Source organism: Lynx canadensis, chromosome A1 (genome assembly GCF_007474595.2).
Source record: "Lynx canadensis isolate LIC74 chromosome A1, mLynCan4.pri.v2, whole genome shotgun sequence".
Classification (NCBI taxonomy): Eukaryota; Metazoa; Chordata; class Mammalia; order Carnivora; family Felidae; genus Lynx; species Lynx canadensis.
This window is the reverse complement of record NC_044303.2, coordinates 222,406,297-222,478,385: the sequence shown is the minus strand read 5'-3', so window position 1 is coordinate 222,478,385 and position 72,089 is coordinate 222,406,297.

Genomic DNA, 72,089 nt, shown 5'->3' with positions numbered 1-72,089 from the left:
AATCAACTGCGGTGGGCATGCCCCGAGCAAAATAGCTGTGTGCATGTGTGTGATTTAATAGAGCCATAACAATGTGGTCATAGCCTTGGAGGCCCAGGCAGTTTTCTAAATGATGTACACACTAAGGTAGCCATATAATTTGTCATCCAACAGGAACACTTTTGAAAGTAAAAATGGGTGCTATTAATAATTTTATTCTGACATCAGGCGGTAGTAACCATAAACCCAACTGGATTATTGCTCTGCATCACAAGGAGAAGCCCGCCTTAGAGAGTCAGTGGAGACCTGCACTTCAAGGCCAGGCAGTGCTGGACCACGACATTGTGGCAGCCTGCTGGCCACTCGCTGCAGAAGCAGCTCCAAGAGACACTGTCTTGTGACATGCAGAAGCCACATGGGAAAGGACTAAACATCCATTCAATTGGTCCATGGAGACTTGGTTTCTTATAATCTCAAAATGGCAAGTAAGACTATCTGATTTCATAGGTCTAGATATTTGAAACCTAGGACTTAATGGGAGCATATTGAAACTTATATTTCTACTCTGGACAATATTCCGCCTGCCCTTCTCTCCAGGCTCACCTTTTATTCATCCTAAAATTCTCAGGATCCTGGATCTTATCCATTTATCTGTATCTTCTTTGTTCTTCAAAATTCTCACCCAGGAAGCATAGTGTATTGAGAATATAGATAATTATTTTTTGTAAGTAATTATTTTATGTAATTGAACTGGAATATTTCCCTCTTTGTTACTTAATTATTAACTTAATAGCTACTCTTGATTACTGTTCGATCCAAAACATTTCACTTAGCAGTATGTGTTCATAGCCATGAATAAAGGCATCACTTTTCAAAGACGAATAAGACCATACTTCAGAATAGATGGAATGATAAAAATTAAATAATTATTTCTTAAATATAGTCAATGCCCCATATAATAAGTGAAGTCGGATACTTAATCAAAGATTGTATGTTACAGAAAAATCTAATCAGTAGAGGCAAAACTAGAAATATTCTTGAAAAACTAAAGAGAGAATATTTGTACATATTGATAAAAATATATGTCATAACTAATACTTCTGAACGTTGAATTTAAACACTGGCATTCTAGAGGTGCCTGGGTGGCTCAGTCAGTTAAGTGCCCAACTTCGGTTCAGGTCATGATCTCGTGGTTTGTGAGTTCGAGCCCCGCGTCAGGCTCTGGGCTGATGGCTCAGAGCCTGGAGACTGCTTCGGATTCTGTGTCTCCCTCTCTCTCTGCCCTTCCCCACTCATACTCTGCCTCAAAAATAAATGAACATTAAAAAAAAAAACTAAAATAAACACTGACATTCTAAAATATGAAATCTAGATTTCTTCCATGAAATGCACACTTTTAAAATTTACATAAAATTATAAAATTCACTTGTCATTATTTATTGTAATGAATAGAAAGGGAGCAGACATTATACTTAATAAATGTTTAAACTAACCAGAGAAAATAAAACAAACCGTTTTAAATAAGTTTTTAAATTACTTTTCTCCACTATGATTATTCACATTTACTTGATCTTTAGTGTGCTATAAGTCTCTGTGGCCTTGATTTTATTCATTTGTTCTCATGAAAATATTTGGTTTTAATCTGACTTTCCCAGTTGTTGTTAAGGCCACAGTTCTGAAGAAACTGCTTCATCTGTGCATTCGGAAAAGGCTCATTGCACTCTGGACAATGTGAGCTTAATGAATTTCAGTGATAATTTCCCCGCTTATTGTGACTATGTATCCAAGATTATGTTATACTGTTGTGCTGGTCATATGGTTACACTTAGATAAAGGAACAAGAGCTTGGGACTTGGGCATAGTTATTGGGTGCTGAGAAATTTGGGGGAAACTAAGGAGTTAGAGGAAACGGGAATCTAGATCTTACCCCATAAAAAAATGAAAGATTCCTCCTACAAGATTCTCTTGTTCCAAGGAGTGAAAAGTAGATTCTGAGTATTCTAGATACTTTTTTGTGAAGCCCAAATCCCCACTCTCCATGCAGAAATATTCTAATTTCTGCGCTGAGAAAAACAAACTGTGGAGTGAGGGTAGCATAGTAAACATTAATGACACTTGGCTGAGAACCTACATATGCTGTTCCATGTGTGGATTAAGTAAGCTAGTAAATAACTTTATTATTTTCTTTCTGTATCATTCATATATTAGAGATGAGAATACTAAGGTAGTAAGGTTGTTTAAAGCCAAAAGAGCCCACGATATTTTCACTGCACCTGCTGATTGTCTCCCAGGAGACCCATCTCTAACAACTAGCCTTTGTGCCTGAGAATGTGGAATCTTTAAGACAGAGACAGGACTGAGAGAGCAGGTCTGAGTGGCCACTAATGAAAGGCCTGACTCCATACAGTGTTCTTGTAATTACCTTTTGGGTTTTGAGAGCTCTACAGTTTTTGTCCTAACTTTTCAACCTTGCTATTATGGGGGAAAGAAGCTATAGATAATATGTAAACAAATGAGCATAGCTGTGCTCCACTAAAACTTTACTTAAAAAAATAGGCAATAGGTTGAATTTTCTCTGAAAGCTATAGTTTGTCAATCCCAGATCTAAACTCACATATGAAAGGTTCCTGTTAATGTACACGTTTTCCTTATTGCACAGAATAGTTCTCTGGAACTCCCAGACCTTGAAATAAAGGATCACAGGAATACAGATAGGTATTAAATAGAAAAGCACTTTCTTTCTTTTTTAAATGTTTTTAATGTTTATTTTTGAGAGAGATAGAGAGAAAGAGAGAGAGAGAGAGAGAGACAGAATCCTAAGCAGGTTCCAGGCTCCAAGCTGTCAGCACAGAGCCCAACGTAGGGTTTGAACCTATGAACTGTGAGATCATGACCTGAGCCAAAATTGGATGCTTAACCAACTGAGCCACCCAGGTGCCCCTTTTTAATCTTTTTTTTAATGTTTATTTATTTTTGAGAAGAGGGACAGAGCATGAGCGGGGAAAGGGCAGAGAGAGAGAGAGGGAGACACAGAATCCAAAGCAGGCTCCAGGCTCTAAGCTGCCAGCACAGATTTCATCCGACCACAAGCTGTGAGATCATGATCTGAGCTGAAGTGGGATGCTCAACCCACTGAGCCACCCAGACACCCCCAAGAAGCATTTTCAAAAATGCTTAGATGCTCGTCAACATTAGAGGAGGAAAAAAGGTGTAATTATGATTTTTTAACCAGATATAGTATCAAAACTCCTTTTTTTTTTTCAGGAAAAATAAAGCAATGGAATCAGGATAGGGGGTGGATTCTGAGGAACTTGTCAATTCAGACAATGAAAAATTGGGGACATGGATTTCTTCAGCCGCCGGTGGACACTAATGTGCCTTTCTTCCATACTCTCTTCATTTCCACTACTCCCACCCCCAAACTATATGGACAGAGCCTTGCGGATTTGTAACCCCTAAGAGCTAAATATTTATAAACATCCACTTAACTGGTACCACACAGAGTGTTTGTGCAAGCTTTCATGGTGTGATAATGAAATTCCATTTGTTTACAGGCAGTGAAGTGGTCAAATATGTCATTGACAACTCTTCTTCCTCTAAGGAATCAAGGGACATGAGAAAATTCATAATAAAATATGTTCCTGGCAGTGATTCTTGACACTTGAAAAGATATGTAGAAAACCTTGGAAGTCTTTAATGGCACTATCTAAAAGGAAGTTTACTGTATTTTTGTACATACATTTATTATTCTTTATATTAACATATGGAAACTATGGAACATATGGAAATACCCTAAGTGCCCATTGATAGGTGAATGAATAAAGGTGTGGTGTATATGGAGAGAGAGAGAAAGAGAATATTAAGTAGACATAAAAAGAATGAGATCTTGCCATTTACAACAGCATGGATGGACACAGAGGATGTTATGCTAAATGAAATAAGTCAGACAAAGACAAATACCATATGATTTCACTTACAGGTGGAATCTAAAAATCAAAACAAATGAATAAAACCAAAAAAGCAGGACCACACCTATAAATATAGATAACAAACTGACGGTTGCCAGAGGAAAGGAGGATAGGCTATGGGCAAAATGGGTTAAGGGGAGTGGGAGACATAGGCTTTCGGTTATGGAATGAGTAAGTCATGATGATAAAAGGCACAACATAGTGGATTTGGTCAATGATATTGCAATAGCATTGGATGGCGACAATGGTAGTTACACTTGTGGTGAACATGGCACATGTATAGAGATGTTGAATCACCATGTTGTATACCTGAAACTAATGAACCATGGTGTGTCAACTACACCTCAATAAAAACAATTTTAAAAAGAAAGAATAGCTCTAAGTTTTCCCTAAATTCTCTTTTTGGGTTTTTAAATTTTTTTTTTCAACGTTTATTTATTTTTTGGGACAGAGAGAGACAGAGCATGAATGGGGGAGGGGCAGAGAGAGAGAGAGACACAGAATCGGAAACAGGCTCCAGGCTCTGAGCCATCAGCCCAGAGCCTGACGCGGGGCTCGAACTCACGGACCGCAAGATCGTGACCTGGCTGAAGTCGGACGCTTAACCGACTGCGCCACCCAGGCGCCCCTTTTTTTTTTTTTTTTTTTTTAATTTTCTTTTTGGGTTTTTAAAGACCTATTCTAGAAAGAAAGAAAAAGAGGAAGGAAGGAAGGAAGGAAGGAAGGAAGGAAGGAAGGAAGGAAGGGAGGAAGGAAAGAAAAGGAGAAGAGAGACTGGGTGAGGGGAAAAAGAATTGTATTTACCTTATGTTATCTTTGTCTCACTTTTATTTTCAACTGCAGTTTTAAAGCTAGGCTTTAAAAAAAAATAAAGCTAGGCTTTATTTATAAATGGGCTAAGAAGCTCCAATTGTTAAATAAAAACAATGTTTTTCCATGTATTTGAAACAACAACAACAACAACAGCTACTGCTAGTTTCCCTGTGCTTCTTTGGCACAAGGTGAGTGTAACTGCAGCTTGAAGGAAAACATTTAGTGTTCTAATTTGTACACAGTCATGAAACAAAGAAAAAAAATTTCTGGGTCCCTAGATGGCTCAGTCAGCGCAGCTGGAGTTCAGGACTCTTGATTTTGCCGTTGTGAGTTCGAGCCCTATGTTGGGCCTAGAAATTTTTTTTTTTTTAATTTCTCATCGCAATCACGTAGTGGATAAAAAAAAGTATTTTAAATATTTTCCTATATGATGCTCAAAATATTTTAATCAAAGCCAAAAAAAATACTGGAGGGCTGTGTTTTCAAAACCATTTCTTATTATCTGCCTTTATTTTTAAAGTACAGTTTTCCTTTCATTTTAATTAATTAAGTAAGTAATTTATGCTTTCTAAAGCTACAATCCTGGTCCTTTGGGGATGGCTTCAAAAGTTACAACAGTGGCTGATATGGTCAATACAGCCACAATTCCATTTTTCCATATACCAATTCCTTGTTTAGTGTCTAAGTCTACTCACCAGAGAGTTGTATCTTGAATATTTTCCATATCACGGGAAATTATCATTCTTCTTTCAATACCCAGAGCTTTGAAAATAACCTTATGAATTACAAACTTATATTCTTTATAATAAGTAGCTGAAAATACCATAACATCCCATAAATGGTTCCAAACTATATGAGGTCATTTAAAAATTCAGTAGCACTGAATACTTTGTAAAATAAAGAGAAATTTAATTCGATATAACTATCCACTTTTTATCATAATAAATCACTCTTTGTGATGGAAAAAGCAATTCAGATGTTTTAATTAAGGAGTGAGACTATCAGCATAGTTATAAGCCTGTCTCCCGAACAATTATTGATATCAGTGGGTAAAAAATACATTACCTTCTATCATTTAGAAAAGAAAAAATATGTAGGTATACTGCAAAGGTTATACTTATTTAGAAGATAGTTAATTTGTGAGATCAACATCATGAAGGGCCTGAAGTAGACTTGAGTTCCACCTCTCACTTATATTTATAATTCTAAGTCCAGATTCAGAATGAAAGAGAGTATGTGCTTGGAGAAGAATTTTTTTTAAGTTGCTTGAAAAAAAGGGAGAAAGGGAAGGAGCCATCATTTGACTACTGGTAAAGCAATTCAGTCAGCTTGCTGAAGAAAGCATTTTAAATTTTTTCTAACTTTACTGAGTCACCACATTACATGGTGTTGCTTCAGTAAGTCAACACGCCATATAGCATTGGGAGACAAATCTCCATCATCTCTCAGCCTTTTAGGTCTTGCACAGAAAGCATTAAATGTCCTTTTTTTCAAGACTATATTTTCAAGAATTTTTATATAGCTAATAATTTTGAGAATTTGAGATAGTGTCTTCTTCCAAAGCAAAGGACAGACATGTTTACTACCCCATAAAATATAGATGATGTCTCCCTCTCAAACAAGATGCAAGCGTTATCAGACTTCCTCTCTATAAATGTAACCTACTGCATATGCTTGCATCCATCTGGGTCTCTTTTTGCCCATATGGTACATGGGGCAATGGGAACTGAGTCAATTATGAAGATGCTCAGGCTGCTTGCTGTGCTGGGAGCAGCAATGTCCCTTTTCTCTGACCCAGTCATCTCAAGTTTTCTTCCAACATTCATGAAACTGTGGGGGACTAATAGTTTTTGATGGCTGACATAAAGCAACAACAACAACAAAAAGCAACAGCATGCTTTAGTAATGAGTGTAAGCATGCATTGAAAGTCTACTCTAGGGGTGCCTGAATGGCTCAGTTGGTTAAGCCCCAACTCTTGATCCCAGCTCAGGTCTTGAGCTCAGAGTCCTGAATACAAGCTCCACACTGGGTTCCATGTTGGGCATGAAACCAACTTAAAAAAAAAAAAAGTCCACTCTAAAGTGTTACACTGATATATGCTATATAAAAAAATCTCCTTTATGCAATCTTGATGGGAAATTCAGGGGTAGAAAAAATACAATTTTATCATAGTAATTTCATAGGGTTATTTATATTGATGAAACGTCAGTAGAAATGAATTATGTGGTGCTTCGTGAACAATGAAATATATATAAATGGTACTTTTTATGACAGTGGCTTTTCCTTTTTCAGAGTTAGGGAAAAGGAATGATTCTCACATACATATATATTTTGTTAAGGGTACCAAAATAATCCACTTATATATCAAGTATATGCTTGAGTGTCATAACTGTGACATATATTCACAAACTCAATGTTTTCAGAAGAGGAGAACATTAAATTTGAAATCTTTATTATTCAGATCACTCTGTAGTCCCTATTTTTCTGTTATCTTTTCATATAGGTGACATTTCCAGATACTTCTCCAATCATCCCGTTGTGTCCTAACTCTTATCACCTGATAAAATATGCAAGTTGTATCGGTTTATCAAGAACCTTTTAGAATCTCTGTTAGCCACAGAGAGCACTGTTTCTCAAAAAATCCAAATAATACTTTATAGAAAAAAATTCTAAACATATGCATGCATATACATATGTGCACACACAATGAACTGTATTGTGAAGTTTGTGACAAATGCATTTAAGATATTTCTGATGAAAATATAATCATATGTGATATCACACTATTATTAGTCATGGATAGACATACATGCGCTTAAGTAGTTTCATGTGGATCATTATTATAAAAACCTGGAATTAGAATCAAAGTCTCCTAGCTGTTAAGTAACTATCATTAGTCAACATGCACATTTAATACAAAGAAATGGTTAGAAGAAATGTATGGATGAAAAGATAATTAGAGGTAGGGTGGAAAAACAGCACCAGAAGGAGGTGGAGAGGAGAAGAAAGAAGGAGAAAAAAAAAACAATAAGAGTGAATCTAAAATCTTAATGCTGTCCAGTGCTATTTTTGAAATGATGTTTTTAGGGATTCATATATTGATTTAAAGATAGTTAATGGGGTGGCTAGGTGGCTCGGTCTGTTGACTGAGGTTTTGTCTCAGATCATGGTCTCAGGGTCCTGAGATCGAGCCCTGTGTCAGGCTCCATGTTCAGTGGGGAGTCTGCTTGAGGATTCTTTCTCTCCCTCTGCATTCTCTCTCTTTCAAATTTAGAAATAAATCTTAAAAAAAAAAAAGAAAAGAAAAGATAGCTGAATTTCAATCAAGGTCCTGCCAATTCAATTAAACATATTAAACCTTTGTGGTACAGCTATTATGTAATGACTAGTATGCTAGAAACAAGAAACAAATTGTAAAGGAGAAGAGAAAAACTGACCTACAGTGGACACTATTTGACAAGAACTTTAGTATACTGTGTTATGTGTTCAGATTCCATATCAATTTTTCTTTTAACTATTGCTTTCTAATAGAATCTAAGATGATTATTTCATATACAGCTTCATTTTTTGAGAGAAACTATAAAACAAGGGATCTGTTTAAGAACGAAGGTGTACAATAAAATATCAAGTTTACCTAAAAAGCCTTTAAAAAAAAGAGCTAAAATGGCTCCTTCTGGTGTTTTGCTACAGAAAGAGTCGGTAGGTAAAGATGCTTTTATTAAATTTTTTTTTCAACGTTTATTTATTTTTGGGACAGAGAGACACAGAGCATGAACGGGGGAGGGGCAGAGAGAGAGGGAGACACAGAATCAGAAACAGGCTCCAGGCTCTGAGCCATCAGCCCAGAGCCCGACGCGGGGCTCGAACTCACAGACCGCGAGATCGTGACCTGGCTGAAGTCGGACGCTTAACCGACTGCGCCACCCAGGCGCCCCAAAGATGCTTTTATTAGCATCAAGGTTAAGCCATTTGACAGCAAGATGGATTAGATATAAGATCTGATTTCAGATACTTGAATACACTGCAAGGTTCCCAGGTACATGAGTTAGGTAGGAGTCAAGAGCACCCATGCAGTTTTGTATGAAGATTGAGTTGATATTATGAACATTGACTCTCAAATGAACAGGAATTACTCTGATATTGAAAGTTTAAATTTAAGGAGTATATTGCACCATGAAAACCACATTATAGGCTTCTCAAAAAGCTACATGACTCATGAACCAGATAGATGGATAATAGATAGGTAGATAGATAGACAGATAGATAGATAAAATGCTGAGCCATGAAAATATCTTTTAAATGTGTTAGTTTAACTTTATGATATAATTTACATTGTTATTGGGTACAGAGAGTTATGTACATGAATAAAAATATCATCCTAACATTGTGTTATTTTAGAAGAAATTTTGGATAGACAAATTATTTTTTGCAATGCAATTAGAGCTATTTTATTACATGTTTAAATTTTTTAAATGTTTATTTTTCAGAGAGACAGAGAGAGACGGAGACAGAGCATGAGTGGGGGAGGGGCAGAGGGAGAGGGACACAGGAATCTGAAGTAGGTTCCAGGCTCTGAACTGTCAGCACAGAGCCTGAAGTGAGGCTCAGACTCACAAACTGTGAAATTATGACCTGAGCTGAAGTCGGATGCTTAACTGACTGAGCCACCTGGGCACCCCCAATTAGAGCCATTTTAATAAGCTATTGTGCTATCTCTTCTTTTTTATTATTCTTTTTCTTTGCTAATCCAAAACCAAATCCTACATATAATTGCAAAAAGAAAAAAAGAAAAAAAGAAAGGGAAAGAGAAGAGAAGAGAAAAAGAAGAGATGAGGAGAGACGAGAAGAGAAGAGAAGAGAAGAGAAGAGAAGAGAAGAGAAGAAAAAGAAAAAGAAAAAGAAAAAGAAAAAGAAAAAGAAAAAGAAAAAGAAAAAGAAAAAGAAAAAAAGAAAATTCTATTGCCACGGCCTTGAATTATATCTGCAACTCTTCCCTGAATCTCCAGCTTGCTGGCCTACCCTGAAGATTTTTGGACTTGAATCTCCACAATCATGTGGGCCAATTCCTTAAAATCAAATTCTCTCTGTTTTGCTCTCTCCTTATATATAGAGACATAGACATAGACCTACACATACACATACACATACACGTATATATATACATATGTATATACATATATATATACACACATGTATCCTGTTGGTTTTGTTTATCTGCAGAACCCTACCTAATAGAATGCCTGGCAGATCAAACCAGGCATATACAGAGGGCATAGATCAATCTCTTTCAACTACACTTTTGAAATCTATTCACTGTACCTATTCCTTTTGCCTTTCTTTAAGCTCTAAAGAAAATCATTAAACTATTTTGACAAAGGTCACCTCTGGCTCACTGACAAAACCAGTAGAGGCTTTTTCAGTCATTATTTAATTTGATCTGTGAATTGCAACATTTATTTGTCATTTCGCACTCCCCAACTTTCAGTTTATTTTCCATCACACTATTTAATATCTGTGTTTTTGCTTTTTATTAAATAGATCTACCAAATTCTTCTTCCCTTGTTTCTCAGTTAAAAGTCAGGGTTCATATACCTGCTTGTGATTTTTCCTAGAGTGTGTTGCCCACTCTAGGTACTGATTTTGATGATCATCTGTGACCAGTTACCCCTATATCTGTATCTACCATAGGTCTCTTTTGTGAACTCCAGATTAATATCCTAAATATATATGAGATACTTTACCTGGGTATGTCTAAGTAACTATGGCTGTATAAAGTCTAACAGCGATCATTTTGTTTCTTACTTGCATCTCAACTCTAGGCTGGATACTAGTGAAACAAAGCCAGAAATATGAGTCACTTAGTTTACTTCTCCTTCTCTTTCATTCTCTACATGCAATTATCCACTAATGTTCTGTCTCATCCTTTTTATTCCCATGACCGACAGATCTTGAAATATTTTATAATCTGTCCACCTGTCAAATCTTCAACTCTAACATCCCATTCCCTCGTTACTTCCTAGACAAGCCCACTGTAACCTTCTCCTACTTGTTCTCCCTGTCTCCATGCCTGTTCCCCCATCTGCAATGAGTATTAAATGGCACTCTGGGTGCTCATTCTATAACTGCAACTCTGTCCATGTGAATCCTCAACCACGACATATTCATGGATCATGACACCTTGAAGAACAAATTATACTGTATGTAATATACAACATGGGACTATAGTTATTAATATTCTATTGAATATTGGAAAGTTACTAAGAGACTAAATTTTAAAAGTCCTAATTTACAAGAAAAAATTGTAAAAAAAAAAAACAAGGAAAAAATTGTAATGATGCATGGTGACAGATAACGAGACTTATTATAGTGATCATCTTGCAGTGTGTGCAAATATTGAATCACTATGTTGTACACCTGAAACTACTATAATGTTATATTCCAACTACACCTCAATTTAGATAGATGATAGATAGATAGATAGATAGATAGAGAAAATGTTACTAATCTTGGTATCAGAATTGAGCCTCTGTGATACTTTCTGTAGTTACCTACCCTTAACAACTGGCTTTACATTCTCTGATTATATTGAAATATGGTTATCTAAAGCTCACTTTGAATTTTCAAGCCTCAGTGCTTATAAAGTTTTCCCTCAGAATCTGTCTTCTGAAAAAATGAGCCATCCTTCAAGACACATCTCAGGGGCGCCTGGGTGGTTTAGTCGGTTAAGTGTCTGACTCTTGGTTTTGGCTGAGGTAACGATCTCACGTTTTATGGGTCTGAGCCCCAAACTGGGCTCTACACTGACAGCACAGAGGTTGCTTGGGATTCTCTCTCTCTCCCCCACTCTCTGCACCTCCCCTGCTCACTCTCACTCTCTCAAAATAAATAAATGAACGTTAAAAAAAAAAAAAGCCACATCTCAGATGCTCCCTTATCTGTGAAGGCTTTCTCAAATTCCTCTGTCTTCTAAACAGACCCATAGACTTGCTTTTGTCTCCACCATCCATAAAAGGGTTTTCATTACAGTACTTTCAACAGAGGATTGAAATTATTGTTACCATAAGATAACGAACTGTGTATTTTCTGGTGCAATGGAGCTAAACTACCTGACTTAAAATCCTAGTTTCAACATTTATTGCCTGTTGGGCCACGGGAAAGTTACCTGACTTTTCTGCACCTCGGTTTTCTGATATGTAAAATGGGGCTACTAGAAATCTTTTTCATAGTGCTATTTTGAAGACTGCGTAATTTTATGTATGCAAGGCAACTAAAACAGTGACCAAAGTAGCACTCAGTAAGGTTTACTGAATATAATTGTAATCTAAGGACTTCATATATAAATTGATCCCTACAAGGTTTAACACTTTTTCAAATTGCAATGCATTCTCAATAAACAACATATTGAGTAAACAGATGCCTCCAAAATTAGAGTTTATCTATGTTTCAATTTTTAATATTTTTGCCATTTTAAACAATTTAAATCTAAGAATCACTGCTAACAAAGATCATGTGCAATGACAACTAAATTTCCTAAATAATTATTTGAGGACAATTGAGCGGCATTTTCTTGGTCCATAGCTTTGAGGCTATAATATAACTTAGTATTACACAGACATAGGAACTCAGTTATACATGTTGGTGCAAGCATCATACTCACTCTGTGAGTGTGTGTGTGTGCATGCTTTTAGTAATATCTGTTTTTGTTTTGTTTTGTTTGATGAGGACTTTGAGCAATTGACAGCATCTGAATTAAAATATTTTGCTGATCAAATTCATTTCTATGTTACTCTGCATTATAGTATCTTGCACTCATCCAAGTATTGTAGTAAATCTAAAATGTCTATTTGAGGAAATCCTTGGTTTTACCTCTGGACACCCTTGTGATTTCTTTGTATAAAAAGTATTCATTAGAAGCAATGTCACAGTTTGGTCTTTCTTGAAAGAATGTCAACATTAATATCTGCTCCTTTTAAATATAACAATTGTTGAGGCTAATGTCCACTAAGCTATTCAGGATACTAACTATAAATTTCCACATGAATACATTTTTTATAATTGAAGCTAGGGACATACATTTTTCTTCTCAACAAGTGGAGCTTTCAATAATGAGAACTGTACAAGTTAATGTTTTCATAGATGCCAGTGTTGCAAAAAACATAAAGTTAAATTTGAGGCTCAATTATAGTAGTTCAGTTGACCACTGTGCTTGGCATTTTTGGCATTTGCCTCCTTCCCTAGCCTTGAATTCTATATTATTTATAATATTTTATTTTTCTGTGAACTGTCTCAAGGCCTTTCTAAAAAGAGCAGAAGCATAAATATATTAATATATGTTTACACACATACACATAATGACTTGAAATGGTCCCGATGTTATTATATTACTATTCCCGCATCTAGACTCATCAAGACAGAGGTAATTAAACTTTAATTTGTTTCCATGTGGAAAGGAAACCTTGGCAACTCTTGTTTCATCTGCATTGGGAACATACATTACGAGAGAACCACGGCTTTTCACCACATGTTACAAACGTGTGACTGAAAATAATGTTGTTTTAATTTAATAGCAGGTTAGATCATGGACCCACTCCTCTAAAAATCTAATTACAAACACTAATTCATCTTTTAAATGAATTGCATGAATTCTATACTATAGTAGCAATTACAAAGGTGTGATTCCAGACTATCAAATCAAACTTGGAAATACAATTCCTAGGTGAAATGCTACTCTGTTTAAGATAGAGTAAAAGTCAGTTTCGTTAAGTTTTCAACAAACAATCCTCTCACTTCAGATTCAGGCAACTAAAGGCTATGAATCTGCTTCAATCAAACCCAGAGAGAATACTTTCTCATTAGGTACTTGCCAGGAACCTCAATGTGAAGTCTAGTTTCCATCATAAGCAGAGTTGAGAATATGGAGACCCATGAGACCGTTTTAGAGCTATGCTACCTGCCCATTTGTCTCAGATTTCAAAACTTGATCTTTATATTACATTAACTCATAAGAAACAAGTGTACTAGAGCAACAGGAAACTATCTCACCATAATGATTATTACATTTCATGATCATATAGAGGAATCATATGAGCAAAAGCAATTTACAGTAACATCAGGGGGCTTCCATGTTTTGGAATGCTTTCCCTCAAATTTTCTGAGACTCCTCTTTCCCCAGGTCTATTTGTGGGCATCAGTGCCATCTGGGTCAGGGTGTCATGGGCTGAACTGCAACTGCTTGGGCTTTAGTGACCATTTCCCCCCTTGAAGGTGCCCTCTTTCTACTTAATTTTGGGTTTATCAGACCCCCTGTGAAAGTTCAGAACCAACACCTGTGGAGTTGTCCCAGGGCCACATGACCGGGTCCTATTCCTACGAGGTAGTCTGTCAAGGAGATTGCTTCTGCTAATGGCATTGTATATGTTTTACAAAATCGCTAAAAATTGGACTTCCAAAACGGTACTCAAAGACAGATTTGGTGTGACTCAAATTTTATATAGAGATAGGTAGCCCAAAGAAAATATTGGCCCGAGGCCCCATATACCTCAGAGAAACCCTAGCTGTGTGTTCATTTTCAACAAAGGTTCTATTTGAAGACCTTTTCCACTTTCGTATTCAATATTCTTTAAGTAGATTTCTAAAAGGTAAATTCCAAAAATATCGTGCAAATAATTTAAATCTGGACTGGATTTGCTTCCTTGGACCTAACATTGGAATCATAAGACTCACCCTATTTCTCATAAGTTTAGCCTTCCAGAAACCTCTGAGGACTTTAATGTGCAACAGACATACTCTTCTATATCAGCTTCCTAGTACTCCTCTTACCATCGTTTTCTATTTCTGTCCTTGGATTTATTTTAAACTCTTTTTAAGCATATGTGTTTTTATGAAAACCATGGTCAAATCCTTTAGAACATTTAAAAACAGTTAATTAACGAAATATAAATAAAACAAAATATTTATTTTTTCTGGAAACAATAGTTTTTGTGGTAGCACTGATAAGTTCTATCTACTGTAGACATGGGTCAAAAATGTTAGGTAAGGAAAACAGCAGTAAAGCATAATTGTGCTGACACAAAAAGGTGCCATTATCTATTTTGTGAAAAAATAAAATAAATTTCTATGAACTGACAATCAGATTGAAAAATGGCATGCTGTGCTGAAGATTGAGGCGTATGTATTTGGGTTCCAAAATGTATCACTTTGGCCACAAATAGCTTCATAAATAGCTTGCAAAACATATAATAAATAAATTATTTCTAAAGTATGAGCAAGCCATGTAAAATACTTCAAAACCATGTTCCAAGTAGTTTGACATCCTGGCCATTCAAGGATATCAATAGCAGGTTAGAATATCCAGGCTGGTTATTGTTTTCTATGTCTCTTCTTGGTAAGCAATTCCAGAATGTCCGTGAGCAATAATGTGCTGTGACAACACTTTTAATGAGGTTTGATATTTTAACTGTATGTCTTTAGTAAAGAGTGTTAAAATAAATAAATAAATAAATAATAGGAACAGAACTTAAAAACAAAAGTTTAAAAATAAGAAAAAAATATATATATATATTCACTTCAGTAAAATAGCCAGGGAGAATTGCGATAAAGAGTGATTAAATGATATTCCAAAGCTTACCCGGGCCACTGGGTCAGGAAGAGAAACCAGGTCTCTCGGATTTCAATTCCAGTGTTCTAGTCACTGGTTTGTTCAGCTCCTGTGCAAAACATCCATACACAATACACAATGCATACTCCCCCTTGCAATTAAGTGGTTGTCAAAAGAAACACGCCATTACCTTTCCCACATACTGAGGCTCGGAGCCCATGTATTCCTCCAGCACAAAAAATTGATTCCATACCCAGCCACGTTTAACTCGCTGGAAATGTGATCGCCTCCCTGGCAGGTGGAGAACATTTTCTGTTGGTTCCGTGGCTAAAGTCTGTTGTGGCTGTGGCTGAAGTGGTGTTAGGAGACCTCCATCAAACAGGACCCAGAGAAGCAGGGATAAGCAGTTCCTTGTGAGCATTGGCAAAGGCTTTCCTGCAGCAGAGTAATAAAAATTCCAGCACTTAACGTGGAATTGTGGAATCCAGGTTTGAGGTGTCTGTGGCCTCCACCACTTAACTTTTCTGTCTTATTGCAGAAATGATAATGCAGGCATCAATCCTTTGGATGAAAAGGTTTCTGCCGTATCACATTCCATCTAAAGGGACCTATAAAACAGATTAACAAAGATACATTAAATTGACAGAACTACATGATGATAATCATCAAAACTCTCATTATGTCTGCCAACACTTAAAGAAACAGAAGTGCACCTGGGTGGCTCAGTGGGTTAAACGTCCTACTCTTGGTTTCGGCTCAGGTCATGATCTCACAGTTTCGTGAGTTCGAGCCCTGCATTGGGCTCTGTGCTGACGGCAAGGAGTTTACTTAGGATTCTCTCTCTCTCTCTCTCTCTCTCTCTCTCTCTGCCCTTTCCCCACTCAAGCTGTCTCTGTTTCTCTTGAAAATAAATAAATGAACTTAACAAAGAAAAAAGAAAAAAAGAAAACAAAAGCAGAGAGGATAGACTGTAAAATAATTACACTGCTAAATGGACACTGCTATTCAACTTGCAAATTTGGATAAACTAAGTTGTTTGCAGTCTTCAAAAGCTTTAGTTGTAATGAAGCAAAGGGTGTACCATTAACAGAAGCAATTTCTAAAATTCAATAATCATTTTAAGGCTAAAACACAGATCACTTTTTTAATGTGAACTAGGTTAAAGTAGGGCTTCACAAAGCCACCCTCTGATATTTGGGGTGGGATAGTTGTTACTGGGGAGCTATTATGTGCATTTGACTTTTAGCCACATTTCTTTCCTCTGCTCAGTAAGTGACAGGAGCTTCCTCCCCACTTACTCCCAATTGTGACAACCAACATTTTCTCCAGGCATTACCAAATATCTCCAAGAAGCAAAATATGCCAAGATCGAGAACCATACACTTAGGAACAGAAAAATTAAAAAGCGAAAGAAAATCCCTAAAGTTGGAGAATAGGAAGAATCAGACCTTCCAGGAAAGAACAAGATAAATTACTAAATGTAATTCAATGATATTACTGAATGATAATGTCAGATGGTTTTATAAGCCTGTATAAGCTTTAACTTTAAAGAATTGCTTCTCTAGCCTGGATATGTGGGAATTATTTTGTATAAGGTGTGCACTTGGAGCAACCTTGGATCCCCACCACACAGATGACCTCTCTTCTGAATTTAGGTAAAGGGAGTTTTGACCTCTTCCTTACAACAAGCAACTCTTCTTTTTTTTTTTTTTATTCACTTATTTAAGGTTTATCGAGTGTCTACAAAATCTTTTATGGTACAGTCAGTGAGAAAACATACACAATCCTTGTCTTTCTTAAATCAGAAGCAGAAAATAAATGTAAGGAAAAATAAATGAGAGCAAAGTTACTAATGCCTGGGGGAAGAAAAACAAACAAACAAACTAAAACAAAAACAAAAACAAACACAACAGACAGAATATCCTGATGGCAGAACTTAAGGCAGCAAAAGCCAGCTTTACATGACAATTGCACTGAGAACGAAATGGACAAGAACAAACCTATACACCCTGGGAGCAGGGATGGGGAAAATGCAGTTCAAGCCAGCACGGTTTTATACACTTGGCACTACACGCTCACTGCCTACAGACTAAAATTGGAAGCTTTTCAAGAGCCAAAAATGTTGGAGGCTAGAAATTATATAGAATGCTTCCAAAACAAGAGAACTAAAATCAAAATCAATATATGTTTAATTAAACGTCCCTAAAACATGGCAACTTGTCAGCTGCAATTCAGCTCCATGCTTATTCGGTTATCTACAGCATAACCAACATGATAATGCATTCCTCACAGATATTCAAATTTAAACATTTAATGTGGGAACCATGCTTGAAATAACATGCGAGATGGGAGACATCCAAAAATTTTAATTTGAAAGCATTCTATAAGAATACTCTCCCCAAAAAGAAATAAAACAAGATATGATAATTTTTCTTTTGTTTGAAGGGGTGAGACTGTTAGATACTGACAAAGACATAAGTAGGTATATGTTTAATTGCAGCTTTTTATTCTGGCAAAATCATGTTCATAAAAAGTCAGCTTAGATGCGCATTGTCCAATACGGTAACCAGTACCATATGTGGCTATTTAGCTGAAATGTGGCAATTTGAGATTTTTAATTTAGGTAGCAAATTTCAGGGAATTAATACAAATAAGGAAGAATGTAGAATATTTCAATTTCTATGTTTATTACTTGTTGACATGATAACATTTTGGATATGTTCGGTTAAAAAAAAAACTATTAAAATTAACCTCGCCTATTTCTTTTTCCTTTTTTAATGTGTTTACTAGAAAGTTAAAATTATATATGTGGTTTGCATTATTTTTTATTGGACAGCAAGAATTTAAATCACAAACTATGGTTGCCACTTCAGTAATTCATTCACAATATTCAAAACCAAATACCGAGCATGAACTGTTTATGTCTATGTTGACAATACGCTGAAGAGGTCATAAAATATTTGCAACAGTTTTCAGTAAGTCTGAGCAGGCACAGTGCACATACTTTCTTCATCTGTACTCAAGTTGACATTGCTAACTAACATCAACATTCAAAGTGTTCTAATTTCTTAGTCTTTCCCTTTCTTCCATGTGTCTCCCCACACTCAGGTCAATCCTAGCCCACACGTACACAGGGCAGCGGGGGTGATAAACATGAATAGAAAAGATGAGTGGCAGGAACTCTGACTTCCCAAACCTAGTCTAATATATGTAATTAGGCTGCATTTTTATTCTTCTGTTCCATGCAATGTTTCTCCTCCACGTTTTAGGGGATCTACGATATCAAAACTCAGACTGGGGCGCCTGGGTGGCGCAGTCGGTTAAGCGTCCGACTTCAGCCAGGTCACGATCTCTCGGTCCGTGAGTTCGAGTCCCGCGTCAGGCTCTGGGCTGATGGCTCGGAGACTGGAGCCTGTTTCCGATTCTGTGTCTCCCTCTCTCTCTGCCCCTCCCCCGTTCATGCTCTGTCTCTCTCTGTCCCAAAAACAAATAAAAACGTTGAAAAAAAAAATTAAAAAAAAAAAAAAAAGATATCAAAACTCAGAGTTAGACAGCAGCGACACCTAGGGTTATTTCTTTAAGTACGTGGGTTCTTTGTTTTATTTTGTTTTGTTTTTTATATCAGGGATTTTTGACGTTGGGCACCTGGGTATATTCGTCATCACAGCAACCAGTCTGGTTCCAGCTACCCTTTCTCCTTTGGAGTTGAAGTATCCAAAGTCTGAGTGTTGATCCTTGATAGAGTAATCTTTTAGAACTTCTCATCTGTTTACATCATTCCCCTTCTGTTACACTAAAATGTGTGTCTGTAACCCGAGGAGATCGGCTTATAAATGATTAGTTAAGTAGAGAAGAATTTGATTATAACATGAAAAGTATGTTGTTTCATAAGCTAATTCCTCAACACATTAAAAATTTAGCTCACAAAAAAATAATAGCCAAACACAAACACAAAATATTGTAGTAAGGCTGAAGTTAACTGGCACTGTGGGGGAGAACAGTGTGGACTCATATCCCCATTTTTCTCATGTTCACATGGTCTTTCCTCTGGCTCTGTTCGGACACATGTTTTGTTCTCCCACTTTTATGTACCTCAAACTTTTTCTTTCTTTCTCCTTAAGATACAATTTTATATTTAAAGGGATATTTACTTATTAGCAGTCCCTTGATGCTCATATTTCCCTTAGGATAATGATTGCGAGGGGTGACTTCAAAAGTTTTGGGGATTTGCACAAAATCTTATTCTTTTTTCTTTTTTTGCCCATGAATCCTGCTGTTTTAATATAAATTCTACAGAATGCAAAGCTTTGTAGAAACTCACATATCATAGTGTAGTAGAAACATCTGTAATTAACAACTTAAAGCTGTCTCAGTGCGAATTGAAGACGTAATGTACAGCATGGAGACAATAGTTAACAACAGAATGTTATACATTTGAGTCATGAAGAGAGTACATCTTGAAGTTAGGATTTTTAATACCACACACAGGAGCTTAAGAGGACTTGCATGATCTACCTCTACACCAGCCTTGCCGTCTACCCCCTCTCCTGACTTGTTTTTATTAATAACAATAGTAATAATTTATATTACCATATATATATTATATGGTATATATGGTATGCATATGGTATTATATATATATATATACCAATATATATATGTGTATATATATATATATATACACACCAATATATATATACCAATATATATATACCAATATATGTATATACCAATATATATATATATACACCTATATATATATATATACCTATATATATATATATATATTAGTGAATGCATAAATAGATAAAACCTTGAGGGTTTCAAATCCTAACAAGACAAGGAATATGAGTCTAAAGACTTGACTTCCAAATACATTCTCTTTTCCAAAGCTAAGTAACTATTTCAATAATATTAGGGCAGCTTAAGTTTCCTTAGACTCTTTAGATCTTTTGTAAAGTTAGTGAATTGAAGCTATCAGGTCAACTTAGTTCCCTTTCAGTCAGGAGACTGGGGACTCCCTGCATTCACCCACCGGGATGTGAAAAGAGACACATAATTCTCGGCAGAGACGGGGGGGTTGGTGGAGAATTGCAAAAATTGACAGGGCCAGTGTGCTGACAGGATTGGATGGTGCCTGAGAATTAAGAAACCACACCACGGCCCAGCCAATCCACCCAGTAAAGTGTTAGACAGGCCAGATGACCCGAAGCAGTGTCCTACAGAGATGCAGGTAAGGTGGATTCCAGCTGTGCAGGCTTCTTTGCAGACAGTTTGATGTGGGGATGAGTGCCGGGTTCAGCCAGAGGAGAGGGCGGCCTGTGAGACCGACTTGACAACTCTGAATTTGGGGGTTGCTTCCAGCCTTGGTATACTTAATCAAATCATAATAAAATAGGTGAACAAAAAGACGGGTTTTGGAACAAAACAGATCTGTTCACTGCATAGTTTTACGCTAAATAACGATCTGCCGAGCAGCATTTGAAACGTGGGGACACAATCAACAACGTTCTCATGTCTGTGGCCTATATACATGATGAAATCAAGCGTTTTTTAAACTCCTCACTAAATTAGAACGTGTGTCCCTGTGCACTTCCTAACTCATGCTATTGCAGTGTAGTCCTAAAAGCCGTTCCAGGACTCTATATACTGCGGTCCCTTGGTGAACAGATGAACTGATATTATTTTCAGTGCATGATGCTGCTCCCAGCAGATCCCAGCCTCCGGCCACAGTTGTCAGCCAGGGAGCTTTTAAAGTGCTATATCACAAGGAAAGTAATGGAAGGAGATTGAAGGACTCTGGTTCTTAAGTGAAAGAGAAACAACTCCCCCCAGGCATGAAACAAAGCCTAAATCACAAGGAAAAACTATCCTGAGCCATCAAACTGGGACCACTTGCCCTGGCACCAATGGTGTTGTTATCAGAGCGAGAATAGCAGACTTATTCTGAGGTGTCAGCACCCTATGGAAACATGTGAACCTTTAAAGAAGATGTATTTGTTACAAAGGACATCACCAGAGGTGTGTGCTATTCCATATACTGGATTTCGGGCGTAGTGTTTAAAAATTTATATTTCTCCATTATTCCTAAACTTTTGTAGAGCCAAAGTGGCTTTCTGAAGACTTTTCAGACCTGACAATGAGTCTCTGGAGTCAAACATTCCTTTGAGCAAAAGGAAGCTTTTTTTTAATGATCATATATCAAAGGAGGGGATACTTGTATGTGAAATACCCATTATGTGAGTCTCCAAAGCTGAGAGATATCCAAAGGCTGTGGTTTCTACTGTTATTTACATAATCTTGGCTGTGTGTGCTTTGAAGAATAACTCCAGATAAAAGGTCTACTTCCTGCAAATTATACTGAAAGGGTCTATGTTGGAAGATATTTTATTAGGCTGACAGATATGTTAGTTATTACAAATGATTCTTTATTATGAGTATCACTCTAAGGCTACCTGCATCTTGGAAATCTTTAGTGGTGATTATGTCTGTGGCCTGTAATTTTACAAGGACACATCTTAAAGTTAAAGAAAGAAAGAAAGAAAGAAAGAAAGAAAGAAAGAAAGAAAAGAAGAAAGGAAGAAAATTTACTGCCCCCCATCCCATCTTCTATATAAATGGTCTTTTAATTTCAAATAATACAGAGGAAGGTCTTGTTTTCCATATTACAAAGAAAAAGAGAAAATAATTTATGTAATCTTGAAATTATAAAAATATCAACAATAAACTCATACTTGTCCTCATGTAACTCTTTACCTTAAAAACATAACTTTTTAAATGTGGTTTATTTAACTTTACATTTAAAATTTTGTTTCATATTGTATAAATTTCATTATCATCCATAATTATTTAAAGATTCTTTTTTTTTTTTCAACGTTTTTTATTTATTTTTGGGACAGAGAGAGACAGAGCATGAACGGGGGAGGGGCAGAGAGAGAGGGAGACACAGAATCGGAAACAGGCTCCAGGCTCCGAGCCATCAGCCCAGAGCCTGACGCGGGGCTCGAACTCGCGGACCGCGAGATCGTGACCTGGCTGAAGTCGGACACTTAACCGACTGCGCCACCCAGGCGCCCCTTTAATTATTTAAAGATTCTAAGCAAATCTGGTAGTTCAAGAATTTGACTCTAGAAAAATTTTCTGAAGGTTTTTTTTGTTTGATTTTTTAATGTTTATTTTTGAGAGAGAGAGAGAAAGAGAAAGAGAGAGAAACAGAGCTCGAGCAGGGGAGGGGCAGAGAGAGAAGGAGACATAAAATCTGAAGCAGGCTCTAGATTACTAAACCCACACCAAAAGGAAATTTACCTTCTCTGATGCAGCAAACCTTAATCCCAACTCTCGTCATTCATGAATTTGTCACTGCGAAGTAGAGACAGCAAACCAATTTCTGTTGCTTTTTGGGAATGTAACAAAGATGTCTCAAGGTGATACTCTCTATGAGCTTAATTTGTGGAGTTCATTTATCCTTGCTCTCTGACTTGTACAGATGCTACACTGTTTAAAAAAAAAAAAAAGAACAGAAAAGAAAGAAAAGAAGAAAGAGAAGAAAAGAAAGAGAATAGAGGGAAAAAAAGAAAAGAGAAAAGAAAAGAAAAGAAAAGAAAAGAAAAGAAAAGAAAAGAGAAATTAAAGGAAAAAGGAAAGAAAAAGAGAAAAGAAAAGAAAAAACTTCCCTCCACGACAGCCAACCAAGACTAAACTGCAGTTTCAACCTCTCTCAGAAGTGGAAATTTAAATCAAACTTGCTTAAATTTCCTGGCCAGCATGGGTGAGGTAATCTGTCCCATAACTGCCCCCTGCCCCTGCTTTTTCCTAATGGAAGGTAACCTTGCCTAAAATAATCCTTTCATTTATTTTACCAGTAACCTTGTCCTGTCCCATTTCTGCCTATAAAATCCTTCCATTTGATAGAACTCATTTCAACTTGTTAGATAGGATTGCCCTACACATGAATGTTTGAGTAAGCCAACTGGATACTTAAATGTACTCAGCTGAATTTTGTCTTTTAACAGATATGTTGGCAGGCACAGGATATGAAGTGAACTTCTGAGGACATTAGAAGCTCAGGTAGGTATCCTACTAACACTTTCTAAAAACCATGGGAAAGCTCTTCTCTGTTCTGAACTCTACCCTCTTTGTGTTGAGCTCTTGACCTAACTGACTTTCCAATCAGTTCCCCATTTGATCAGAAACCCAGCCCTTGGTTTCATCCCCAGATTCCCAGATTCCACATGGGGAACTGGTGGTGGTAGCTGCAGCTCCCTATTTATTTGGAATCAGTATTGAAATCACCATTTTGGAGTCTGCTAGTTAAGTGCTCTCCCCAGTCCCCAGATTCCACACTGAAAACTAACAGTATTGCAAATTATGATTCCCAGGATTTTGAGCAGAATATCCCAGCCCTTGCTCCTGTCCACAGATTCCATGTTGGGAACTGTTGGTGGTTTAGTCTGGAATCCTTGCCCAGATTCCACTTTGGTAACTGTTGGTGACAGCTACGCTTCTTCTTTTGTTTGAAATTAGTCCACAGTTCCCTTTTGTTGATAATTGCTGGTTCAATCCTTTTCACCAGTCCAAAGTTCTACGGGAATTGTTTGGTAGTTCCCGGCCAGTATTGGACAGAGCCCAATTTAAAAACCAAACTAGGTCCACGGTTGGACTAGGGACCAGTTTGAACTGGACCGGGTCTAGTAATGGCTACTGCTAATGGGGAACTCAGAAGCAAGAAAGCTGCAAAAAATAGTGGGCATAAGTCAAGCATTTAAAAGCTGTTAGTGCTAGCTACTTCAAAAAGATTCCTGTGAGGAGGTAATTTGGTCAGAAAATGGGTCAGATTGACACTAGGTTGACCACGAACCTCAAGGAAATTTACATGCAATTCTGAGGTACTGTAAAGCACCCCGCAATTCCCAAACCTGTGGCATATCCCTCTCAGGTATTAGTTTGGCTCTGAGAAATCCAAAGGCCTAATTAAAAGAAATGCAACCCTTTATACCCAAAGAGTTGCGTGTACTAGCTGATTTTGTTTTAAGGAACTGTGGCCCATGGAAGCTGAAGATATTTAAAAATGAAAAAAAAAAAAAAAAAAGGCAAAGTTTTAACAAAGACCACCTATAATTACAGTGGCTATTATGGGGCACATTCCAATTAAACAAGACCTTCTCTTTAAAAAGTGTACTTGAGGGGCACCTGGGTGGCTCAGGCCGTTAAGCATCTGATTTTGGCTCAGGTCATGATCTCAAGGTTTCTGAGTTTGAACCCCGCATCAGACTTTGTGCTGACAGCTCAGAGCCTGGAGCCTATGTTGGATTCTGTGTCTCCCTCTCTCTCTGCCCCTCCCCCACTAATGCTCTTATCTCTCTCTCTCTCTCTCTCTCTCTCAAAAAATTAATAAACATTAAAAAAATTTAAAGTGAACTTGAAAGTAAGCGTTCTCACATTAAACAAATAGAATGAGCTACCTATTTTAATTGTCATGTAAAAGTTTCCTAAGGGCTTTAAGATTCCAAAATAACCTCAACAAAAGATGCACTGCAAAAAACTAATGAAATATTAAAGGCATAAAAGGAATCTGAAACACCTCAGCTCCCACATTGCATGCTTCTAGGGGTCCATCATCAAAATGTGGCCTCTAGGATTGAAGTCACAGTTATAATCAACTGGGCCACTGGAAAGACATTGTCCTCAAAGACCCTATGCAAATTCTTCAACATCCCTTCGAATGCCCCATTATCTACTCCAGAATGAGGACTCCCACCTACATGGGCCACTCTCAAAGCTGACAGAATAATGAGAGATTTTCTGATAAACTGCTATATTATTCTCCTAAACAACCAAGGGGAAACTAAAATTAATGGGGTTTTTCAGTACTGCCAGAAATATTTATTATTTGTCCCAGTGGAAAGCTGACAAGATATTTGAAAAAAAAAAAAAAATGACTTTATGATCAGAAATTTGATCAAATTGGAGGGGAATATTCAGACTCTGATAGGAAATTTTTTAGGCCTCTCTCCTAAGCTCAATGCACCCAGAGGGAAAACATTCCAACCTAGAGGGATGGGTGTGTTAGTCCTTGATACCATGTAGGTGGCAACTCAACTTTTGAGGAATTAAAAATAGCTGTCCTTGTTTTACAAATCTAGTCTATACAAGATCAGAGATGTATCTCCACAAACAATTCGAAGTCCACTAATCTTTTTTTACCAACACCAAAACATCCTGTTTATTTCAAAAAACTTGTAGAATTGCAAAATTTCTTGCTATGGGGGAACAAAAGTCTTTCTAGGAAGAGTTTTCATTTTTTTCCCTCTGCCTTTGAGAAGAAATTGTTATGCCCATATCTCCCTTCTGGAGAAGGGACTTCTCCAGAACTCTTATGTAAACCATCTCTTTGACACACAAACTGCTGGTAGATAATTCTTACCTGAAGGAGCAGGAAAGGAGAGAGGTTATTTGAATAGATCCAACTTCTTTTAATACCTAGTAAATTTTGTTATTATTGTACCTAATTTATGGCAGCAATTTTAAAATGGAAACTATGTGGTCTCTTTTTGTGTCTGTATGTTCATGTGTCTGTATATGTATTTATGTTGTAGATATGTGGTATTTTCTACCTCTGAATGATGCTGTCAAAATTAATTGGCAAAAGAGCTTGATTTAATTAGATTAAAGAAAATTAAGTGCTTCTATACAATTAAGACTCAGAAATATGACAGGACCTTAATCCAAACGAATTTTGGGTTCCCATGATCTAGAAACATGTTCAGTAGGAAAGCTAGTTTAAGTTGTTGGTTTAAGCATGTCTTTAGCGTTATCAGCATTAAGTATAATACTTTTATTCTACCTCCACTAACTAATGGTCAAATGGATTCATGTCACCTCTTACAGTTTGTCAGCAAAAACGATAATTTAAAGATGGTTAGCTCTTGTGAAATTTTCATGACTAATTTAAATATAATTATTAAGAAAAAGTTAATAGACATAAGATAATCAGTGTATAATGAACTTTCAGCAATATTTGTGTCTAATCAAATAATTTTCCCAAATCTTTTTGGTGACTTAACTCCTTAGAGTTTTGCTAAGTTAAATTAGATGATGGGTAGTTATTAAATACTTACATCATTTGCAAATAAGATAAAATACTGAAATATTTATTACTGAACATAGGTGTATCTATAAGATATCTGGAGGTGTTAGTGTTACACTGGAAAATTGAGGAAGAACTATGCTTCTAGAAATTATTAAATATATATATTCTTGAATTTGCCAATCTAAAGAAAGGTGTTCACAATTGTTTACTTCCTAGTTTTCCTAGGAAGTAAGGTTTGTAAGGGTTAAGAATTCTAATTAATGTATGCGATTAAAGCTAGTAGAAATAATAAGAGAAATATCTCCACATGTAAGCAAAGTAAAATGTGTGCTTTAATGAGGAAAAAGTCTTAGAACGCTTGTGGAAAATAAATCTTTGGGAAGGAATCTATGTGTGTGATCTGGGCTGTCTAAAATTGGAATAATTTTAATTAAGTGAATGAGCTTTAATATCAAAAGTAAGCTGGTACAAAATTAAACTTTGGTGTTCTCTGTTAACATGACAAAGTTTTCTTGAATTACTGTTCTGTTCTTTGTAATAAGAGATTATGAAGGGTTTTCTTCACCTTTAAAGTAATCTGCCTAGAAAACAAGAATTTCATATTTTATCAAAATAATATCCTATGCTTTATATTGTCTTAATCACCTCTTTGATTACTTAATAAAATTGAAATTTCTCAGTATTACAAGCTAATTTTTGCTAACAACTATGTAACCTCCTATATTTGTCTTAAAATCTTTTTTTTTTGTCACTTTGGTTAAATAGATAATTAAGTATTATTTCATAATAATCCATGATCTTATTTGGTTAAATGTTCAAACTTTTTTTTGTATTTTTGACAAACTTCCTAAACTTCACATTCTAAATAAAGTCTTTTTGACTTGAAACTAACTTTGAGATATGAGACATTCAATAGGTCCCTGGAACAGCTGGAAATTTTGATATGAAACAGAATTAAGAAAACAATCCCACTGATAATTTTACCAAGAATAATAAAATACTTAGAAATAAACCTAACCAAGTTGGTGAAAGACCTGTACTCCAAAAGCTATGAAACACTGATGAAAGAAATTGAAGATGGCACAAACAAATGGAAAGATACTCCATGCTCATAGATTAGAAGAACCAATATTGTTAAAAATTCCACACTACCCAAAGCAATCTACAGATTAATGTAATCCTTATCAAGATACTGACAAAAATTTCACAGAACCAGAACAAACCAATCTTAAAATTTGTATGTAGGTACAACAGAGCCCAAATGGCCAAAGCAGTCTTGAAAAAGAAGAGCAAAGCTAGAGATATCACGATCCCAATTTCAAGACAATTACAAAGCGTATTGATCAAAACAATATGATACTGGTGCAAAAATAGACACATAGATCAGTAGAACAGAACAGAGAGCCCAGAAATAAACCCAGGATTACAGGGTCAACTAATCGAGAGAAAAAAGGCAGGAACATACAATGTGGAAAACACAGTCTCTGATACAAAGGTGTTGGAAAAACTGGACAGCAAAATGCAAGAGAATGAAATGGGACCCCTTTCTTACACCATATACAAAAATAAACTCAACATGAACATAAATGTGAGACCTTGAAACAATAATATTCCTAGAGGAAAACATAGGCAGTATTTTCTCTGACATAGGACATAGTAACATTTTTCTTGATGTCTCCACAGGCAAGAGGAACAAAAGTAAATATTGAAAATACACCAAAATAAAAAGCTTTGCACAGCAAAGGAAACCATCAGCAAAACAAAAAAAAAGCAACCTACTGAATGGCAGAAGATGTTTGCAAATGATACATCCAATAAGGGGCTAATATCCAAAACATATGAAACACTTATACAGCTCAACACCAAGGAAACAAATAATCCTATTAAAATGGTTGGAGGACCTGAACAGACATTTTTCCAAGGAAGACATACAGATAGCTAAGACACATGAAAAGATGCTCAACATCACTAATTTTCAGGGAAATGCAAATTAAAACCACAATGAGATATCAGTTTACACCTGTCAGAAGGGCTAAAATTGAAAAGACAAAATATAAGTGCTGGTGAGGATGTGGAGAAAAAGGAACCTTTGTGCACTGTTGGTAGGTATGCAAATTAGCGCAGCCACTGTGGAAAATAGTATGAAGGTTCCTCAAAAAATTAAAAATGGAATTATATATGACCCAGTAATTCCACTAATGGAATGGGTATTTACACCCAAAAAATGAAAACAAAAACAAAAATGAATTTGGATATGAGTACTCCTTTCTTTATCGCAATGTTATTTACAATAGCCAAGATATGGAAGCAACCCAAGTGTCCAATGACAGATGAATGGATAAAGAAGATGTGATGTATAATGGAATATTATTCAGCCATAAAAAATATGAAATCTTGCCATGTACAACAAAATGGATGGACCTAGAGTGCATAATGCTAAGTGAGATAAGTCAGAGAAAGAAAAATAACATAGGATTTCATTTGTATATGGAACTTAAGAAACAAAACAATGAACAAAGAAAAAAAAGAGACAGACCAAAAAATAGACTCTCAAATACAGAGAACAAACTGGTGGTTGCCAGAGAGGTGGTGAGGAGGGGGATGGGTGAAATAGATAAAAGAAATTGAGTATACTTATTTTCATGAGCACTGAGAAATGTATAGAATTGTTGAAACATTATATTGTACACGTGAAACTATTATAAGTCTATTGGTTTATTATATTTGAATTAAAAAATTCAAAAAAAAAATTAAATTATTTTTATAAAAAAGAGATTAAGTGAATTAGGTGTATGTGATACATTAAGTTACATGTAAATCATTGGCAAATGAGAAGTATGCCAAACCTTGTTTACCTTATATTTAAATAGGTATATATTAATATCAGCACTCCAAAAATTATATGAAATTCTTAAAATTATGATATATGCTGATATAATGTCATTCTAGGTATTATCTTAAAATGTTGTATTTCACAGAAATAACCAAATTTCCTTATCAACTGCATTATAGTGAACTCTCATCAGATCTTTAATCATGGTCATTTGTAAATCTTTTGTTACTCATCGAGATACTGTTTTACTCTGATGCTTCTACAAAAATATTCCTGCAAGAATGTCTCACTTCAAGAAAGCTCATGGACTTTTGACAAGTACAAACTTCTGATAACGTTAAGATTATAAAACTGAACTGGGTAAGATTTTTCAAAACTAGTGGAAAACTGGATTCAAGCAGAACAGATATTAATTACATGGGGTTGAATTAACTAAGACAATCATCATGATTACTTAGGACTCTTTGAAACACTGCTAGTTCCTTGATACTTTGTTCTTGCAGATTTAAGGAGATACTATACTTATGCTATGACTTACTGCAAGTTAGTAAAGTATACCTTTGTAAACAAAGGTGAAACCATTTACTTTTTCTCCCTACTTGATCCTTTCAGAATTTAGCAACTCTTGAGTATTCTTTTCATGGCAATATAGTTAGCTATCTGCCTAAGTTCAATAAGAATCTGTTCTTCTTATAACAGGACACAACTGAAAAGATTGAGTATATTACTAAAACTTTGACTGAAAGGATATTACGGGTAAATCTAATGGCCAGTCCTTGGCTTGGCTTTCTGGCCTCAGAGACTTGAGAGTTCAATCTGGGACTCCTTATGAAAAGTTCCAACAAAGCAGTCTTAAAAAGAACTTGTATGGTTAATCACTATTCTTGCTACAGTTATGGAAATAGTCAGGCTGAGTTTAATACAAATTTGTTTTACTCTGATTATCTTTGGTAGAAAATGGGGGTAACTGTAAAGAGAAAATTGTTTGCACCTTTGGCTATTTTAGATTATAATCCTGTTAATTGTCTTAGAGGTTTTGTTATATACCTGTACACTGGACTGGATCCTAAACTGTTCTAGTTTCCTCAAATATCTGGCTGCAAATCTCCAAACTGACATTTCCAACTTTCTCCCACCCTTCAGATGTGGGAATCACTAAGAACAAAGATTGCCTTTGAGTCTCCTGGGAAGGGACTACACGAGATCCTCTTCACTACCCAGATGACAGCCAAAACCTCAGGCCTTGAGTATGTATCTCACAGCGGAAGAAGGTTCTGCCTGATATCTAGTTCTGTGCAGATGCTGGAGACCTCTGGACCAAACTGAAGGAGAGGAAGAGGAGTAACCGACATCAAGATGCCCTGCTTCCTCCCAAGAGGATGGATCAAGACAAAACTACCTTGACTATTTATGAAATCCTTTCTTCTTTTCTTTCCTTTACTCTGGCAATGGCCTGGAAGGATAGCACCATCATTTGCATTTCTGAGGCCATAGCAATGGGGAGCAGGGTGGCAACCTTTCAGACATCTGGATTTGTCATAAAAAAAAAAAAAAAAAAAAAACTGACCTGTCCATGATCCCAGAGACCTCGTAGTCCACTTCCCTGTCTCTGATTAACAACCCTAAACTTTATGTCATATTGTACAAAGAAAGGGGCACAAGGCAAAGATAACTAGAACAAATTGCCTCTGTGATCTACAGACACTTATACACTGGGGTCCAGGATATCACCTTTCCAGTCCTGAGCCACAGGTTCAATGCTAGGAGGCATTCACGATTCAGAAAAAAATCTTTTTTTCTGAAATGTTTGTTTGTTTGTTTGTTTATTCATTTATTTTTGACAGAGAGAGAGAGAGAGAGAGAGAATCTGAAGCAGGCTCCAGGCTCCAGGCTGTCACTGCAGAGTCCGATGGAAGGCTCAAACCCAGGAACCCTGAGATAATGACCTGAGCTGAAGTCAGATGCTCAACCAACTGAGCCACCCAGGCTCTTCTCATTAACTCTTGAAAATAATAAAGATCCAACACTAAATCAACAGCTTCCCCCCCAAAAAAATGCTACTCTCAAAAAATACTTGTATTTATTATTCATTTTTTCCTTGTTACATCTGAGTAGAATTTATTTTACACTACTACACTGTATGGATATGCCACAACTTGTTTACCCATTTAATTGTTGATGGACATTTCAGTTGTTGCCAGTTTTTTACTATTACAAATAAAGCTGCTAAGAACTTATGCATCCAAGTCTGTATGGATACATGCTCTCACTTTTCTTGGGTAAACAGCTATGAGTAACATGACTAACCATTTTCTTAAATGATTTTCTGATTTTTAAACCTTAAATAACACGTTTTTCTTGCAGCTTAGACATAATAAGGCATACATTCAGAACCATAAATAGGGATTGGATTGTAATTTTCAAGGAGAAAAATATGGGGGCCGGGGAGGAAAGGAAGGAGAGCTATTACAGAAGAGAAACAGTAAACAGCAAACATTCTCAAAGTCTAACACCAGACAGACGATACTGAGATCACACAAGGCTAAAAAGATACTATTTTTCCTTAGAATTATCTATTTAACTCTTGATGTTTCTCATTGCGAAGTTTCAATTGTAAATCTCCAAAAAAATTCTGGAACTCTCTATAAAAAGTCTTACAAGCTTTGCTATGGCTGCTTTATCTAGTGTATGCCACATTATTATGATAACTTTTAGAGAACCCACACTACCTTTAAAAAATATGTATTTAAATTACAAATTACTATATTACACTGTTGATTGATTAAAATATTCCTGTATGTCATGGCTCTCCTGACTTTCTTGTACCACAGGGAACATGAATGTTTTTTCTTCTTTTGGTCACTACTCTATCATTTTACTCATTGAAATGTATTTTATTTGTTACTCAGTTATTCAAACAGTTAAGGGATGCATGTTATTTATCAAGGTATCAGCTGTGCCATGTGAAATTTATGGTTTTTTAATTTTTTAAATGTTTTATTTATTTTTTGAGAGAAAGAGAGCGAGGGAGCAGGGGAGGTGCAGACAGAGGGGGGACAGAGGATCCTAAGTGGGCTCAGTGCTGATAGTAGAGAGTCCAATGTGGGGCTCAAACCCATGACCACGAGATCATGACCTAAGCCGAGGTAAGAGGGTGACCAACTGAGCCACCCAGGCACCCCTGAAATGATCTTGATCTCTTCTGCTGTAATATTTTACTAGAGTATCATTTCCAAACTATATCATTGCATTATTTATTCAAATTACTAACTTGTATTATGACAGATATGTCCTTTTGATGAAAATTTGTAAATACTGTATCAAAAGGAAATTTAAATGACTTATATTGACCCCCAGATTTTTGCTATTTCTTCAGCATACAAATATTTATTCAGCAGCCATTTATATTTATCTAGGCACAATTTTAAACACTTGCAGTCTATCACTGAACGAAACTGACAATTTTCTATCCATATGGTCCCTTCCCTCGGGAGATAATACAATGATGCTGATGTAATTACTTGAATATTTTAATTCCCATATTTAAAACATTGATCATGTACTCTGTGTGTATGTGTTGTATGTTTATGCATTATTCTTAGAAATTTATAATTGACTTGCAAGATTGTAGAACATGACTGTTTTTATTATTATTTTTTTTATTTGCAGACTTCCAAACGTTTTTAATTTCTTAATCAAGACCTTTTTAGAAAATGTATAATGCCACATGGACTATTTCATTTTCCTAGAACATGTAAGGTGTAATTGCTTCCAGTGTTCCTGTGGACAAAAGTCAGACCTATCTCGACTTCAAATATGCCTAGTAGGATTTTCCACTTGTATAAAGATTATTAAATACAAATGGAGGGGCAACTGGATGGCTCACTCAGTTAAGCGTCCAACTCTTGGTTTAGGCTCAGGTCTTGATCTCACAGTTTTGTTGGTTCAAGCCACATATCAGGCTCCGTGCTGGCGGTATGGGGCCTGTTGGGGATTCTCTCCCTCTCTCCCTCTCTCTTTGGCCCCTCTCCCCGACTCATGCTCTCTCTCAAAAATAAATAAATAAAATTTAAAAAATACCAAAGGAGAAAAAATTCAAGTAAATAGAATAAAAGAGAAATGGTCAAAAGGTGGAGCCTGGGGATGGTGGGGGGAGAACAGTTGTTCAGTTTTTTTTTTTTTTTTTAATCTCATAAATCTAAGGAAGTAGTAAAATATTATTTCCAAAAAATTCCATACAAATGATGGAATTATATAAAATGTAGATGAGGCAACTGAGATCTGTGTATCAGACAGATTTATACTAATGCTATAATCCAGGGATTAGCAAATATTTTCTGTAAAGCATCTGATAAGAAAGATTTTTGGCTTTGTGGGCCTTAAGTTCTCTGTCATAAGTACCCACTGCCACTGTGGCCTAAGAGAAGTTATCAACAATATGGAACCAAATGGGTGTGGCTGTGTTTCAATAGGATTATGTTTACAAAATCAGGCAGTGAGCAAGATTTGGCCATAGCTTGCTGGCTGACCTCTAAAATCTGAAGATCTTTTAAACAGAACCTTTTAAGAAGTACAGCAGGAATGTATTCCTGATAAGTGGGTATGAATGTCAGACCTTCCGCATCCATAAAACCATCGTGTGCTTAATTCTCTTTCAAATACATGAAATATGTGGGGAAAAAAAATGGAACCGAGAGACGTATTAAGTAAGACATTGTGATGCCCAGAAAGCTTCGTCCGTCGCTAACCAACATGTATTCTTTCTAATTGAGATATGAGCTTTCAGATAATGTCCCTTGATTGCTTTGAAAGGATAGATACCCTTCAACATACAGTAGAAAACACACCACATCCCAGCATGAGGAATAGACACTAATCCGCACTGACCTACATCATTAGAGGCTCTGAAGTAATGTCCCTAGTGTGACTTCTGCATGTTCCCCGCTCTCATGATTAATGAATACGGTATTTCAGCAGATGCCTGCTCTCACTTTCTGCACTTAGAGACAGCAGATGGGTGACAGAGAAAGACAAACAGTAGCCATAATTCCGTGACAGCTTCTGAGCTTGGATCTTGATGCATCCGGTCTCAAGGCAGCAGATCTAACAACATTTCTATCTATCTTCTTTTTTCTCTCTCTCTTTATTATTCTTTTTCTTCTTTCACCCTGTCTCTTTCTCTCTTAGGACTTGTCACGCTCTTAAAATAGGTGAAAAATACGTTACCACTGAACTCTAGGGTGTGATGCAGGTAGTTTCCATTCTTTCTGCTAACCGAATGATGAGGGCGGGGGGATCTTAGCAGTTAGGCAGCTGCTCTCAGCACAGATTCTCTCAAATGATAAACGAACTGCCCTCGATTTGCTGGTGTGAACACGTAGATGAATATTGACTTGGACAGGTGCTGAGCTTTTCTTTAATTTCATAAATTGCATCGGATTCCCTCTCTGCTGCCAGCAGAGTCCTTATCGCTTCTTATGCAGTTCAGAGTTTATTGCTTATTAAACAATTAATAAAATCCAGAAGCTAGATGGCTTTCCAGCTCAAAAATCTGGGCAATTCTAGGCTTTCAAAATCACTGATTCTGAATTGAAGGTTATGTAGAGAAAGCAGTAAAAAGAAAGGCATTTCCATTTCTTATTTAATTGGAAGGTTATCGTTTCCATTAATTTCATATAACATTTCAAACTGAATGTTTATCAAAATGCAACATAAAAGTGTACGAAACAATGGTACTCTGTAAGTAAAGGAAGTCCCACCTGCTTGTCAAGCCAGGTATTTGGTAATAAACATAAATTTGTCAAGCTACTGCACTTTGCATCATTATGGTTTGGAAGAAAAATCAATAATGCATTTGTAGGGGTAGCATGCATTGAAATGAAACAAAGAAACAGTCTCACTCTAGGTGAACTCACAATGGAATATTATGAGAAAATTTAATGGTAAACCTACAGCTTTATAGATCGAGAAGCTAATCAATCAATACTAGAAACCTGCAAGTAAATAGATAGAGCACCACCTTATACCAGGTATAGCATACAAAGTAGGTATTTATTTGTTATCTTTGTAAATGTATTAAAAAATACTTTTTAAAAGTTTGGCTGCTTAATAACGACTGCCAGTTTCTTTGTGGATGTTTGAGTTAGATCATAAGAAATGAGTATCATAAATGGTTCTGGATATAAGTTTGGAGAATGTTCATTTTTGTAGGTTACCCAGTCTTTGTAAAGTATTTATTGGGAAAGGGATATTGTTTAATTTGGAGTCCGTTTAAACGAGGAAGGAGAGAGAGATGGACAGAGGAAAAAAATGAAGTTAAAGTTAGCTTTATTTTTATCAGCGCTGCCCTAGAAGGAGAGTATACCCTGAAGGTCCTTGCAAGCAACATCTGTCCTGATAGGTCCACAAATGTGTGTATTTCAAACATTAGCTTTATTGCCAAATTGTCCTCCAAAGTAAATACTTTGATTTATACTCCCGCCCAAAGTATACGAGAACCAATAGCTCCTTATCCTCTAAAATCCTTATTTCTAGAATTTTGACCTTTAAGCTAATCATAGATGAAAAAAATATATAAAGTTTTTAATGCTTACTTATTTTTGAGAGAGAGAGGGAGAGAAAGAGAGAGAGCGAGAGAACGAGTGGGAGAGGGGCAGAGAGAGAGGGAGACACAGAATCTGAAGCAGGCTCCAGGCTCTGAGCTGGCAGAGCTGAACGCCAGGCTTTTCAGGTACTATATAATGTTGGTCAGATGACTATTTCTAGGTTGGAATGTGTGTTTTAATGTTTATGGATTATTATAACAGCAGAAATTTCACATTTCGTGGTTGAATTTGTTTTGTTCCCATTAAGAATTCCGGGTGTGGTGTCTGTTTTCTGATATTTCATCTAGCTAGTATTCTCATTTCCTTCTTATGCAAATCTTCGACTCTCTTGGAATCCAATTTAAAATATAGAATCAGGTAGGTAATTAGCTACATTTTGAAATGCCAATTGTCCCAATATCTTTTAATAACTAACACAGGTAATAATGTTGTAATATACGAAGAGTTAATGTTTATTGCATTTGACAAGATTCTGGACACTTCTGGGGCGCCTGGGTGGCGCAGTCGGTTAAGCGTCCGACTTCAGCCAGGTCACGATCTCGCGGTCCGTGAGTTCGAGCCCCGCGTCAGGCTCTGGGCTGATGGCTCAGAGCCTGGAGCCTGTTTCCGATTCTGTGTCTCCCTCTCTCTCTGCCCCTCCCCCGTTCATGCTCTGTCTCTCTCTGTCCCAAAAATAAATAAACGTTGAATAAAAAAAAAAAAATTTAAAAATAAAAAAAAAAGATTCTGGACACTTCTAAAAACATTATGCGATTAGTCATTTAATGCTTACAAAAATCATATTTTTTCTTTTTTAAGTATCCATAGTTAACAAATGAGGAAATTAAGACACAGTGGGGTTCAGTCTGCCTATCCTAGGGGCTCCACACCACGACTGGCCTCAGTTAACCAAAAACCTGAGTTCTTTGTGTTCCAGAAAAGAATTCCTCTACAGTTTGCACTAAAAAATACTCTGTACCTGGTAGATAACTTTGTGCATCTATAGATCTCTTGCTGCCCTACTGCTCCAGGCACACTGCACAGTGGCACCGACTCTGGATGGTGCAAGAGGCATCACTTTTGAACCTCTCTATGCTCTAACAGAAAAAAATACTGAAATGAGAGAGCTAAAGTCTCATAGGCAAGACTTTTGGCAAAACTCAGATGGTAGGAGACGAAATCATGAGAGTTTCTCTTGTTTATTTGCCCTGCACGTGGTCGTGTGTGGTCCTGGTGTTTTCCTTTTCTCTCCGCTGCCCATCGGACTGAGTCCCAACCTGCGATGAGCCAAGTTTAAGTGCATTAAGTGTGTTAAAACTAGCCTCTAGGACATGCTGCAACACCACATTTCTACTCGTTTTGAAACAGATCTACTTAAGAGGCTTAAAAAATTGAGTATATTGATAGGTACTGGGCTATTTTCAAAGTAAAGAGCCTCAATTCTATGTGATATCAAAATGGAAAGATTAATAACCTCAGTAAAGGGCGCCTGGGTGTTCAGTCGGTTAAGCATCAGACTCTTGATTTCGGCTCAGGTTGGGATCTCACAGTTGTGAGACCAACCCCCGTGTCAGGCTCTGTGCTGAATGCAGAGCCTGCTTGGGATTCACTCCCTCCCTCTCTCTTTGCCCCTTCCTCACTTGTGTACTCTCTCTCTCTGTCTCTCTCTCTCTCTCTCTCTCTCAATAAATAAACTTGAAAAAGTTACCTCAGTAAAATGAAGGAAAATTATACTAAAAAACCTTAATATATGATAATAATTCACCAGAAATTCATAATCATTAGCAAGAAGAAGATATGGAACAAAGGGAGCAGTTGGTGATGTAAAGGACACTGGTCTTAACTAGTGAATGTATATAAACTATGACTTGTTTTTCCCATAGGTCCATAAGGATATAAACAGGAAGATTTTTATCACTATGTTGTTCATAAATGGAGGTAGGCACATCGCTGTTCATCACCACAGCAGCAGAGATATAAAATGTGTTACAGGTATAAGATACTATAACGAAATCAGAAGTAATGAACTAGATTCACATGCAGCATCATAGCTCAATCTCACAACCGTAATGTTGAGTGGAAAACATGAAATGGGAAAAAAATTAGCAAAAATAATTTCTACAATGTAAGAATCAAGAACAATCAAAATGACACCAATATTTCTATGACAATATCTAAGGCAAAGTATGGAAAGGGGACTGGTAAGGACACACATTGCATTCTCTTGAATAACTTTTTCTACACATGTGGAGGCATGGAAGAGGGGTGACAGGAAATCATATGAAGAATGGTAGGTACCACATCAAGTAAGGATGCTAGTGAATCAGGACCTGGAGCACAAGGTTAACTCAGTTTTGTACACCCAGGGTCTGACGGAGAGAACAAAGTAACTAGAGACTCATCATGTGGGCAACTCCAACACTTAGAGATGGAGAGATTTTATTGTCCAAGAAATGTCATCCTGAGTGATAACACAGGTGACAAATGGTGAACAGGTTGGAAAAGGCTTCTCTTTATGCAATATTAGGCTCATAATGAATTTCAAAGGGCTTTGGAGCACTGATAATGTTTTGTTCAGTGATTCCCTAAAGAAAATTAAAGTTTTATATATTAGTACTATATTAATTTAAAAAGTATAAACACATCGCTGACTTGAGAGAATTATTTTTAGATTGTGAAATGTAAAGTTTGAACAAGGTTTATAAATTTTACCAAGCAATTAACAGGATATTTTGAGACAAATCCTTGATAAAAAGAAGCATCATTAACGTGTGTGTAAAAATACTCCGTGCTGTGGAAGGCGGTGATTATCATACTTCATATTACTGTTTATGATATTTTTAAGGAAGACAATTCTTCGTGCCTCTCTTGTGTTTCTGCACATCGTGCAAATGAGGCACTGGTTGCCTTTCTGGATCATCTTTCAAAGAATGGAAGATAAGGGTGACCGGGGGGCTCAGTGGATCAAGCCTCCAACTCTTGATTTCAGCTCAGGTCATGATCTCACATTTCATGAGTTTGAGCCCCGCGTCTGGCTCTGTACTGACAGTGCGGAGCCTGCTTGGGATTCTGTCTCTCTGTCTCTGCCCCTCCCCTGCTCATGCTCGCTCTCTCTCTCTCTCTCTCAAAAATAAACAAACATTAAAAAAATAAAGGATGGAAGGTAAACATGCGGTATTTTCCCATCGCAATGGTCTTATCTATTTATAGTCTTGGGAGAGAGAGATAATATCTCCCTCCAGAGATAAAAAGTCAAACATGCTTAATGGCCCATCATAAAGCATTCAGTTTTCTAATTCAACTCACGGCCTGTGCAGGTGTCACTTGGTCTTTTCCACATCACCTCACGAGATTCAAGGTTCAGGAAATGGCACAAGAAAAACCTGATACAATGGCTGCTGCTGTCACTGTGAGTAACACAGTCAACTGTCTCTGACTCATGAGTCTCATGCCTAGTCCCTGCATCCATGACACTGTGGCAGGCTGACTTTTTAGCCTGAAAGCAGGTTAAAGTCTCACACAGTTCTTAACAGTAAGCAAGAGAAAAAAGAATGGACACGCGGAACCCTAGTGTTTGAGTCTGTGCTGACATCACAAACAAGTATATTTTCTTTATTCAAGATGTTGAAAGATGGGCACGTGGGTGGCTCAGTCAGTTAAGTGTCTGACTCTTGGTTTTAGCTCAGGTCATGATCCCATGGTTTGTAGGTCCGAGCCTTCCATCAGGCTCCACGGTTGGCAGCTTGGAGCCTGCTTGGGATTCTCTCTTTCCCTCTCTCTCTCTAACCTCCCACATGCCTGCTGTTTCTGTCTCTCTCAAAATAAATAAATAAACTTAAAAAAGAAAAGATGTTAAAAGAGATTTCTCAGATTATCAAAGGTATACAACCATGGATTCATCACAGTCACAGAGAGTTGAACTATGTCTACTGGACTATAGCATATGATCTGAGAACCTCAAAATGTTCAAATCATATTCCTGTTATTTTCTTAAATGGCTGGGTGATATGGCTCTGAGACTAGTTTCAAAGCACGTGGGGGTGGTGGTGAGGGACAGGATTCATCCACACATAACCAAGGAATTCTTGGACATTAGCGGACTGTCCCACAATTCAACTCAATCCAGGCACTATCTACCCAGAGATAGCATGAGATCCCACAGCTTAAGGGTTCAGTCCTACAAGATTTTCCACCCTCCACTCCCACTTTGGGCACCAGTCACTAGCCCAGGTTACCACATGTACTTCTGACCTACTGGCTGTAGATCAAAATTTCCAACAACCTCCTTTTTGGGTCTGTTTAACTTGTAAGAGCAGCTCATCAAACTCAAAGAAACATCTTGCTTACTAGATGACCAGTTTATTACAGAAGGATATAATTCAGGAAGAGCCAGATGAAAGAGGTGAAGAGGGCAAGGTATGTGGAAAGGTGCTCAGAGTTTCCGTGCCCTCTCTACGCAAACCTTCCTTTCCACATCTGCACATGTTAACCAACATGAAAGCTCTCAGTGCCCTCTTCTTTTGGGATTTTATGAATGTTTCATTACATAGGCATTATTGATTAAGCCATTGGCCACTGGCAATGTATTCAGTGTCCAGCCCTAATCCCCTCCCTGGAGGTTGGGGAGTGCGGTGGGGTGAGGGAGGACTGAGAATTTCAATCTTCTACTCCAGTGGTTGGTTCTCCTGGCAACCAGCCCCCATCCTCAGGTGTATTCCAAAAATCACCTCATTAGCATAACAAGAGACCCCTTTATGGCTCCCATCACAAATAAATTCCAAGGGTTTTGAGAGCTGTAGGAACTCTGGACAAAGTTTTGGTCATCTAGATGAGCAAAGATACATTCCCTAAAATTCACAGCATCATAGCGGGTGGTGGTAGTTGCTCAGGGTCCTTTTCCTGTGATCCCTTTTCAAGTCATACCCCTGTGGAGGTAACATCCAGGCTTCATCTAAATGTGCCTTGAATTGTCAAATTAGTTTCTAAGATGACAGTTACTGATCTGACAAAATAAGAACACTATTCAAATGAAGTTATACAAAAGAGAGATATACCTTTGAAAATCACCCTTTATGCTACATTAAGTGAAATAGAAAAAGGTTAGGTAAGAGGAACATGGATCATATGTAGCCGCCTTCCCATTTGTCCAGAGATCAACCCTTTAGGCTATGATCATAAATCCAGGAACATTCTCTGTACTTTGTTGAATAATTCAATTGAGTTTCACTATGTATTTGGCACTCTTGGTTACAAGTGAATTTTTCATTTACATAATCACATTCTGCCCACTCGAATATCCCCTGTGCAGTTGCACTTTTATATAATATACTTGTTCACCATCTGTCTTCAATTTTGGTCAAGAGATGCTTCATATTTTCCAACACTTTGCATTGTAATTGCGCCACCCCAAAAGTCGTTTTTGTTAATACGCATCTTGTTTATGTACTGTCAGTGAGACACTTTAGGCTCTTACTGGATGAAAGATGACCTACCTTTGGAAGCTTTATATCCGCCCATCAGAAACAAAGAGAAAGTTCCTACAAAGCCATCAAATATATTTCAAACTTCAAATGTGTAAATATACACATAAGGACTATAATTGTTACAGAACTGGTTGGAATAAATGACTTTGTGTAAGTAAACATACATTTAAGTACAGGATTACATAGATTTCAATTCTAGACTTAATTTTAAAGTTACTGTGAAATGTAAAACAATTTAATGTTGCTCATATTATTATTTTTTTTTTCTTTAGGCCATTTTCTGTAAGATTATAAAGTATTAATGTATTTAGAGATCATTCAAGAGTATCAGGTAAATTAAGCATGTCTGCTATTTTTTCAGGTAATGTGAAAAGAAAATTAAATATACGTTAGGTTAAAGTTTTTTATTCTTTAAAAAGGATAAAAAAGTAGACTTCAACTCATCTGAAGTACTTTGTGTTGTTTTTCCTAACAGATACTCTTATATGAGAATTTCTGATATGCCCAGGAGGATTTTCCCTCAGGACAGGGGTCTGTTCTTTTTTTTTTTTTTTTTAATTTTTTTTAACGTTTATTTATTTTTGAAACAGAGAGAGACACAGCATGAACGGGGGAGGGGCAGAGAGAGAGGGAGACACAGAATCTGAAACAGGCTCCAGGCTCTGAGCCATCAGCACAGAGCCTGACGCGGGACTTGAACTCACGAAGGGCGAGATCATGACCTGAGCCGAAGTCGGACGCTTAACCAACTGAGCCACCCAGGCGCCCCGGGTCTGTTCTTTTTGATACATACATATGTGTAGATACACACACTTGCATATTTCTCTTAATTTTAGCAATTATGACTACTTTTGCAACACACACGAAGCTATAGACTCAGTCATATTTTCTAATTGGATGATTATATCAGTAGCCAACCTAAAAAGAAATGAACTTAAACAAAAAGGTTGATAGAGTTATCCAAACCTTACCCTTAAATTTACTGTAAGTAGTTTATCATCTAGATTAATTGTATCATGTGCTTTTTTTTTTCTCTCAACTCCCGGTTACACTGAAAAACTTTAAATACTACGATGATACAGATCTCCAAGCTCAGCAAAGCTTGATCAAAATATACATCAAAATAATTTGCCAAGTTTTCTAGCGATGGTGTCGAGGGAGCATAGAGTTGAGTGGACAAAGCAAAGTTTTGTTTTTTGTTTTTTGTTTTTTGTTTTTTGTTTTTTTTTAAATTTTTTTTTTTTCAACGTTTATTTATTTTTGGGACAGAGAGAGACAGAGCATGAACGGGGGAGGGGCAGAGAGAGAGGGAGACACAGAATCGGAAACAGGCTCCAGGCTCTGAGCCATCAGCCCAGAGCCCGACGCGGGGCTCGAACTCCCGGACCGTGAGATCGTGACCTGGCTGAAGTCGGACGCTCAACCGACTGCGCCACCCAGGCGCCCCACAAAGCAAAGTTTTGACGTTAAAACCTGGATTTGATTACTTGCTCCATAGCTTTCTGGCTGTGTGACTTCATACATGTTCTCTACTCTCTATCAGCAAATCTCTCTAAACATTCATTTCTGTTAAAGGAACATTATAATAGAACTTTTCACCTCATATAGTTGTTATGAGAGAATATACACAGGAGGAGATTAGCATACTGAGCTTTCAATAAAGGGTACTAGTGGTTATTTTAATATTAAAATTAAACTATGACCAAAGAAGAATAGACCTCAAAACAGAATAATTTCATATTCTCTCAGGTTTTTTTTTTCTTTTTTCTTTATTGTAATGTCCTCTGAGACCATGTAGGGGTCATTCTTATTTTAATAACCTTTCATTAGCTTTTCCTTTCTTACATATTTCTCCCTGAGGTGAGAAGATCCTGGTGTAAAAGAACAAATACACGACTTATTGCTGTTTGATTTTTAGTACTGGCTTTCAGCACTCTCTCTCCTTTGCTCGATACTTATTATATGAAGTGTTATATATTGTATCTTAAGAAAACTTCAATAAAACCAAGAATACATACACAAAAATGTAAATACTAAGCTCTAATGTTATTGTTATTATGTTTTTTTACCTCTATTTCCCTATTAAATGATACATTTTCATTTTAGAAACTTTGGAAACATAGCAAAAAAGTAGAACATGTGAATCTATAAATCACTCTTATAATCTCACTAACCAGAGAAACCAATGCTAACATTTCACAGTATGTGATATTTCTAGATTTTTAGGTATTATCATTTTATTATATTTAATTTCCTATGTATGTTAGTCTGGATTAACTTGTGTACCATTTCTTAGAAGAAAGTATTTTTGAACAAAGCAGAATTTGGTAAAAATTTATAATCTGGATTTTTATGGATTTAAAAAATTAAAGCCGTTATTTTTCTATGATACTATTTTCTTTAATAGCTGAATCAATTGACTCACCAAGAGATTAACAGATACTATCTGAGGGTATGGATATAGAAACTTGTGAGGGAAAAAAAAAATATCTTAAAGTTCTGAATTCTGGTTTTCCTTCCCCCATTCCCATTAAGCTTGGAGAGCAGTAGGGCAAGGAAGAAAGAGAAAGAAAGAGAGGGAGAGGGAGAGGGAGAGAGAGAAGGGAGAAGGGAGAAGGGAGAGGGAGACGGGAGAGAGAGAAAGATACTGTTTTCGATCAAGAATAAACAAAGACTGGGGCGCCTGGGTGGCTCAGTTGGTTAAGGGTCCGACATCGGCTCAAGTCATGATCTCACTGTTCATGGGTTCGAGCCAGGCATCAGGCTCTGTGCTGACAGCTTAGAGCCTGGAGCCTGCTCTGGATTCTGTGTCTTCCTCTCTCTCTGACCCTCCCCTGCTCGTTCTCTCTCTCTCTCTCTCTCTCTCTCTCGCTCTCTCAATAATAAATAAACATTAAAAAATATTTTAAAAAAGAACAAAGACTATACTGTCATGTTAAACAAAGTGGCAAAAGTAGCTGGTAGACGGTATGGTGCCAGGTCCAGTAAATATATTTTTCGGTTCTTAGCCTCAGCGTCATTCATAACCTAGCTCTGGCTCTCTTTGTTTGGCTTATTTGGTGATGCACCGCAAGATGATTTGCAAGGACCCTGTCAATTAGCTCCTCTGCCTGGCTTCAGACAGAGGCATTTGGAGGGTGTCCTGAGAGCAAGAAGGAAAATCCCGGATATTTCTTCCCCTTCAATGCTGAGCCAAATCTCTAGCAGTTGGCTCCAGTGTCCGAGGTGAGGTCTCTCGGTTCCAGCTCTCACTGGGTGACCCAGCCCCAGAGCTTTGGAAATAGCACATCCCTTACTTTCTTTGTCCCTTTAGGACACAGGGTAGTAGCTTTTTGTTAGGTTTCTCACTACATCCATTTGGCTTCTCAGCTCCCCTGTCCCTTGTTATCAACTGTCTGCATTGAATACCCTCTTTTGCATATTGTGAGCACCTTTTCGTTTTCCTGGTTTAAGTTTGAATGATACAGTATATAATTTAAATCTTCCTATGTTATTTCTACATGATATAAAATATATCATTTTCTATATAATCATCTCCTAGTGATATTAAAAACTTATCTTTAGTCTTTATTGAACACATAACCTATTTTGCCTTTGATCACGCTTTAGAGTTTTAGATAATTGTTTATATCTATAAAACATGTCTAATTGTGGGGTGCCTGGGTGGCTCAGTAGGTTAAGCGTCCAACTTCGGACGAGCTCATGATCTTATGGTTCATGGGTTCGAGCCTGGCGTCGGGCTCTCTGCTGACAGCTCAGAGCCTGGAGCCTGCTTCGGATTCTGTGTCTCCTCTCTCTCTGTGACCCTCCCCCACTCACTTGCTGTCTCTCGCTCTATCTCAAAAATTAACATTAAAAAAAAAAGATTTAAAACATGTCTAATTATAGAAAATAGTCACAGGGGATTAGATGTCTAAAGAAAAGAACTATAAAGGTGATTTCTTGGATTATGAAGCAGTTTGCTTACTATAGTGCCCATCAAAGAAAAAGAAAAAAAAAAAACATATATAACAACTGTTACCATGAACATTCTGATACTTGTTTCAAAAAATAAAGCAGTTAAAGGTTTGTGTGTGTGTGTGTGTTGTTGCTCAATTTGGGGGAAGAGTGGTGCTGCTGTTTCCATACGTGGATTACTATGCACAACAGCAGGATACTTGAAGGCACATTGTATCAGTTTCTTTCTTCATACTGGCCCGCGTAAGAAAAAATCCAGGATATAGGAAACTGTTTACCCTCTCTTTCTTAAAAGCTTTTTTCTTTTTAATGTTTGTTTATTTTTGAGAGAGAGAGACAGTGGGAGCAGGGGAGGGGCAGAGAGAGAGAGGAAGACAGAATCTGAAGCAAGCTCCTAGCCTCTCCCCCCCACCCCCCACCAATGAGGGGCTCAAACTCATGAACCATGAGATCATGACCTGAGCCAAAGTCAGACACTCAACTGACTGAGCCACCCAGGCGCACCTTTTACCCCTTCTTTCTTAAAGGGAGAAAGCAAGTAAAAGTTCAAATCACCTTCTTTAATGAATAAGAAATAAAATGATTCCCAGAGAAAACAACCCAGTGGATTTGAAAACAAAAAGGTGGAGATTTTGAAGTATTACTTGCTTGCTGAGGCAACTGCAAATCTCTGGAGAACAATCTTGAGGCTAACAATCCAGGAACAAAGAGATTTAAAGTTTACATCAGGGTTTCAGCCTGTAAATCCCAGGGTAATCTACATTCTCTTTTAACCACCCAGATAAACACTCTTTTTATTTACATAGATGCTATTTGATAGCATTCAAACAATATCAGGGCTTAATGCTCGTGATAATATTGACAACATGACTTTCAGTTATCCCTTGGGACTGCCGTTTATACACAGACTTTGTAATGCTATGCATTTTAACCACAAGATCACCCTGTCTGTTTCTAACAGTGATGTTTATGGTATACAGCTTTGTTCTTGGATGATTTAATTTCATTTTAGAAACTGTCATTTATTTTGAACATTTTTAGAACATTCACAGAGCTACCAAAATGTATTTTATTCAGCTTCAAAAATTTATAATGATAAGATCAGTACCTGCATTATAAAAATAGTAGCTAAAAAGGTGTTATCTTGCCATCAACTGCTTCATACCATTTCGTTTTTGTTTTTGTTTTGTATTGGTTCCATTTCTGTTTGTCTCTTCCATTCATAAAATAGTCAGTTCAGTTTATATACATTGTATTAGGATGATATACAGTTGCCTTTGATCAACAGATTAGAAATGCAGCAAATTTGATATCAGAGCTGGTACTATTTGCTTCTTTAAATTTTTTTTTTAATGTTTATTTATTTTTGAGACAGAGACAGAGCATGAACGGGGGAGGGTCAGAGAGAGGGAGACACAGAATCCGAAACAGGCTCCAGGCTCTGAGCTGTCAGCACAGAGCCCGACGCGGGGCTCGAACTCACGGACTGTGAGATCATGACTTGAGCCTAAGTCAGCCGCCTAACCGACTGAGCCACCCAGGCGCCCCTGGTACGATTTGCTTCTTATTAATATTGTGATCTTGGGTTGGGACGGAGATAAGCAGAACTTTGGCCCCCATGATTTTAACCCTCTGGTGTCATGGCCAAGAACATGTTACATTACATGGCAAAAGGGATTTTGCAGATACAAGGTTACTAATCAGTTACCTTTAGAATAGGAAGATTGTTTTGGATTATATGAGTGGGGGCCAATCTAATGCCACAAACCCTTAACAACAGACCTTTCCACTTCCTTAGTGCAAAAATGTTAGTCTGAAAGATGTGGCAGAGAAGTAAGTCAGAGAGATTCAAAGCATCAGGAGACTGTATGCCGTTGACACCATGTAAAAGGAAAGGGGGCACGTGTTAAGGAAATGGGGACATCCGTCCTACAACTGCAAGGGGCCAACTTCTGCCAACAACCCATGAGTTTAGGGAAAGAATTTGAGCCCAAGAGAATTCTAGCCCAGTGATGCCTGAAGCAGAGGGCCAGCCACACCGCACTAGGCTTCTGTGCTACACAACTGAGATCGTGAGTGCTGCTGTGAGCCATGACACTTGTGATAATTTGTGCCAGCGGCAACAAGGAACTAAGAGAGTGACCCACACCAACTCCACTCGACTCTGCTGGAGCAACGGCCACACCTATTGTTGATGCTGGTGGAAATTCCCATCATGACTGCTCTTGAAGATTCGACTGATGCTTGTTTTCTGTTTTGTTGTTTTATTTTGTTTTGTTTTGTTGCCTTCTTTTACTTGTTTTCATTAAGAAAGAAGGGACAGAGAAGCAATATGATATGGTGGAGTGCGAGACAGGGCCTGATTCCAGGCCGGTCTCTGCCCTGCTTCTGTCTATAAACTCACACAGTCAGGTAGACTATCTGGGCCACCGTTTAATCACCAGCACACAATAAAAGGTCACCCTAATTTTCAAGTCAGTGTTGATATGCTACAATTCTATGAAATATTTATTGAGATGCTTTTTTTTTAAATTAATTAATTAATTTATTTTTTTATGTTTATTTCTGAGAGAGAGAGAGACAGAGAGAGAGACAGAGAGTGAGCGGGCGAGGGGCAGAGAGAGAGGGAGACACAGAATCGAAGCAGGCTCCAGGCTCTGAGCTGTCAGCACAGAGCCTGACACGGGGCTCGAACCCGTGAACCGTGTGATCATGACCCGACCCGAAGTCGGACACTTAACCGACTGAGCCACCCAGGCGTCCCTATTGAGCTTCTTGTACACACTAAATTATTTCCAGTAGCTCTGAAGACTGTGAAAGAAACTGAAGACACAGCCAGTTTCTACATAGTTTATTTATTTGAAGTGACCTAAATAAATCCATAAAAATCCTTAATGAATGAGAGCATAAAATCAAGTTCTGGAATGTGTGCTTAGAATCCAAGGACTGTTCTACTCCCTAAGAAAGTATACCATTGTTATGGGTTGTTGACCCTTGATTTAAAAAGCTGGACATAACCCAGTTCTGAAACGATGAGTAAAAATGTTATTCACTTTAAATCCATAAATGTTAATGAAGTACTTAGTGCTGGGCAACAGAAGAACAACAAAGATAAATGAGGCAAAACCCCTGATCTTGACGAGGTTACAGCATGAAAGGCAGACACATATGCACACTAATGAGTGTAAAAGTAATAACATTAATGCCAATAATCACAAATTCTCTTTACTGAGTACTTTCAGCATACCAGACTTACCTATATCACATCATTTAACTTTCTAATAATTCAATACATTTAAATGCCGTCCTTACTACGATTATTGCCAACAGTAGCACTAGTGATGTAAGTAATCTGTCTTGGGTCATGTATCTAGAAAATGGGCGGGGGAGGGGGGAATGAATCATAGTTAAGGCCCCAACTCAGAACCATGCTGAATCAAGGCATCGTCCTGTGGCTTCTTCAGTTCTTTCCCAAGAAGTGTACGTCAACTATGTTTAACTATTTATTTAGTATATGTACTTCGTGCCCAAAGTCATAAAACCCGCAAATATTTCAAAACCAAATTCATGATTTTTCAACTGAACTTAGCCCTCTTTTACTGATTCCTATTCATGTGGAGGGTACCTCCATCTAAGAAGCTGTACTCACCACAACCACTTAAATTAAGCTTAAATGAATCATTCTTTACCACTTTCTCTCCCACAAAATACCATTTTTATAAATATTTATTTCTGAAAGAAAAAGAATGAATGAGCGGGGGAGGGGCACAGAGAGAGGGGAACGAAGATCAGAGGCGTGCTATGCTCTGACAGCACAGAGCCTGATGCAGGGCTCGAACCCACGACCCATGAGATCATGACCTAATACGAAGTCAGATGCCTAACTGACTGAGTCACCCAGGTGCCCCCAAATTACAATTTCAAACTATCACCCAGTCTATTTATTTAGCCTCTACATACCTCAGGGCCTTTTATTAACTTGATCTCTACAACCACCATCTCACTAAAAGTCACAATTACGTCTTGTGATTCTGGCCTGGACTATGATATACTACCTCACAATGACAGCATCAGCAGTGGCTTCCTGATACAAATGCACTCAAAAACTGAAAATTTTAAGACTGACTTCAAAACCTCCAACTACACATTTACTCTCTTTACTCATCTACCTTTCAAAAATAAAACAGTGTAAGACTTTTAAAAATTTTTTTTAATGTTTATTTCTTTCTGAGATAGAGAAAGAGCATGAGCGGGGGAGGGGCAGAGAGAGAGGGAGACACAGAATCAGAAGCAGGTTCCAGGCTCTGAGCTGTCAGCACAGAGCCCGACGCGGGACTCGAACTCCTAAACCATGCAATCATGACCTGAGCCAAAGTCGGTCACTCAACCAACTGAGCCACCCAGGTGCCCCAATACTTTTTATTTATTTATTTATTTATTTATTTTTTTTTCAACGTTTATTTATTTTTGGGACAGAGAGAGACAGAGCATGAACGGGGGAGGGGCAGAGAGAGAAGGAGACACAGAATCGGAAGCAGGCTCCAGGCTCTGAGCAGTCAGCACAGAGCCCGACGCGGGGCTCGAACTCACGGACCGCGAGATCGTGACCTGGCTGAAGTCGGCCGCCTAACCGACTGCGCCACCCAGGCGCCCCCCCAATACTTTTTTTTAATTAAAATTTCTGCTTTTTCTTATTCTCTAGGATCCTAAAATGTCAAGGGACTCTCATCATCTGACTTTCAAAACACTATTCTTTCTCCTTTTCTGACTTATCCACAAACTTTCATCTACCTTGTATTAATTCTTCCTTTTTCTCTTCTTTACCCTCTCTTACATCATTATTTCAGAACATGTCACATGCAGCTTCTTTGAGGAATGCAGTACTCCAGTCATCCTAATTGCTTTTCCCCTCATAACAAAGAGAAGATGCATATTTGGTGTGTGTGTGGAGGGGAGAGGGAGGACTGGGCATGCATTAGTTTAGCAGGCCACATCCAACTGATCTGTTGTAATTGAAGTCATAAAGTTGAGTGTTGACAGTCAAAATGATGAGAAGAGGAACAATGAGAATGAGAAAATTATAATAACATTGCCTTTTCACTTCTTTTGTGCATCCCTTGGCTTCTAATAAATACTGTAGCACAGCGAGAGTGAAGGCCATGTGTATCAGATGCACATCTGGATGTCAGGAGGAAGGCAAATACTAAATCATACTCAATTTCAAACCCCTTTTCTTCTTGGTATGAAGTTGGGAGCCTTTAAGTTCTTTTTGCCTTCAAGGTACCCATATCACCAAAGAACAGTGTCATATTGGACACTGCTAGGTCTTGTATTTCTTAAGTTGCATTGAAAGGAGGACTTGACTTTGAATAAATTAGAGGTTCTTGTTGCAGTCTTTATGTCTTTACGGCCAAAAGGACTACCAATCTCTAGGAAGTATTTATGCAGTGATTTTCTTTTTTATTCACTCACACAAAGTAGAGCCAATATTTATGGGGGGAAACAGAAATGTGATATACGTTCTAATTTTAAAATGGCTATAATTTCTAATACATATCAGAGTCTCTGGGTTGCTTGGAGGTTACAGATTTTCATGGTTAAACATTGGTATTATTCTCAAAATAAAGGTTGCTAATAAAAATTCCATTAAACGGGAGACCAATTTGCATCTGAACAGGAAAACTCTATTTCACAAAGACAAAGGTTGCTCTTCTGACAGCAAAGCTAAGATGTAACAAACTTGCCTTGCTGTCTCTTATTGATTATTTTTTCACCCCTAGGAAATCAAGGGGAAAAAATCTCAGAGAGTTTATTTCCTTCAGCTTTGTACAGTACTGAATCATCACTTTCTTTCCTGGCAGCTGAAACTCCCAGTGATACTATTTTCTTATGGATCCAAATTCTCAGAGGTTAAACATCTTTTTATTGAGTGTCATGATACTTGTGTTGGACTATGTAAACACAAAGTTAATTTTTGCCTTGACAGCAGGATGTTAGGAATATCGTGACAGCCAAAACACATATACATATTCAGTGGAACTTAAATTAGCCAGATGCTTGTCAAAACACGGGCACATGCCAAAGTCCCCAAGAATAAATGGTCAACATTCTATCCGTGGTCGAAGTGTTTTGCATATGAGGAAAATTACATTTGAGGTTCTTAAAGCAATTGTTTATTCAAGTTCACAAGCAGAAACTTCAAAAAGTGAAAAAGAAATAAGCCACTCTAATAAAATGTTATCTTGACATATTTTTTTGGACAATACGAATGAATGGATTTTATATGGATTTTATATGATTTATTATTTTAATGAATATGCATATATTACTTGTTCTTTAACATACATAAATGTGAACAAATTAGTGTAAAAAGGAAATAATTTATATGAAGAGTGATCAGATGTAATTGCTTCCTACATGGTTTTGTTTACTTTTCTTTCATTGATTGTTTAATGACAACAATTTTGACTTTGTAAGAGGATCTGGAATCCAAATGGGATGAAATGTATTTTTTCCCACTTCTTAAATGTCATTCTCCTTATTCGATTGGTCGTACCACTTCTACATCCCAAAAGCACAGGTTCTTTTTTTTTTTTTTTATCAAATTCAATAACTTTATAGTCATAAACTTATTTTTTTTTGTAAGAAATCCCAAAAGAGGTAAAGGAATAAAAAGTATTTAGGGACACAGAATTGCATTAGAAATATTTCATTAATTGACCATCTACCAAAAATATTATATATAATTATATATTTGAAGTGGCAATTATCACAAAATTATAAAATTATCACAGCAAACACTGGGTTTACATTTCACTTAATCCCAAACTTAGAATTCAGACTGTAATTCTATGTATGTTATGGGCAACCTCTCCCCCGTCACACACTTTCCACTTATGAATGAAACAAAAATTCATTGAAATATCTCAGGCATCAGGTGTTGATTGGACATAAAAATGATCAATTTCCCTTTACCTTATTTAAACTTTGGAATAAAAAAACTTCTGGTTTCTGGTTAAGCAAGAAGCTGGGAAGTCACCACTGTGTCCTAACAACCAGAAATGAACAGACTGAAAAATCCACAACTATTCTCGGATCCATAAAATACTGGAGGACACAGAACACAGTACTGCCCCCAAGACTGGAGGGACAGACAGGTGATTACAGGGAGTCCCAGCTTACCATGAGCAGAAAGCTCCCCAGGAAACTGCCAGAGTAGGAAAATCTGACATGTAATTGACTTACTTTTGCACCTCAGTGTGGACAAGCCTGAGAGTTAAAAACTCCGAAGGGTACACAGTCCCCACGCAATACTGTGTATTTGCCTTCAGAAATATCAGCAGCTTCCCACAGAAGGTATCTAAGAAAGCTCGTCTCACGCTTCCGGCAGAGGGAGGGGAAGAGGAACGAGTCTGAAATCTGCCAGTACACTCTGTTCTTCCTAACAACCTGCCCTGTCAGGAAACTAGTTAACCAGAGCCTAATCTACTGGGATATTATCAGAGTCTAACTTACTTGGAAAAGGGAATTACTCAACTCCAGCTGGCTCTAGTCTTCTAGTGGGAAGTGGAAAAGAGCCAATCCCAGTCTACTCTGGCCATCCAGTCCCATGGAAAGGAAGAAAAAAACAAAACAAAACAAAACAAACAAACAAAAGAACCAAGATACACTTGTGAGTTGCAGTCCACAGATAGGCTCCCTAAAGAGACCTAATCAGAGGACAATAGAATGCTTCTTCTCCCCCACACTCCCACCTAACTACCTTACCAGAAGTATTTATAGCAGTTCCTTCTACCCAGTATATCAGGTCTGGCTATCACAAAAAAAAAAAAAAAAAAAAAAAAAAAAAAAACACAACTGGATGAGACAGAGCAAGTACCAGAACCAGATATAGGAAGGATGATGAAATTATCAGGATGGGAATTTAAAACAATGATTAATAGGGGCGCCTGGGTGGCTCAGTCGGTTAAGCGGCGGACTTCGGCTCAGGTCACGATCTCACTGTCGGTGGGTTCGAGCCCCGCGTCGGGCTCTGTGCTGACTGCTCAGAGCCTGGAGCCTGTTTCAGATTCTGTGTCTCCCTCTCTCTCTGACCCTCCCCCGTTCATGCTGTCTCTCTCTGTCTCAAAATAAATAAAACGTTAAAAAAAAAAAAAAAAAACAAAAACAAAAAACAATGATTAATATACTAAGGACTCTAATGAATAAAGTAAACAGCATGAAAGAACAGAAGGGCAATGTAAGCAGAGAGACATAAATTCTAAAACATAGGAACAAAAAGAAATGTTAAAGGTAAAAACAAACAAACAAACAAAAAAACACTATAGCAGAGAGGAGGAATGCCCTTGATGGGTTCTTTAATAGACTTGACTTGGCTCAGGAAAGAAACTCTGAGTTCAGGTATATATATATATATATATATATATATATATATATATATATCAATAGAATCTTAGAATTGAAAAGCAAAGGGGTGCCTAGGTGGCTCAGTTGGCTAAGCATCCAACTTTGGCTCAGGTCATGATCTCACTGCTCCTGAGGTCGAGCCCTGCTGACAGCTCAGAGTCTGGAGCCTGCTTCAGATTCTGTGTCTCCCTCTCTCTGTCCCTCCTCTGCTTGTGCTCTCACTCAAAAATAAATAAATAAACTTAAAAAAAAAAAAAAACCTGAAAAGAAAAGAGAAGAAAGACTGCATAAACAGAAGACACATCCAAGGACAGTGGGACAACTATAAAAGGTAAATATCCATGTAATGGGGACACCAAAAGGAGTAGAAAGAGAGAAAGAAACAGAAGGAATATTTGAAGCAATAAATGACTAAATATTCTCCTAAATAAATGTCAGATACCAAATATCAGAACCAGGAAGATCAGAGAAACACTAAGCGAGCAAGAGGAAGAGTGAAGTGAAATATTTAGTGTTAAGAGAAAATAACCCCGCATCCTAAACTTCTGTACCCTGTAAAATTAACTTTCAAAAGCAAAGAAAAATTAAAAAGTTTCTCAGAACAATAAAAATTGAGGGGATTTGTTGCCAGTAGACCTGCCCTCCAAAAAAAATGTTAAAAGAAGTTCTTTAGAAGGAAAAAAACAAAACAAATATCTATCAGTCAGAAACTCAGAACTACATAAAGAAAGAACATCAGAGACATGAAGGTAAATAAGAACTTTTCTTTTTCTTAATGGATCTAACAGATAACACTTTGTTCAAAATACTATTACCAAGGATGCATTATATTATGTACACATCGGAAATGAAGGACAATGATGACACAAGAGATGGGAAGGAGAAATTCGATTTATTTTATTATTATAAGGTGCCTGATGTCAACAACAGCTTCAATTCACTGGACACAACAGATATCTATAGACTTTTTCATAAGAACAGCAGAATACACATTCTTCCTAAGCTTGCGTGGAACACTTACCAAGACAGACCATATTTCTGGGCCGTGAATCACCTTAGTAAATTTAAAGTAATAGAAATCATACGATGTCTGTTCTGAGACAACAATGTAATGAAACTAGAATTCACTAACAGAATGAGAACTGGAAAATCCAAAAATAAGTGGAGATTGAACAGATTCCGAAAGAACACATGGGCCAGAGAAAAAAACTGTAAGAAACATTTTTTGAACAATTTCTTCAACATTTATTTATTTTTTGAGAGACAGAGACAGAGCATGAGCAGGGGAGGGACAGAGAGAGAGGGAATCACAGAATCTGAAGCAGGCTCCAGGCTCTGAGCCATCAGCACAGAGCCCGATGCGGGGCTGGAACTCCTCAACCACAAGATCATGACCGGAGCCAAAGTCAGATGCTCAACCAACTAAGCCACTCAGGAGCACTCCTGTGATTAACTTCTTTTTTTTTAAATTTAATTAATTAATGTTTAATTTTTTTTTATTTTTTAAATGTTTATTTTATTTTCGAGAGAGAGAATGAGCAGGGGAGGGGCAGAGAGACGGAGATACAGAATCCGAAGCAGGCTCCAGGCTCTGAGCTGTCAGCACAGAGCCCGATGCGAGGCTCGAACTCACAAACTGTGAGATCGTGACCTGAGCTGAAGTCGGACGCTTAACCGACTGAGCCACCCAGGAGCCCCAACCATAAGAAACATTTTGAAAATATTTTGAAACACATGAAAATTAATTAAGACAACTTTTTAAAATGTGTGGGGTGCAGTAAAAGCAGTACTTAGAAGAAAATTTATGGCACTGAAGGCCTATATTAGAAAAGAAGAAAGATCTAAAATCAAGTACCTCTGCTTCTGCCCCAGGAAACTAGAAAAAAAAAAAAAAGAGCAAATTAAATCCAAATTAAGTAGATCAGAATAAATAATAAAAATTAAAGAAGAAATCAATGATTTGAAAGCAGGAAATCAAGACAGAAGATCAATGAAACAAAAAGGTAGTTCTTAAAAAAAGAAAATCAATAAAACCAATAAGCCTCTAGCCAGGGTAACTGAGAAAAAAAGGGAGGAAACAAATAACTAGTATCAGAAATCAAAGAGGAAACATAGCTACAGATCTCATGGACATTAGTAAGATAATAAAGAAATACTATGAACAACTCTTATCCCACAGATTTGATAATGTAGATGAAATGAACCAATTTCTTGACTCTTACCATACCTTCCAACAACTGTGTTCCGTGATGTTTACCCAAAAGGATTTAAAAATTTGTACCGACACAGAGACCTACTCATGGATGCTTATAGAAGTTTGGTTCATACTTGCTCAAATTTGGAAGCACCCCAGATGCCATTCCGTAGGCGAGTGGCACATCCAGACAGTGGAATATTATTCGGCACTAAAAATAAATGAACTATCATGCCATGAAAAGCCATGAAGGAAACCTAAACTCATATTACTAAGGAAAAGATTCCCATCTGAAAATGCTACTTACTATATGATTTCAACTATATTACATTCTGGAAAAAAGCAAAAATATGGAGACAGTAAAATGATCAGTCTTTACAAGGGGGTGAGGTGGGAGGGAGGGATGAACAGGCAGAACACAGAGGGTTTTTTAGGGTAGTGAAAATATGCTGGATGACACTTTAATGAAGGATACATGTCATTATATAATTTGTCCAAATTCACAGACTCACAACATCAAGATCATACTGTAATGTAAACTATGGGCTTTGGCTGATAACAATGTGTCAATGTAGGTTTATCAATTGTAACAAATATGCCACTCTGGTTGGAGATGCTGATAACAGGAGAGGCCACGCATGAGTGGGGGCAGGGATTATATGGGAAATCTCTGGACCTTCCCCTCAATTTTGATGTGAGCCTAAAACTGCTTTTAAAAGAGAAAATCTTTATTTATTTATTTATTTATTTATTTATTTATTTATTTATTTTTTAACGTTTATTTATTTTTGAGACAGAGAGAGACAGAGCATGAATGGGGGAGGGTCAGAGAGAGGGAGACACAGAATCTGAAACAGGCTCCAGGCTCTGAGCTGTCAGCACAGAGCCGGACGCGGGGCTCGAACCCACGGACCGCGAGATCATGACCTAAGCCGAAGTCGGCCGCTTAACCGACCTAGCCACCCAGGTGTCCCGAGAAAATCTTAACTTAAATGCAAAACTGAAAAATCCTTTAATTAAAAAGAAAAAAAAGCATTGTTTTCATTCCTTTGTCTGTGCTAAGTGATTCTCAAAGAGTAAATTAATCCTCTGTGTGTCCAATGAATGAGGTGCTCTTATTATCCTAATTTTAAAGATGAGGATATAAATATTTAGGTCTTCATAATCTGGACAAGGTCATCCCTGTAATAAAGGGCATTCTTAGTATCTGAACCCAGTGCTCTCTTACGCCAAACTAAACATTTAAAACAATAAGCTACATTATTCATTTTCCTTGATATCTCCAATTTTTAAAATTCTTACAATATGTGTAATTTATCATCTCTTTACCTCTTTAGATGTATACATACCCTTGCCATCTCATTACACTTTCCTTCTAACTTTTGATCTCTTTATCCATGGTTTTCGTATTTTGTTGGATGTTATCGAAAGCAAAAATTGGCACAATTTAACTTTCTCTGGCTTCCTGGGATGTGTTCTTGAAAAACGCACTCTGTCTTCTTTTTTATTATTATGTTGCTTTTCTTCTTTGTTTCTATTTAGTTAGTAAATAGATATTTCCCATTCAATTTTGATCTTTTCAAAAGTCATCTTCCCCTGGGTGTGATCTTCACCTTGGTGAAGTCCTACGTAAGCCTGTTCTCTGCTCACAGAGGGACATTCTTTTTACATTCCCTTCTCATCACTGTAGGCACAGTTGGACTATTCCCCTCAGAGCAACCTGCTCTGAGATATTGGTTCTGATTTTCAGCAAAGAGGGTAACTGAGATGTGGCCCCATGATGGTATCATTAGCAATTTTATTACCACATTTTCTCTTCTCCAAATGCAAAACAAAACAAACAAAACAAAACCACAAAAAAACAACAAAAAAAGCAAAACGAAAGTAAAAGTACCTTTAAAAGGGTGTCTTAAATGTTTCTGTGGGAGGTTTACATTTCTCCTTGCTTCCAGATGTGTGGGTAAATGTTTTGAAGTGTTTATATTTTCAAGACTTGAGTTCGATAGAGCCATACAATTTTGTTATGTTTGGTTTGCTTTGGTTTTGCCTTGTTCAGCCATTTCTTTGTTGGTTTTACTTAGTTCCAGCTGAGTGAGGGGCTTATGTGAGACTTGACTCAATTTCTACTAACAATTTCTATGAGGAAACTCTACCACTGCTGTTTCAGGCCTGAGGCGCCTCTGTCCTTGTGCTGAACTGAGTTCCAGATAAACTATCTCCTTCTGTCCCTTCGCTGACAGCACCCCTCATCCCTATGCTCAGTTCAAGAGCATCGGTGAGGTTTGTGAGATTCTCAGTTTCTGCCAAAACAACCCCTTTCTGCAAGGAGAAGCCCTGCATTGATTTATTGAATTTTCTTTGAATTTATCCCAAATTTATGCTGGTTCTGGAAGACACTTCTTGAATTTTAGGATGAGAATTTGGAACCGTCCCCAGTTTCAGCTTTCATTGCAATTACCAACAAAAAACAAAATTAAAAACAAAAACACAGCTATTGCTCATTTCATTCAGTTTTTGAGAAACAAATTCTACAAACTGCTTTTATATTATCATTTTTTTTTTCCTGGAATGCACGTTTTTTTTTTTTTTTTATGCAATGCATACCAAAGGTTTTAGCGAAGCTCGTATAGAATGCATACTTTAATGCACAGAACGGAGTATATAAAAGTAGACACTTATTTATCCATATTAGAATAATGGATCTCATTCTTCAAAGACTCCAAGTTGCTCCTTGGAGCTAAGTGAAGCTTAGGGAAATGCATTCAGCCATTCTGGTTGCAGGGACACTAGATTACATTACAGGCAACCCAGAGCCATCAGTCCTCTAAGTGGTCCTTCCATCCTGTAGAGACATAAAAACTAATGTGCTCTACTACTCACCTACTTTCTACCATTAGGTATTATGAGGCACTAAGAAAAAGCTACTGGCAGCATCCCATCTTTCTTTGGTTTGAGATTAAAAGAATGGCAGAAGTTCTATACATTCCGTGAAGGGCATCGGTATACATTTCTCAAGGTTGTACAAACTGTGTTGCAATGATCAGTTTATCTTGCATATATATAGCTTGGATATATTTTGAGAAAAATACAAAAAGCAATAAATATCAGCAAAAATTGTTTCACATACAAATGTCAAGTTCTTTGCTATTGAGTATTTGTTGCGTATGCTTGAAACACTTCCAGAATTCATCCTGTTCGTAAGGCAGGCAATCACTCTATCAGTGAATACAGCTGCAGGTCTCTCATTTCTTCAGTCTCCATCCCTACTTCCACCCAAGCCACTTGCAGAAGTGGTAAATGCATCAAAAAGTCTGGGTACAGGCTTTGCAAGTGCCAAACTGCTAATTGTCAAGATCTCAAGAAAATGACCATTTTCTGTTATTATCCCCAGTGCAATATAAAAAGACTATGAAACAGGTTGCCTAATGTTTCCTACACATTGATTCATTCCAGCGTTAAAAGATGTGCCAAGGGAAAAACAAAATTCAATCAAACAAAGAAAGAACAAAAGAACATGTGTTAAAAGAGGGACTTCTGGATAATTTTTACAGCGAAGCATAAAAATTCTCAAAATGTGTGTATGTGGGTAGGAGTACTGCATATTCATAGCACTCCATAGAGACTCTTCCTAAGCTTATCAAAAGCAACTATATTGTGCTTTTTCAAATAAGCACATGTAAAGGGGACACTACAAAAAGGGAGAAAGATGTAAGAAATAAATGAAAGAGGAAAGTAGGTGAGAAAGAAATAATTAAATGGAAAAGAGTATTCCAGGAGAAACGATATTCAATAAAGAAATCCAAGAGTGACTTCAATGTATTTTGAACCACAGAATATTAACCATAATCTTATTTTTCTTCCCCTTGGGACCATGAAGTTGAGCAATATTCATGTCTTTCACAATTCCCAGGCACTCTAAAACTTCAAATTCATTCACATGCTTCCAGAATACATGATTATGCAAATGAATCCTAGAACTGGCAAATTTTACATTATCTGAGGGTGACGTCATATGTTTGGTAAGACATCATCTTTCTTTGGATAGAAGGCAGGAGTATTAGATGCAGCCCTGGGGATAACTTTAAATGAGATATTATGAAGAGAATATAAGCAGTCATTATACATCTGAAACTTGGTTTACCAGTAGAATTAAATACGCAGTGACATGGACTTTGAAAAATGTCCAATATAATGACCTGACATCACCATCCTGTACATATAATATGCTACCCCAACTGGAACATTTGATGAAAGCTATAGGTTGTAACCTACTGTTCATTACACTGAGTTTCTGAGGTACCAGAGACTGATGGAAGGAGCCAAAGCGCATTATTGCTCTTTGCTGGACCTTTGCATTTATTAGTCACGAGTCTGATGCTAATGGGATCTGCTCCTTTGTTGGATTGATGTTCAGGGTTAGATGGGCAGATGAGCTCCTGATCTTGACCAGAAATTATCTGCCCACTGCCAATTAGAAGAGGGAAAGGGCAAGGTGGAGGTTGAACTTTAATACATGCTGAGGGTGCATGCTAAAACTCAATAAGATAATGCACTCTGTTCTTAAATTGACAAATTTACAGAGCGAAGAGCCTTTTCATTATCGTCTACTAAACAAATGTAAGCCACCCGGGTTTCTTTTGCTTTTTTTTTTTTACTACTTTTAGGACATAAATTATTACTGTTAAATACAGATATTATTTCATACATTAAAAATATATCTCTCTTATGCCATACAAATAACAAAAAGGAAAAGGTGTCACCCAATCATTTTTAACACATCCCTCAGGATACATTTCCTCCTATAAGTAGCATTCAGTATAAACATAAACTTAATACTAGGGTAACAGATATACAAGAGAAAAAGAATAGAGTAGTATTTTTAAAAATGATACCTGTTCTTCTAAGATACCCTCTCATTGAGAAATTTTCCTGACTCCTCCTTCTATTTCAATGAGAACCACAGTTCTTGAAATTTATAGGAGGCATTCGTATTTACAAATAAGAATTACTTTTGAACAAAAGCAGTTAAGACTGCTGTTTACTTTTTTCTCAACTAAGTTTTCTTTTTTTTTTTTTAAATTTTTTTTTTCAACGTTTTTATTTATTTTTGGGACAGCGAGAGACAGAGCATGAACGGGGGAGGGGCAGAGAGAGAGGGAGACACAGAATCGGAAACAGGCTCCAGGCTCTGAGCCATCAGCCCAGAGCCTGACGCGGGGCTCGAACTCACGGACCGCGAGATCGTGACCTGGCTGAAGTCGGACGCTTAACCGACTGCGCCACCCAGGCGCCCCTCAACTAAGTTTTCTAAATCATGTTCTAGGAAGCCAGAAGTATGCACATTGGCACATCCATTTATCTTATAAATATTATTATCTTCTCTATGCAAAGGTGAACTTTAAGATACACGAGGCATCATTTTTGTCCTTACATTTTTAGCTGGCATGCTATAGAGACAGCAACTTGTGTACAAATGAGTAGAATGTAAGCTCTAAGTGACAAGTGACAAAAAAAGTTTACATTGTAAACCCTACTGGAGCTGACAAGGAATGATAACTTCTAACTCAGAGGGAGCAAAGATTGTTAATAAAGTTCTATGAGGGATGAGTCAGATGTATGGATACACAGCGGAGCTGGAAAGGAGGGAAGAATACAAGGCAGCGTAGCAAGGAGACAAGTGTAAGGTTTTCACATGTGCCAGACTGGCTCGATTTTAGCACTTGTGTGACTAAAGTTAGTTTATCTGACATCTCTGAGCTTCCATATCTTCATCTGCAAAGTGGACATAACAAATCCAACTTCACAGAATTGCCATGAAGGTGAAATGCAATCACGTGTGCAAAATGCTGGGCAGAATGGCTTACATGAAGCACTCAACCAATGGCAGATAATTTTTATGCTTCTGATGAATGTTATCATCATTTCAGGTAGTGACAAAAATCCTAGCAAAAATACAAACTTGAGCAAGCTCTGGGCAAAATTATCTCAATGGGTTTACTTCAAAGCGTGCTTTGAAATTATCTGTGGGCAATAAAATTGACAAAAGGGCTGGTTGAAATGAAAATCAGAAGATCTCTGAATGTTAGGATAAGGACACTGGGCATGCTCTTTTATCTATCCATGCCTGGCCTTGGGGGCAGGCATGGTGTTTTCTTTATGTAGTAGCTTTCGTCTGATTCAAATGAAATTTTCTGGTAGCCTCTGAACACTGGCAAGCAGATAAAAAATGTAAACTGAGTTGTGCTTTAGTGATATTATTACCTGGCAGCAATGTGTAGGAAAAAGTAGCGAAAAGAAAAGTGGAGTGCTGTGATAATGACTAAGGCTAATCGTAAATGTAACCTGTTTATCAGAACAATTATAGATCTGTGGTGGACATCAGAGAGAGATTCAAAGAAATATCCTAAGATTTCACTAAAATAAGTCGTGTGACGGATACATGGGAGGAAGAATTGGGTAATACACTGAAGATGAAATCTGAGGGTCAAAGTGTCTTGGGTAGAAGATGCGGTACATTAAATCTGAGATATGGCGAGTTTGTGTTACAACGTCAAGACACAACATTTTACCAGTTGGACAACCTCAAGAAAAGATTAGAGGTAAATAGTTAGAAAGCATTAGTGCAGAAGTAAAAGGAAAGAGCATGAGGAAGAAACCTTTGGTAGAATCCCGGATTCAGAGAGGAATTTAAAATGTCAAACAAAAGCATCATTAAAAGGCAATCTCAGACATTTGAAGGAACCAGAAATCTGAAGTTCTGAACCAAAAATCTTCAGTACAGAGGAGAAAAGATTCTGAAGACCAAAAATAAAACAAAACAAAAAGAAAAAAAAACTAAAAACAAAAACAACAAAAGCACAATTACTGAAAAAGTTGAGGCTCTTTGGAGACATTGGCTCAATAGTGACTTTTCTCTTGAAATAAGTTTCAATAAAAAAGTAGAAATGGATGTTAGAATGCATGCAAGTGAAGGGATGAATTCTGGAAAGAGAAATGATAAATGCTAATTATTATTTCCAGAAATTTACATAGAAGAAGCAAAAATGTAGGATGAGAGCTTAAAAATAAAGCTTTTGTTGATTTTTATTTTTTCATCCAAGGGAAAACCTGAGTACAAAAAAGAAAGAGCTAAACTGAAGTCAATTTAGGTTCTAATCCCAGATCCCAAAAGATATTGCTGAGGCTCAGTAGATTCATATAGAAATATAATTACCTACCTTGTTTGTCTCTAAAAACTTTAAGTTAATGTATGATCTTTTAAATTTACAAAATTAAAAAAAATAATTTATCATAATGTAATTCACATACATTAAACATTATATTTAATTATATAGTTTCATAAGTTTCAAAAACACCAGCTCCACAATTAAGATAAAGAATACTTCTACCCCTGAAAGTCCTCTGGTGCCCTCATTATCCCAGCCCCTGACCACAGACAACCACTCACCTAGATTCTGTTCCTATGGATGAGATTTATCTTTTCTACATTTTATATAAGTGATAGCATAAGTATTCATTGTTTCTGGTTTCTTTTTTTCAGCATAATGCTCATGAAATTTATCCATTCACTGGGTTTATGAATCATTACTTCCTTATTATTTCTGAATGGATGTCATCGTAGGAATAATAATGACAATTTATCCATTCAATGGTTGATGGGTATTTGAGAGTTTTCCAGTTTGGGGAATTTTAACAGAGCTACTATGAACATTCTTGCACACATTTCTGTATAGATGTATGTTTTAACTGAGAGCTCATTTACATAAAAGTTAAAAAAAAAACCACTCTCTTAGAAAACTGGAAAAGCAGGCATCTGGAGTCCAGCATTGGCTACTATATTTAGATGGGATATTAGTTTTCCAATTTATTAGATGCCGCTACCATACCCACATACTTACAAAATATTTCTTCAAGAGTTAGGTATGTATGCTCTTCAGACAACTAATTGCATGGCCCTGACTCTAGCCGTGACCCATCTTGAGTAGACAGTTGATGGGACAGGATAAACTGGCTTTAGCTGCAAGTATCTGTAGTTTACCATCTGCATGCCTGTCTCAAAACGATCGTAGAGTTTTAGAACCTGAATGGCAAAATGCCTCCCCTGAGTGATTAAATGGCTCTACGCTTACTATTCTAGGTCATCTGCTTCCTTGGTGAGACAGAAAGATCTTGAGCCTGGCTCTTTTCTCTCATCCATGCACATACTTTCAGCAGCCAAATTTCATTTGTAGGGGACTATTTCTATGGCAGCATGTGGGAGTATTTTTCCATCTGTTTCATGTAACTAAAAGAGGCACCCTCAGATTTTCCAGACCCTCAGAAAGAGGAATTCATCTGCTGATTCCTTTCAATTTACAGAAATATTTGTTGGGTGGCAAGTCCTGCCTGAGAATCAGATCTGGCCCAATCTACAGAAATACTGCAATTGCGGATCCTTTACTGGTTCTCTTCTACAGTGGAAGGGAATCTGGATTATTTTGGAAGGCATTGTAAACTGCCCCTTTTCCTTAAATATAGATGGGAATAATTAGGGGCAAAAAAGCTATGGAAAAGAGAATTTAAACCACTCTTTATAAAAATGTAGAAGGTGTATCTCCATGGCGGGCCTGCCTACAAAATATTTATAGGGTATGTTGTCTTCAGGAACTTTCCTTACACCAGTGTTTCAATCAACACATCTGGGTAGATAGATTGTTAACTGGATGGATGAAGGGGCAGATAGAAAGACACACGCACACATATTGGAGGCCTGGACCGCAAGAGCTACAACACCACTGGATCATTGAACCGAAGCCCCAACTTGGGGCATCCGCCAGTTTGATTGTGAGGAGAGAACAAAGAGGGGAGATCTTCTGAAGGCAGAAGATAAAATTCTCTGAAGTGGAAAAGAGAAGAGAGCTAGGCGGACAGACCTGCAAACAGCGAGCTAAGCCTTGGAAGTAGGGTTCAGGCATGAGGTGATTTTCGTGTTGTGTTTATGTGATCTTTCTTTTCATTTTAAAGTTGCTTTGATTTCGGCTCCAGCTCCTTATTTTTATTTCCCTTTAGTTAATCACAGACTTCAGCGACATCTGATACACAGCTGTCTTGTGCAAAAGGTATGGACATAAATAGGGGAGGAAAAGTAACACGTTCATTTAGGACAACAGAAGGAAGGCAGCAGACAGGAGTTGCTTAAAGCGAATAATAGCGAAGAAGTTCCCAACTACAACCAGATCAAAGAAGGAAAGTCGGGAGGGGATTGACATGTGTAGTCAGATACAAGAAAAATGAAAAAAAGCAGGCCTTGATCCAGCAAAGCTCTTTTTCCTCAAATTCTTTGAAAGAAGGAGACCATTGGAAAAGAGGGAGAGGGGCAGGTTTTTAGTTTAAACGGTTACATGTAGTTGACATGTACTTGTCTTGTCTTGACATGTACTTGACATGTACTTGTCTATGCAAGTCGGCTGGATTCCTTCCAGTTATTAATTAAATCAAATTCCATGGATTTGGAACGGACTCCTATTGCCTGCCTACGTTGCAACGTTCCACGTTTCGCTCAGAGGCGGTAGTATTGATTAAATGTATTTTATTTTCACTTATCACAAGTTTCATTTTAAAACAATTATTCTTTTTTAAAAATTTTTTAATGTTTATTCATTTTTGAGAGACAGAGAGAGACAGAGTGTGAGTGAGGAAAGGGCAGAGTGAGAGACAGGGAGACACAGAATCTGAAGCAGGCTCTAGGCTCTGAGCTGTCAGCACAGAGCCCAATGTGGGGCTCGAACCCACGAACTGGGAGATGATGACCTGAGCCGAGGTTGGATGCTTAAGCGACTGAGCCACCCAGCTACCCTCATAATTATTCTAAATAGGAAATATTTTATCTCATTTTCATAATCTATAAAACTCTGAAATAGTTGTATTCATTTGAATACTGTGATAATCCAAACACATACTGAAATTGGGCATAAAGAGTTAGAGTTTGACAATACACAGCATGAAGTTGTTCTGCAGATTCATAAGAAATGAGTAAAAGGATTTTGATATTTAATGTTTCTGAGGGGGTGTCTTCATTCTAACTAGTGTCTTGTAACTAGAAGGTATCAGTGTCTTGGAAAGAATTTTTGAAGGTATCTTTGATCATTTAACTTGGCAAGTTTGTCTTAGGAAGTATGGGTTAGTCAGACAGTAGAGAGTGATCATTAGTGAATTCTAATATTCATCTATCAATTTCAAGTTGTAGTTCACTCATTGCCCTAAATCCACTTCAGAAATTTATGGGAAAATTTTGGCACTTTTGACACGTTAGAAACTAGTTAAGATAAATTGAAGCCTATGAGGCAGAGGAGGTAAAACAGATTCTTATTTGTAATTCAGTCCAAATTAAGAATTTTCAGGTATATATTCTAAGCTAGTTTTTAACTTTTTGATGGACTTTTAACCTGTAAATCCTAAATAAAATAATAATGTATAAATCCCATTTGAGAACAAAGGCAATTCCTATATGTGAAATTACCTACAATTACAATCCTGACTACGAAAGAGATAGTTTGATTTGAATTAATAAAAGGGTTACGTTGTTCATATTATATGGGATTGTCTTAGTCTGTTTGGGCTGCTGTAACAAAAATACAAAAGACTGAGTGGCTTAAACACAAACACCTATTTCTCATAGCTGCGGAAGTTGGGAAGTCTAAGATCAAGGCACTTGCAGACTTGTTATCTGGTGAGGGCTGGTTTCCTAATTTATAGACCACTATCTCTTGGCATTGTCCTCACATGGGACAAGGGAGAACTCTTGTGTCTCCTTCTATATAAGAATCATTCATGAAAACTTTACCTTGTTGACCTCACGCTTTCCCAAATGCCCCACCTCCGAATACCATCATATTAGGGATTAGGATTTCAACATACAAATTTTGGGGGAAAATAACATTCACTCCATTGCAGGGCTTATACATGAATATTTATGCACATACGTAACTAAATGTACACTCATGTCAATATAAAAGCAAGTAAAATAAAGCATGCTAGTCTGCCTAACCAAGATTACTTAATTCAGCATAAAATATTGTTAATTATTTTAACAATATCTTGTTATATTAAAATGGTAATTATTTAATTATGCTAAAATTTGTTCTTTCCCAATTGCTAATTGTTAATATATTTCATTTCAATTATTCACATGCACAGGCAAGGTTTTCATATCAATTTGAAATGGAAGAATGGTTTAAGATGAGGGCGACCACTTCTTGAAGAGCCATGTCAACAATGTGACAGTTTATTTAGGGAAAACCAAGAAAGAAGAATCAAATATTGAAATAATTATGTGGAGTTAGTATTATTTGAGATCCTCAACTTCAGATAACCCTTTGTGTCATTGTGAGAGTCTATCTTTACTTTCCAACAATTCACAAGGCTGGTATGACCAATTTGACTTTGTGGCTCGTTCGGATTTCATAAACAGGAAGATGACAGGTTTCCACATACCGCTTCTAATACACAGAAAAGGCAAAATGCCCAGATGCACTACTTTGGAGGAAGAACAAGGCTTGAAATGTTGGCCCGTGACTATTAGCTTGCCATAATCATTGACTATTATTCAGTGGCACTGGCTTCACTGTGCAAGACTCATTCAGAGAACCCCGCCGCTCTTCCTTGTTGCAATGAAATATTTTCTAAAATGAAGGGGGTGCAACTGGGAGACCCATCAGAATTGCTGAGAAGGGGAGTGTGATAGGAACTTTTGTCACTGTTAGAAAGTGAGTGAGCTGTGACATTGAGTGGGCTGTGACATTGACTGAAATAGATTCACTCAGGGAGACAAGTTAGATATATCTTTGATCTTTTTATAAGCAGCTACATAGAAAAAAAAATTAAGCAGCAGGAAAGGAGGGACAAGATAAAAGAAAGTGTCTTTTCAGTCTCTCTCTCCCTCTCTCTCTCTTAATTTTTACAATGTCCTGATTTTTCAACCTAGAGCTTTAAATATTTTTTGTAGCTACTTTCTTTGGAAACTGTCATCTTATAGTAATTTTGTATGTATTGAGCCTCTCAAGCTATGGATGCTTTAAAGCTACAATGTAAATTTATTTCTCTCCATAATCCCTGTCACTTTCCTTGGATCCACATAAAAAGCAAGAGATGTAACATTTCATTATTAATTACAGCAACAGCAAGCTGGCTGTCAGAGTCAAACCCCAACACACTCCCCCCACCAAGCTGCACAGCTTCCAGCCATTTACTCATTAAGCTGATGATGATGATGGAGTTTTTAAAACCTGCTGTCTGTAATGGACAGTAGGCCTTAGAAGTCTGTCATAAATTGCTCAATTGAGGAAATCAAATGGCAAAGGGAACGATCCAGCCTAAGAGCAAACAAATTGCACCATAAAAGAAAGTTGTGTCTTTAACTGAGCTTTCATTTCTACAAAGAATGCTAGGGCAGCGCTGTGACTATAAGTGGAGGCTGTAGGATTGTTTAACTGAGAATGGTTATTCACAGTAAAGGCGCTGAACACACAGGAAAGAAAAAAATTAAAAGCAAACCAAGACAAAAGTACAAAAGCACCCTAAAGTGCTTTTCGGTTTTGTTTTTAAGATAATATGGTACTGGTGAGTAAAAATGACCAAATCAACTTTTTTAAAGTGTATTTTCCTTAACGCTTTAATAACAGACAATATAAGTTTTGAAAGCACATTTCAAGATGAACACAAATCAAGTTAAAGATCTAAGCATGTAGTTTTCTTTGCCATCCAGCAAGAAACTTTAAAAATGCACATGGATTTTTATCTTTTCCATTCAAACAATATTATTGAGTACCTATTATAGTCCAGCTTTTTTCTCCCCTCCTCCCCAAACATGAAACATATGAGGATGAACTAAACTAAACTCACAAGCATGAACTAAACAGAAAACAGTCCTCTTCTGGAGGAGGGAAATAACAAAAAAAAAAACAATATGTATAATACATAGGTAAGTTAAATGGTGTATCTGAAAGTGACAACTGACGAAAACAATAGGGAAAATAAAGTCTGGGGTAAGAGGAACTGGGAGGGCAGGAGTGGTGCTAGAAGAGGAGGGGACAAGTTCAACTGGAAGGGAAGATGTGAGCAACCACATTGGTAGGTGAGGGGGTTGGCAATCTAGACACTTGGAAGGAGAAGAGCTTTCCAAGTGGAATTATAAGCTCAAAAACTTGAATTTGCAGAGCACCTGGGTGGCTCAGTTGGTGAAGCATCCGATTTTGTCCCAAGTCATGACCTCACGGTTCTTGAGTTCAAGCCCCCCCACCCCTCATCAGGCTCTGTGCTGACAGCCTGGAGCCTGGAGCCTGGAGCCTGGAGCCTGCTTTGGATTCTGTGTCTCCCTCTCTCTCTGACCCTCCCCCACCCAAGCTCTGCCTCTGTCTCTGTCTCTCTCTCAAAAATAAACATTAAAACAATTTAAAAAAATGAATTCGCAGGGCGCCTGCGTGGTTCAGTTGCTTAAGTGTTGGGATCTGGATTTCCGATCAGCTCGTGACCTCGCAATTCATGAGTTTGAGCCCCATGTTGGATTCTGTGCTGACAGCTTGGAGCCTGCTTGGGATTATCTCTCTCCCTCTCTCTCTACCCCTCCCCCACGTGCTCTCTTTCAAAAATAATAAACATTAAAAAAAATGAATTTGCTAAAAAAAGTGCACCTCCCAGATTTACTCAATAGAGACCCTGGTAAACATGGAGAATAGAAGAGTGGCTCCCTGTGTGGTCTCCCCATTGAAGCAGCTTTCTTATGTGGGTCGAGGCTCATCAAAAACTACTCACACCACTCTACAACAATTACATTCCCCAAACACCCTTTTAAAGGCCTATATCTGGCACCCAAAATATCATTAAAAAGAAGGATTGTATCTATTTGTGCACATGCTTATGTCAATGTTCAATTATATATACATAATAATCAACAATATATAAAGCTAATACGCCCATGGTCAATATGACTTCTTTATTCGTAATCACAGAAGAATTTCTCTGCTGTTGTGGTAGCATATTAATGAATTATTTTTATTTTTACTTTATTTTTTAAAATGTTTACTTATTTTTGAGAGATAGAGAGAGTGAGTAGGGGAGGTGCAGAGAGAGGGGGACAGAGAATCCAAAGTGGTCTCTGTGCTGACAGCAGAAAGCTGGATGCAGGGCTGGAACTCATGAACTGTGAGATCATGAACCTGAGCTGAAGTCAGACACTCAACCAACTATCATTTGCTAGTCTGAATTATGAATGTTACTACATGAAACTCTCCTTAAGCTGACCTTCCAGTATAATTTGCTTGCTTTGCTAAAAGCCTCTTCCAACTCAGAACTTGCTTTACAACTTTTTAAGTCTTGACAATACAAATCCTACAATACAAATCCTACAATACAAACCCAACAATACAAATGCTATGAATTATAGGCTTTGTTTTCATATTTTGTATACTAATTGGCATTCAAATTTTAGTAAACAGTTCTATATGGTCCAAAGTATATGACTATGCATGCAAATTATATTAGACAAGATCATAAAATTGATCTAATTCTGCATCTCTATGTAGGTTTTTTGAATCTCCTAGGACTAATATTCATTCATATATTTTCTCCCTTTCCCCCTCCCTCCGTCTCTCCCTCCCTCTTCCCCTCACCCCCACCCTCTGGCTCCCTCCTTTCCTCTCTTTCTCACTTTCTTTCTCTCCACCCAGCCCCCAACTCTGAGCAGTCTGCATGTTGCTTCAGGACATTTACTAAATATACTACTGTGTATTTCTCAGTGATTACTGACAATTAGACTCAATGACTATTCTCCTTTATTATAAGTTCCCCTTAACATTTGTGATTTTAATTGTGGAAAATAACCATGCACATTCATGGGTGTGTGCTCCTCTCAGTCTGTCCCATCAATTTCCCAGGAGCAATTGGTGCGATTTAAATCTTCACCTAACTATTCTCCTTCCACTGTAATTGGTGGTATCTATTTTTAAAGTAAGGTCTGTTCTTGCGCTGTTATTCTATTTTGGTAATTTATTGAGAACCCATTGCCCAAAACAGGCACATGGGTGCTATAAATAAAGCAGTCTAATAATTGCTTGAACAAAACTGGGCCCAATGGACAGGCAATGAACTTGCATTAAGATTAGGTTAGAGATGTGTCTGTAATTTCTCTGAATAACCTTTTTAATTTCTCTTTATGTACTGCTGTTCATTTCATAAAATTATAATCTTGATAGATACAAGCAATTTTGTTTAAACACAGAATTAAAGAAGCACAGTACTTGAGGGGTATTGTTAAGTTGAAGATTTAAATTAAAAAAAAAAAAAAGAAAGAAATGTGTATTGATGAAAATGGTGTAGAGCAAGGGATGTTTCACGTTTTAAAAGCTTACTCCCTTTGTGGTAACTTTTATTTGCTATTTAAATTCAACTTAACCTTCCCTGTCCTCTAATACTAAAAATAGTGCTTGTGGTCTTGTATTGTTTCCACGCACAATTTAAACAAAATAATTTGGTGTTTTAGCTTGGCTCAGGAATTATAAGTTCTAAAGGTTACTCATTTACAAAAGGGCTTATGTAACTCATCTGCAGTATGAAAATTTGAGAAATATGAAGAAAAGTATGGAAGCCTCATTATATTTAATTTTATAATACAAAATATAGGGAGATTAAAAACAATTATACTTATCAACCAATTCTGAACAATTTAAATGTTTTTTATAAGTAAATTCATTTAAATTTTATGTTATGAAAATTGTAGTTGTTTTTCCTTCTTAAAAATTGTTCGTGGGGCGCCTGGGTGGCGCAGTCGGTTAAGCGTCCGACTTCAGCCAGGTCACGATCTCGCGGTCCGTGAGTTCGAGCCCCGCGTCAGGCTCTGGGCTGATGGCTCAGAGCCTGGAGCCTGTTTCCCATTCTGTGTCTCCCTCTCTCTCTGCCCCTCCCCCGTTCATGCTCTGTCTCTCTCTCTGTCCCAAAAATAAATAAACGTTGAAAAAAAAAAATTTAAAAAAAAAAATTGTTCCGAAAGTAGCTATATTGATGTTTTAAAAGAAATTAAACTTGGGGAAATTAAAATAAAATGAAAATAAATGTATTTCTTCTTTAGCAAAAAGTTCTTCATTATCTTTGAATTCAAGGTAATCCATTTATTTATTTATTTATTTATTTATTTATTTATTTATTGAATAATGG